Raw genomic sequence first — 72089 nt, forward strand, 5'->3', positions numbered from 1 at the left:
AGTGTGCTTCCCCTACCTGTTCACATAAACCTCACAGTGGTATTGTCAGTGAGTATGAGAACCTCTGAGCCCCTGATAAGTCTGACAATATTGTAGTTGGAATTAAGCTCCAGGAAATTGATATGCAGAGAAGCTTCCTGTTCCAACCGCTGACCTTGAAGCTTCACTGACTCCAGTGCTCCCCAACCTGTTAAGGAAGCAATAGTTCTGGTCAGTGGAGAAGGGACTGCCATGGCACACATTGTCCTGAACCATCCACCACCATAATAAATCCAGGATTGACAGAGGAAGACAGATCAGTCTGTCCAAGGGATAACCATGTGGATGATAGAGCAACTTTGGCCACATTTGATGAGGACAAGGGTTCAGCCTGGCATATTAGACTACCTGTGCACATGCAGCATACAGCCTAGCAACCTCAGGCATACTCAGGCTGTGGGCAAGAGTTGGGACATCAGCTCCAGGCACAAGCAGTGAATTGCCGGGAATTGCTCGGTCAACAGAAATGCTCTCAAATTCATACGGCCTATCAGGGCCCCAGTGAACTCTATTCTTCGAGCGGAACAAAATATGGACTTCCCACTGTTTAATATGAGACCCAGATGATCGAGTTGGTGTAGTGTGAGCTGGATATGACAGAGGATGTCCTTTTGGGACTCACCCCTTAGTGAGCAATTGTCCAGATACAGGAAGATATAAATTCCCCTCTTCTTGAGTATGCTGTCACCACAATCATGCATTTGGCAAAGATCAAGGGGGTGGAAGACAGGCCAAAGGGCAGCACAATGTATTGATAGTGCCAGTGTGCCACAACAAATCAGAGAAACCTTCTGTGACTTGGGAGAATTGCTACATGAAAATAAGTGCCCTGAACATCCAGGACAGTCAACTAGTCACTGTGGTTTAAGGCAGGGAGGATAGTTGCCAGGGTGATCAACCGGAATCTCATGTATTTGATGCATTTATTGAGATCACAGAGGTTGAGGATAAGTCTTATCCCTCCCTTGGGCTTGGGAACCAGGATATACAAGTAGAAGAATCCTTGTCACCAATGCTGCAAGGGGACCTCCTCTGCAGCCCCCAAGGCCAGTAAAGATTGAACCTGCTCGAGGTGCAGTGTCTCATTAGAGGGGTCCCTGAAGAGGGACAAGTCAGAGAGATGGGAGGAGTGATGGAGAGGAACTATATGGCATAACCCTATCTGATGGTGCTTAGGACCTAGTTGTCTTCTGTAATTGAGTCCCAAACACTGTAAAGGCTGGCCAGCCTGTTCCTGAACATGGGGGACAAGGAATGAGAGCTCACCACTGGGTTGCTGTCCTGGATACAATCAAAATGGGCACTTGCTAGCTGGTGGGGAGGGGGAACAGCTATCTGGACCCAGAACCAGTGGACCTCCTCCTTTCGGATCTGTGGCTCTTTCTGGAGTAGTCACATTGCCACACATGAAGGGAGGACTGTCCAAAAAAAAATGCTGCAAGTGTATTATTGTTGTGACTGCTGATGGCTATAGTGGTGTCTCCACATGGCTGGAGTATATACTCCCAAAGCATGCAAAGTAGCACAGGAGTCTTTAAATGAGTGCAAGGTTTCATCATTTTTTTCTGAAAACAAAACCTAGCCATCAAACAGTAAATCCTCCATGATCTACTACATTTCAAGCACAATGCCTAAGTTCTGTAGCCAAGATGTCCTACTCATGGTTACAGCCGATGCCATAATCCTGTCTGAGGCACCTGCCACATCCAGGGCTGCCTGCAACAAAATTCTGGCCACCAAACAGTCCTCCAAAATGAACCCCTTGAATTCTTCCCTGGAGATTTCTGGCAACTTTTCTATGAACTTAAAGGTGGCCACCCAATTAACAAAGTCATATTTGGAGAGCAATGCTTGCTGCTTCATGATACAATTCTTCACTGTCATGAAACACTGCTTTTCCCATTAATTCCATCCTCTTGGGCTCTGTCTTTAGTGTCCATTTAAACCTTCCCTGTCAAGCCCTGTCATTTGCTGCAGTCACACACCAGGGAGTTAGGGGATGTGTGGGAATAGAAACCCTCAAACTCTTGCATGGAAACAAATTATTGTTTCTCTGGACATTTCTCTGTAGGCGGCAATGGAGCTGTGGTATTCCAGCGTGCTTTCGCAGGCTCCAGGAAAGCCTCATTTATCAGAAGAACTACTCTCTGGAGATGATGGTTGGAGAATATCCAGGAACCTATGTGTATTCTCCTGGAAGAATTCCACCTGGATACCCAAGGTAGTAGCCGTAGACCTCAGCTTGTCCTGCTACACCTTAAAGTCCTTGGCCACCAAGGGAGAGGAAAATTCTGGCATGGTACAATCATCTGGGGAGGATGAGGAGGCAGTTTGCTACATCAACAACAGATCCAGTTCTTGTACCATGGGATCCCGTCAGAAAAGCCCCATAGGAACAGAGAACAGACTCAGTGGTCCTGGAAGCCACCATTGGGGCTGGTGATCTTGATCTGGAGGAGGTTGAAGAGTGGGACCTCAAGGACCAAGAAGCATCCCAGGGACTCCAAGGAGGCCTGGGCATATGGATAAGACATTGGTGGCCAGTAGTCCCCAGGCCAAGAGTCTCTGTCCTGACTGTGGGACAGATGCCAGTCTCAGTACAGATAGTGATCCGAGGGCAATCTCTGGCACCTATGCAAGATCCCTGATCTGGATCTTGAAGAATCCCAGAGGTTCTGTGGTCACCATGGGGGAACCCACCTGTCTCAAGTCCAATAAAGAGATGGCATTGGTGCCGAAGAGGAATGGAGGCACTGAATAAGACACATTCCCACCCACTACTGGAGGAGGCATTAGCACTGAGGCTGGTACTGAACTTGACGAGCTCTGCTGCCAAGAAAATGATGGTGCCAGAGGATGCTCCAGTGTAGAGGGGGCTTTCAGTGCCAGGCCCAGCTTCAGCTCCATAGTCCACAGCCCAGGCAGTGGGAGCTGTGGTGCTGATGGACCTGGCAGCTCTGTGATATGGCCAGAAGGTGCCAAGAGAACAAAGGAGGATGAGTCAGTAGACATCATAGCACTGGAGAACTCCTGAACCAGTGCTGAGTCCAGAATTGAGAGGCAAAGCAGGTCTGATGCCATCTGATATGCCAATGGTGCAGAGACAGCCAGTGCTAGTGCCAGTATTGTCAGTACTGGACTCAATGGACACCCCATGTCAGGAAACGGAATTGACAGTATGGGCCCTCACTGCTCTCAGTGCGGCACTAGGGAGCGGTTGGACAGACCTGCTCCATCCCACATGCTGAAAAGAGTACTGTGCCAATAAGCACTCCTGAGAAGGAGGAGGAGTCTCCCCGATCCTTGGAATGATTCCAGTGCATTTTTTTGGACCTTTTCTTCACCATAGCACAGGAGAATGAATGATCCCTTTTCTTCTTGGGGGAAATGCCGGATCCTGAAAGCATGGGCATCACATGCCAGGTCCAAAGGTAATGGCCGACCAGACGAGCGCCTCCGTGCCAAAGTGGGCCTCATGGCCAGCTCCAGAAGATGCTGCTTCAACTGCAAGTCAAATTCTTTCTACCTGTGCGAACAGCTTGAAGATGGAGCACTATCTTTAATATGCCCCTTGCTAGGACACAATAAGCACCTCGTGTGGGGATCACTGTTGGGGCCATAGCGGCAATGTCCTTGTGTGGCCATGGGAGAGACTACAGCCGCAGGATGTGAGCACCGCACCTACAGGTCCTGCTAGACAAAGTTCTCTGGCTTCAGTGCACGGGGTGCACACATCCCACAAAGAATCCACACTGCATCTATTGAAAGAAGAATAAGTTGTTCCATCAGCTGCTTATTACCTGTACAGAGGAATCTGCAAGCAACATTTAAAGTTGGCTGTCTGCACTACTCTAGACACACTAAAGCGGTACTGCCAAAGCAAAGCAATGGTAGCAAAATAGGGGCTAAGATGTGGCCCTATATATTCTATGATTCCAAGGGCAGTTTAAATACCAGTGCATGGCACTATTACAATAATCATAGAATCATAGGACTGGAAGGGACCTTGAGAGGTCATCTAGTACAGTCCCCTGCAATCAAGGCAGGAATAAGTATTGTCTAGACCATCCCTGGCAGATGTTTGTCTAACCTGCTCTTAAAAATCTCCAATGACGGAGATTTCATGACCTACCCAGGCAATTTATTCCAGTGCTTATCCACCCTGACAGGAAGTTTTTCCTAATATTCAAATTAAACCTCCCTTACTGCAATTTAAGCCCATTCCTTCTTGTCCTATTCTCAAAGATTAAGGAGAATATTTTTTTCTCCCTCCTCCTTGTAACAACATTTTATGTACTTGAAAACTGTTATCATGTCCCCTCTCAGGCTTCTCTTCTCCAGACTGAAAAAATCTATTTTTTTTTCAATCTTCCCGCATAGGCCATGTTTTCTAGACCTTTAATCATTTTTGCTGCTTTTCTCTGGACTTTCTCCAGTTTGTCCACATCTTTCCTGAAATGTGGCGCCCAGAACTGGACACAATACTCCATTTGAGGCCTAATCAGCACAGAGTAGAGTGGAAGAATTACTTCTTGTGTCTTGCTTACAACACTGCTGCTAATACATCCCAGAGTGATGTTCACTTTTTTTGCAACAGTGTTACACTATGATCCCCAGATCCCTTTCTGTAACTCCTTCCTAGGCATTTATTTCCCATTTTGTAGGTGTGTGACTGATTGTTCCTTCCTAAATGGAGTACTTTGCATTTGTCCTTATTGAATTTCATCCTATTTTCTTCAGCTCATTTCTCCAGTTTGTCCAGATCATTTTGAATTTTAATCCTATCCGCCAAAGCACTTGCAACCCCTCCCATCTTTATATCATCCACAAACTTTATAAATGTGCTCTGTATTGCATTATCTAAATCATTGATGAAGATACTAAACAGAACCGGACCCAGAACAGATCCCTGAGGTACACGACTTAATATGCCCTTCCAGCGTGACTGTGAACCACTGATAACTACCCTCTGCAAACGGTTTTCCCAACAGTTATGCACCCACCTTATAGTAGCTCTGTCTAGCTTTTATTTCCTTAATTTGTTTATGAGAAGGTCATGCGAGACAGTATGAAAAGCCTTACTAAAATCAAGATATGCCACATATACTGCTTCCCCCTATCCTGTCAAAGAAAGCTATTAGGTTGGTTTGACATGATTTGTTATTGAGAAATCCATGTGACCATGTTTTAAGGTCCAAGTACAAAACAACCCTTCACTTTAGACTTCTGAACAATTTCTTTGGCACATCCTCCAGCTATTTCCTCAGTAATAAGAATGGGAAAATGGACAATAAAGAGAATGGGTACTACTAGCTAGAAGAGAGATGCAACCAGCAACTATCAGTTTCAAAATAGCCACTTTAGGGCTGCAGTCATTTGGTTCTCCCAAATTTAAAGGATCAGCCCCAGAAAAGTAGGTTGAGGGAGCGTACTTCTAAGAAGGCAACCCTGCACTGAGGAAAGTTAGTAAGGACCAGGAAATTGTCAAGGAATGGCTGATTTCATGTTGTGTCTGTTACCACTATATCACAAAGAATTACCTTTTTACTGTGCTCTGTGCTCCTGAAACCAACATAAAGCATGTAATTCTGCCATTAATATGGTTATGGCTCAGGCATCACTAGGTAGTTCTTTTACACTTATACTTCCACTTTATTTTTCCTAGCACATGAGCAAATGTTCAGCCTTGGGGAAGACATGGTATGCATTGTTCTGCTATGTAAGGTCTGAGGAGAAGGAAGTAAGAGAGTTTATTATCTGCCTTACCCTCTGGCAGAGTTCTTCCTGGAAACTAGGCACTGGACTTAGGCTAAGGCCTGGTCTACACTAGGAGGTTATGTCGAATTTAGCAGCGTTAAATCGAATTAACCCTGCACCCGTCCACACCACGAAGCTATTTAGACATAGAGGTCTCTTAAATTCGATTTCTGTACTCCTCCCCAATGAGGGGAGTAGCGCTAAATTCGACATGGCCATGTCGAATTAGGCTAGGTGTGGATGGAAATCGACGCTAATAGCTCCGGGAACTATTCCACAGTGCACCACTCTGTTGACGCTCTGGACAGCAGTCCGAGCTCGGATGCTCTGACCAGCCACACAGGAAAAGCCCCGGGAAAATTTGAATTCCTTTTCCTGTCTGGGCAGTTTGAATCTCATTTCCTGTTTGGACATCGTGGCGAGCTCAGCAGCACTGGCAACGATGCAGAGCTCTCCAGCAGAGGTGACCATGCAATCCCAGAATAGAAAGAGGGCCCCAGCATGGACTGATCGGGAAGTCTTGGATCTCATCGCTGTGTGGGGAGATGAGTCCGTGCTTTCGGAGCTGCGCTCGAAAAGACGGAACGCAAAGATCTACGAGAAGATCTCAAAAGCCTTGACAGAGAGGGGATACAGCCGGGATGCAACGCAGTGCCGCGTGAAAATCAAGGAGCTGAGACAAGGCTACCAGAAGACCAAAGAGGCAAACGGACGCTCTGGATCCCAGCCCCAGACATGCCGTTTCTATGAGGCACTGCATTCCATTTTAGGTGCGGCCGCCACCACTACCACACCACTGACCGTGGATTCTGAGGATGGGATATTGTCGAGGGCCGCTTCCTCAGAGATGTTAGCGGACGGGGAAGATGAGGAAGGAGATGAGGAGGACGAGGCAGTCGACAGCGCTTACAATGCTGATTTCCCCAACAGCCAGGATCTGTTCATCACCGTCACAGAGATTCCCTACCAACCATCCCCAGGCGTTAACCCGGAGCCAGAATCAGGGGAAGGATCAGTCGGTAAGTGTTTAAAACATGTAAACATTTATTTTGAACAGAACAGGAATATTAACAATATTAACAATGGGTTTTTCATGATTAGTTTGCCCTAGGCGCTTAACGTTTTAGTCCTTGGCAGTGCAACTACTGCAAAAGAATCAAACAATGTCCGGTTTATGATGATTAGTTTGCCCTAGGCGCTCTACTTTTTAGTCCTTGCCAGTGCAGCTACTGGAAAAGAAGGTCTATATGTCCGGGGATAGAGCTAAAATCCTCATGGGACATCTCCACGAAGCTCTCCTGGAGGTAATTGGAAAGCCTTTGCATGAGGTTCCTGGGGAGAGCGGCCTTATTGGGTCCTCCGTGGTAGGAAACTTTTCCACACCAGGCTATCATCAAGTACTCCAGGATCATTGCCTTGCAGAGCATGGCGGCACACGGCCCTGGTTTTTGCTGGCTTTCACACAGCATGCGGTCTTTCTTTGTCCCAGAAATCCTCAGCAGAGTGATGTCGCTCATGGTGACCTGCTTTGAATTAGGGGAATGTTACTGTTGGGACTGCTTGTCTGTTCCTTTACAGAACTGTAACCGGCGGTTTACAGCCAAGCGGTGGAGGCGGGAGAGGGGCAGCATACAGGGATCTTTCCCAGGGAACAGCCACGAGGGGGTGGGACAGGGGCAGAGTTTATGCTTGCCGGATTGCCGGCAGCAGGAACTGAACGTGAAAGGAGGCCAGTGCTATTCTTAAAGTTTTAAGCAGTCAAAAGTCTACGGCTTACCATGTCAGCCTGCTACACAAATTCCGCTGTCCTGCCCCGCTTGTCTGATCTCCAGTGCAAGACCCCAGGCACTGAATGCGAAGGCTGAAAATTTGACCTTGTCCTGAGTGCGCATGTGATAGGTGCTGTGCATGGTCTTCTTCACAGAGAAAGACTATGTTCATTGATCACAAAAAATTATCTTTGTGAGGAATTCACTCCCTTTTTCCCATCCCACAGCTACGACTGTCTCCCGACCTACCCTGGCACCCCCCTCCCAGAGGCTGGCGCAGATTAGGCGGAGAAAGAAAAGGACACGGGACGACATGTTCTCAGAACTTATGGGCTGCTCCCGAGCCGAGGCGGCCCAGCAGACCCAGTGGAGGGAGAACATGTCCCAAATCCATCGATCACACATTGAACAGGAGGAGAGGTGGCGTCAGGAAGACCAGCAGGCAACTCAAACGCTGCTTGGACTAATGAGGGAGCAAATGGACACGCTCCGGCGCCTTGTGGATGTTCTGCAGGACCGGAGGCAGGAGGACAGAGCCCCGCTGCAGTCTCTCTCTAACCGCCCTCCCCCGCCACAAAGTCCCATACTCCCCTCACCCAAAGTCCCAAGAAGGAGGGGCGGCAGGGGCCGTGAAAACTGTCACTCCACCCCTGCAGACTGCTCGAGTACCAGAAGGCTCTCATTCCCCAAAATTTGATAAGTCCTTTCCTTCCCGCCTCACCCAAGCCCCCGTCCCAGTTTCATCCCCTAACTGTGTAGTTGCTAATAAAAAATATGTTTCTGTTAATTACTGTTTCCATCATGTTCTTTTACAGGAGAGTGTGTTTGAAGGGTGGAAGGGGGTTGGTAATTGGAGAGGACAGTCACCTTTACCAGGGTACAGACACGGGGGCAGGTTCAGCAGCAGGTCACACACACATTGCAGTCACTAGGCACCCTGGTCAGGCTGGGAGGTGGTTTTCATGTTCTGTGCGGGGGTGGGCTATGTGACTTTGTGGCGGGGGAGGGTGGTTAGAGATCTTATGCAGTGGTCCTTATCCTGGATCACAGAGCCACGCAGCAGGGGATCTGTAACCGTCCTCCCCCGCCACAAAGTCACATAGCTCCCACACACAGAGTCCCGAAAAGGAGGGGTGGCAGGGTCCGTTGAAACAACCAGTCCAGCACTGCGGACCACTCTAGGAGCAGGAGCCTGTCATTCCTCGAGTTTATAAGCATTCTTTCCATCACTACGCCCGCTCCCCACCACAGTCTGCGTCCCAGTTTCAACCCTTTACCGCGAAACCCTTAATAAAGACAACGGTGTTCATTAACAAAGTTCCATGTATTTTATTTTTAAACGTGTGTTGGAAGGGGGGGGACGGGGTGAACGGGGTATGTAGCTGCAGAGGATAGTCAACATAAACTGGGTAAAGAAACAGGGACAGGTTCAGCTTCTCTTTAAACAAAGTTAATAGTCACAGGTTACCCTGCTCACTGAGGAACCTAGCTTTCAAAGCCTCCCGGATGCACAGCGCGTCCCGCTGGGCTCTTCTAATCGCACGTCTGTCTGGCTGGGCATAATCAGCAGCCAGGCTATTTGCCTCAACCTCCCACCCCGCCATAAAGGTCTCCCCCTTGCTCTCACAGAGATTGTGGAGCACACAGCAAGCTGCAATAACAATGGGGATATTGGTTTCGCTGAGATCAGAGCGAGTCAGTAAGCTTCTCCATCTCCCCTTGAGACGTCCAAAAGCACACTCCACCACCATTCTGCACTTGCTGAGACGGTAGTTGAAGAGTTCTTTTTCAGTGTCCAGGGCGCCTGTATAGGGCTTCATGAGCCAGGGCATTAGCGGGTAGGCTGGGTTCCCGAGGATCACTATAGGCATCTCCACATCCCCAACAGTTATTTTGTGGTCCGGGAAGTAAATACCTTCCTGCAGCCATCTAAACAGACCAGAGTTCCTAAAAACACGAGCGTCATGAACCTTGCCCGGCCATCCGACGTTGATGATTGTAAAACGTTCCCTATGGTCCACCAGTGCTTGCAGCACCATTGAAAAGTAACCCTTTCGGTTAATGTACTGGCTGGCCTGGTGGTCCGGTCCCAGGATAGGGATGTGAGTTCAATCTATAGCCCCACCGCAGTTTGGGAATCCCATCGTGGCGAAGCCATCTATGATGACCTGCACGTTTCCAAGGGTCACTACCTTTGACAGCAGTAGCTCAACGATTGCGTTGGCTACTTGCATCACAGCAACCCCCACGGTAGATTTGCCCACGCCAAAGTGGTTCGCGACTGACCGGTAGCTGTCTGGCGTTGCAAGCTTCCAGAGGGCTATGGCCACTGGCTTCTGGACAGTCAGGGCTGCTCGCATCCGGGTGTCCTTGCGCTTCAGGGCAGGGGACAGCAGCTCACAAAGTTCCAGGAAAGTTCCCTTCCGCATCCGAAAGTTTCGCAGCCACTGTGATTCATCCCAGACCTGCAGCACTATGCGGTCCCACCAGTCCGTGCTTGTTTCCCGGGCCCAGAATCGCCATTCCACAGCATCAACATGACCCATTGCCACCATGATGTTCACGGCGCGGGGTCCCGTGCTTTGCGAGAGGTCTGTGCCACTCTCAGACTTCATGTCCTCACCGCGATGCCGTAACCTCCTTGCCCGATTTCTCAGCATCTGCCTCTGGAAAAGGTGGATGATAAGGTGCGAGGTGTTGACAACGGCCATAACTGCAGCGATGGTCGCAGAGGGCTCCATGCTCGCAATGCTGTGGCATCCGCGCTATCACTCACCAGAAAAGCGCGCGAAATGAAATGATTGCCCGCCGTCGCTTTCAGGGAGGGAGGGCGGGAGTGACAGTTGGATGACGACAGTTACCCAAAACCACCCTCGACACATTTTTTTCCCCAGCAGGCATTGGGGGCTCGACCCAGAATTCCAATGGGCAGCGGGGACTGCGGGAACTGTGGGATAGCTGCCCACAGTGCACCGCTTCCAATGTCGATGCTTGCCCCGTTAGTGTGGACTCACAAAGTCTCATTACTGCCCTTAGTGTGGATACACACGTTCGACTTTGTAATATCGATTCCACATATTCGATTTAAGTAAAATCGAACTACTCTCGTAGTGTAGTCATACCCTAAGATTCCTAAAGAAGGGATTCTCTGCATGCCATCTGACCACCTCTGTTCCAGGACCTCTGTGTGTGTGTGTGTGTGTAAGTGTAAATAAAACAAGTTACACTTTAAAACACACCCAAACTCTGTGCCAATGATTTCTCCTTCTCTGGGAAACCAACGTACAAGGCTACCAGTCACCAGAGAAGCCACAGTATTTACCACTATTTGCCTATCTGAAGCAGTTTTCTCTACAATCCATAAACATACCATGAGATTTGCACCACTGCCTTGCTGTTCCCCAAGAACATGAAGATATGACTTTAACTGTGTGATATGCTTTTGATGAGTAATTTAGCCAAATCCTGGTTAGTTTATTGGGCAAGTTTCACCCTAGCTGTGATCAAGAACATGAACCATAGAGTAGAAGGCTGAAAAAAATTCCATCTCACTACATGAATTAAACTGGGTCTGGGTCACTCACCTGCCTGAGTTGCCACGTAAGAGTGTCTGTGCAGGCACAGAACTTAACAGCACACTAGCTTAAGCAGGAATAGAAAAGAAAGTTAATTGAGCCAGGAGGGAGCACAGATCTGTGAATAGACAGATTCACTGGCCCCATTACCCTAACTCTATGAGAATGGAAGGGTTGTGGCCATTACTCTACTCCATAGTCAGGAATAGTTACAAAGGGAAAGTTGCTCCACACTTTGGCCCTACATTTGGTGTGTGTGAATTTCATGACCCCCACCACACACACACACACACACTTCATATTGTACCAATACTGAGGATTTATAATGGCAGAATAAAGTTCACTCCAAATTCCTAGCCTGATGGAAGACCTCTGATTAATATTTTGATAAGTGTTATATACCTCAGTCTTAACAGAGGTTATACCATAACCACACCTGTACCAATAACCAGAAGGATAAGTTTCAAGTCCTCAGCTATTTGAGCTGCATATTGAATCCAAGAGTGTGAATTTAACCTACAGATCTTGTATTTGGGGAACATTTTGTTACTTTTCCAGTTCATTATTATTTGGCAGAAAAGGTAATACTAATAGGCATTAGATAAAGTTAAATAGGAGACTAAAAAGCTTCATCATAACTATTTCCATGTCACTTTCCAAAGTTAAATAAGTTTTAAAAGCCCATTAATTTTAATTTTATAGACTTGTGTGAGTCAGTGCCCTGTCTGTCTCTAGAGATGGAGGATTTATCTAGGTAGGATCCTTACACACACACAGACCTATGCATCTCAAAGGCTCTGCCACTGCTTCTATGGTGTTATTTCCATGGATGAACAAACAACTTCAGCCCCAGGCCCATCAATCTGATATCTTCCAAAAAGATGAAATTAGGTCTTAAATCGAAAGAGACTTGTTTTTATTACTGCCTATGCAGTGTGGTTTTTTAGTTATAAAAATGTGGTCAATTTTATATCAGTATTCTCAGTGGAGGTCAGCAAGCAGCCAGACATGAATTGTTTTTCTCCTATGCTATTCAATCTCCACTCTCTCTCTCGTACACCTGACACCTATAGACTCATTTTTAAAAATGGAAGCATTTTGCATAGTCACTCAGCCCAGTGAAGCAGAACCTAGGCAACACAACAACAGAACATTATAAGGGCACAATGCTCCTTGGTTCTGTATTCTACTCATTAAAAGCTGCTCTTGATCATACAGAAATGATGTAGAAAATTGTGAAATGAAACTCCTGGGTTAAAGGAAATGGGATTGCACTTGTACCATGCTGTATTAGCACACACTGATAGTTAATGCTGGTGGACCTGAAAAAGGAAGAGATATATGGAGAGTAAAGGGAGATCAGATCTTGTGTGGTGATCCTTAAAGCTGGAACTTCAAGTTAATCTATAGTGGCAATTTACTAGGTGCTGAATCCTAAACACATTTTTTTCCTACTCACTGGCTCAGTCAAGTATGTCTCTTTACTAAAAGCATCCAATCCCATGGTGTAGTGAAGTAGAAAGCTGAACTTACACTTTCAACTACTTCTTTGCCATATGTGTCTTATACATAAATATGAAACGTAGTGAACTGTCAGAGAGTTTAGACTCCAGTGAACAGGGGTGGCTTTAAAAGCTTATTATGCAAACATTCTGAATTTGAATTCCTTTAACTGCTTGACTACAAACCAGGCAGCAGTTTTCTTGTCTTCCTGAGGGTGACAAGGCATTACTCCCCAATTACCTGCTGGTGCTATTCAGTGTATCAAAAGGCATCAAAACAGGTCACACATTGGAGTTGTAAAATATGATGTCATGGTACCTTGTGGTGTATCATGATGGCATAACTCTACAATCTCACAACACCCTGTTCTCTTTCATATCCACTCAGACATCAAAGTACACCAGTTAAGATAATAGGCAAACCCTTAAGCATGCATTAACGTGAAGCATATAATAATATTAAGTGACATGGTGGTTTGGAACACGATTGGCCTTCAATCATTGTGAGTACAGTTCAGAAAAACATCTTTGTTAGTAGTTTTCACATTTCCACATTTGTGAGTAGTTTTAGTCCTAACTAGCCATGGATGAACTAAAACTATTTCGGTTTCAGCTTGGATAAGCCCCCAAAAGTTTGGATACTTGCCTATCGTTTGCATTACCTTATGGAGGTCTTCATATATCGCCTCATTCCTTTTCTGTCAACTTCCTACCATAATATTCTTCTCTTTTTCTCCCACCCTCTGATTTCATACCCTCCTTTCCAACTACTTAGTATGCATAGCTGAACTCCTGGTCTGAATTTGAAGGCTACAATGCACCAAACACAATGCTGTTTCTTTTCAACTCAGCTCTTCCCTCCTGCAAAAAGAATGACATAGGTCAGGAGGTGAGGAAAGGAATTAGAATGATATAAAATTTATATCCAGTAGCATAATTCTCCATTCACACTGTTTGTTTCTTCTTCCCTGATTTATGTATGTATGTCACGAACACCACAGTAAGTATTGGCTTGTAACTGACTAATGCAGCACAAATCCAATATACACAATTCATGAACAAACTGCAGTACAATATTCTTCAGCGAATAACACATTAATGGATAAATCTGATACTTTAACAATTTGCAAACAGATAAAAAAGCAGTATTTGTTGAATGTATTAGAGTATGAGGTTCATTCATTTTACACTTTACAAAAATAAAAGGTAATAGTGTAGAGAGAAAGTCCTTGTGCAGTGTATCCTTCTATTCTGATAGAATTTCTAACAGAAGGATGAGATAAATGGAAGTTGTTAGAGATGGCAATGTCAGTGACTGAAGCTCACTCTCCTCCATGGTTTAAAAACCACCTTTGGAATCAAAAGCTTTTTAATGTAATGGATGGAGGGATTATCCTCTTGTTCTTGATCATCAAGGCACAGCTGTGCACAAATGCAAGTTGGCACACAGATTCTAAGTCACCAAAAAGGCTCAGGTAGCCATCCAGAGCACTGCTTTGGACAATGTGTCTCTTGCCAGACTAAACCTCTGTACTCTTAACAAAGATTTCCTCCAAAACTGAGATGCATGGGGGGAGGGGGGAGAGTTCCTTGGATGGAGATGTATAAATTCTTTAAATTTTGTTCTTGGTGGTAAAATTAAGTCACAAATATGACAAATTATTATGTCTGACTTCATATTCAGTGCTAGCAGTTTCCAAAACACCAGTTTGCTATTCTCAGTGGTTACTTGAAGTTCAGCCTATTCTGTGAAAATCAAACTGCAGTCTTTCCACTTCATATATCTTCATCTATATTTACCAGCACTGCACTGTTTGGAATCAGAACTTGTTTTCTACTATTTGCTTTTGTTGGTGATAATGTATGAAATAAGTTGCTGAACCTGAAATACTGGGAAAAGCAACAATATTTTCCCCTCCCTCAGCCCAAGTAAATTGACTGTGCATGGCATAGATGAGGAGTAACTACCATACATCTCTAATTTTTCCTCACTAAGTGGCTTTTTCCAAACATTTACAATATCAACCCTGTTTTTGAATCATTTAAAAATTTTTTACTTGACAGGCAAGGTCAATATGTTCAACTTCCAAGGCAGATTGGAGGATTTATCATGAATTCCAGACATTTCATTTGTGGAGTTGCCTTAAGGTAACTGTCACTGTCTGTTGCAGCATCTGTCTCTGATGCACCAGCTTTATTTAACAGTTCAAGCATATCAAGTATTTGTACAGCTTTAGGGCTACCATGTACATATACTCCTAGATGCTTCCAATTTAATTCCTTTCACAGGGGTTTTCTTAGCAGGTCTGGTGAGTGATGAAGGGTAAAGAAAAAAACAAATGAAAGGGAGGTGTCTGATTGTGAGAGCACAATGTACCACTTTGTAAGAGACGAAAGGTGGTCTTGTGGTTAAGGTTGGGAATTGAACACAGAGAACCTCAGACTTCCTGTGTGACCTTTGACAAGTCAGGTATTGATTGACTCAGTTCCCTATTCATAAAATTGGGATAAATGATCCTTCCTCTTAACCCCTTTGTCCTGGTTTACTATACTATGCTTTTCAAAGCAGGCATGTTTTGTTATGTTAGTACAGCACCTAGCATAACTGGAACCTGATTAGGTAGAGCCTCCAGACACTAGTTTGTAAATGGCTGGAGAATTATGTTCTAGGATGAACTTTGAGATAAAAATTCTGCCTAACAATAATTTCTCAAAGTACACTCCAGTAATTGGTAACATGATTTCTGTCTCTACAGCCCTATCTCTGCCCTTAAGAGGTGTCTTGAGCACAGTCTATAAGTACAAGGAGAGAAAATGTCTAATAGTAAAGGGACCTTTAGTTTCAGCTTCCAGCCATTGGATCTCATTATGTCCTTGTCTGCTAACTTGACAAATTCAGACTAGAAATAAGGCACAACATTTTCACAGTGAGGGTAGTTGGCCATTGGAAAAAACTTACCTCCAGACCCCGTGGATTCTCCACCACTTGAGGTCTTTAAATTTAGACAGGAAGACTTTCTAAAATATGCTTAGCCAGAAAATATGGACTTAATGCAGGAAACACTTGAGGAAATTCCATAGCCAGTGTTATGCAGGAGGTCAGACAAGCTCATCATAACAGTTCCTTCTGGCCTTATGCATATATACTCCATTAAAGACACTTCAGTTACTTTACAGAATGTGGTCATAGTTTGTCAAATGTTTTGGGATCCGTTTGGATGAAAGCAATTATGTAAATGTAATATCATTATCACAATGTTTACATTCATATAAGTGTTTCAATGCCTTCAGAGACAACATAAAGTGGGTAGATTCAGATGCTTTCCCCCACTTGCCTAGTTTTGTGTGTCATAGAGTTCCCCAGAGTTCCTTTTTAAGCCCCCATGGTCTTTAAGATTTTTCTTCCTTAACTCTCTAAACTCAAAAGCTCCATAATATGAGGACATGCCTCAGGACATACAAGGACTGGATACAGTTGCCTATGCAACCTATTAATGCTATGCTTTAAGCAATGCAAGATGATCCTTTTCTTCAACTTGTACATACTGCATCTACGGTTGTACCATCCACATTGGCCTGAAAGCAGAGATAATCTATCTTCTTAGAGATTACTCAATTTGAAGATTAAGACTTTGTAAAGTGTTTTGGGGTCATGTTCCTTGGATTAAATACTTCAGGGGGGAAAAGCCCTTACCATTTGGTATAACCTAGCACATTCTACAGACAAAAATATATACTATTGAGGAATTTGTGAGCCAGGAATACCACATTCTCCGTGACACGGATGGTTTAGCAATATCCAGGGATGGGGGAGGACTTCCAGAGTTGGGAAATCCCCCTCATCCCTCTTTTCATGTTTATTTCAATACTAAAACCTCTCTTTGGAGGTTAACATGCTGTATACTACAGTATCTGCATTGCTGTCAGCAAGGTATCAATAGGATTTTGGTGTGGGTTGTTATTTTTTTTTTTAAAAGAATTTGGAAAGGAATCCAGGAAGTCTACATTAAAAAGCATTGTCTCCTGTAGTTCAGAATATGTATAACTTCTTTACATCTTACAGCTGACTTGATTTTAGGAAACAGTTCAGTATTATGGAGCTTGATCTTCTGTCTAGCATGTTCTCCTAGGAGCTGAGACCTCACAGTTCAACTGCCTAGTCCCTGGGACCAGTGCTGATCCCTCAGATTCCTCCATAGATTAAACATACCTATCCCACAACTAAAGCCATGTGGGTTTATGTCCCACCACCACTTTCTTTCTTTATTCTACTGCTGTTAGTTTTCCAGCTCCAGCCAACCTCTTTCCTGATCAGAGTACAATCAGTAAAAGTTAACTACTCTCCATTGTATCTAGTCTAGGAGAGATGTGCTTACAGGCTTGTCAGATATGATAGATACACAGACATAAAGCTATTCCACGAAACAGTGATTTTCATGAGGACACCTTAACAATATCAACCAGAATTCCTAAGCTGTACAGACAGATTCCCCCAATCGTCACAAAAAGCCATAAGAATAGTTGCCATGTCCACATCCCAAATGAATGCACACAACCTCTTGGCTGTATGTAAGGATAAAAAGCTGACAGGGTTATAGCTACTACATGATTTTCCAATAGCAAGAGGGAGTCCAACTGGACCTGTACACTGTGAACGTAATCTCACACACACTCTTAGGGAGGATGGCACTTATTTTTCTCACCATATTCTGCAGTGCTCCTCGCAAGCCACCCTCATCTATGCCCCAATTCAACCCCAGACATGGACCTGTTGTAGGAGCATCAGTGATCTGTATGCTATGTATAACCTGTATGCTCAAAAGGTCTGTTACATTCCACCCCCCACCCCCCGCCCCATGTCTCCTCTCCCTCTTTGAATACCTGTGAAGTGGCTTCCCCCCTCCCCCTCCCTCCTGGAATGCTTGTGGGATGAATGGGCTGCTTAAGCTGGAAGATCAAAAGAGCTTCCAGGCAGACTAGGTGTCTGGGACTCTAATTAGGCAGCACTCACAGACCCAATGCATGGACGCTGCATGGACACTGCCCGAGGTGGAGTGTGACCAACCAGACGCGGCCAAGTCATCTCTAGTCGCAGGCCATGAGGAGCAGGTCCTTAAAAGGGGAAGGGGCCATGTTCTCAGGAGTGCACTCACAAGCTTGTACCTCCCATGAAGGCCCTTCGTCCAGACCGCCTGGCCAGTGGTTCACTGCGTTGTATTCCATCGTGCCTTGGGAAGACTTACCTTCATCGCACCATCCATCACTGCGCTGTGGGACACTTACCTTCAATGATCCTGACATCTCCAGTGCCGTGCCTGTCCTGGGAGCGTGAGTATGCGAGTGTGAGTGTGATTACCCCCCCATTCTTTTGAGCTTAGCTATCAGTATAATAAACGTGCTGCTTTCTGCCAAACTCTGGTGGGTCATTAGTCCTCCCTAAGCTTACTAGCTGGCCCAGTTTCGGGTAACAGGACCAATATGATAGACCATTTTAGCTGGGTAGAATAGAATGTGAACAGAGAGTTGTTATCATCATACAGAAAACAGTTTGTAGATCTTGGCCCAATCCTCCCTCACCTTGCATCTTGTGTAGCCATTTACACCTGTAGAGAGTGTGTGTTAAATGCTACCATCAATATATGGCAGTGGAGATTTCTGATTTGGCTTCATATTATACCCACTCAGTATAATGTAAATGACTATACAAGGTTCAAGGTGACAGAGAATGAAATTTCTACTTGCTTCTTCTGTTCCTTACGTATTGCAAGGAATAAGGCAATACAATATAAGAAATTAAAGGAGTGATCAGATATAAATTGTTTTTGTGGCCCACACAGATGTTGAAATACCATTGTCATTTCAATCAATGTAGCAATATTTTCTTTGGATGGAGTGATGAGAGGGGAGGTGGGGGAAGAATAAAGGAAATCAAATACATTTGTGAAAGAGTGAGGTTCCTGGGTGTCAAATAGGAAGTTACATTCCATTTTACTAGACTAGAAAGCTAGAAGAGGTGGTTTTGCAGTCACTTTTCCCCTTTAGAGGGTCTTTCAGTCATTAGAAATTTTTCGGGTCACTTCTTAGAGAGAAATAGCTGTTATTCTGAGAAATTCCTTGGGCCTCTCTTTTTGGAACTTCTTCAGGGCAAAGGATAGTTTCGTGGCTAAAGCCAGTGGAAGCTCTTCAGATACATTCTATCTGCCTGCTGCCTAAATTGGTTCTGAGTTATTTATGTTCAGTTTCATCTACCCACTTTCAGATGTCACCATTGTCCCCTACGAGTTCAAGCACAACACTAGGACTCAGGAAATCGAGGTACTGTACATTTCAACCTTTGCCATAGACTTCACATGTGACCTTAGGTAAATCATTTAATCTCTACATATCTTAGTTTCTGCATCTGTAAAAAAAAAAAAAAAAGGTAAAAGTATGTCCCTACCTCACAAGAGAGAATTTTAATTCATCCATGTTTGCATTTGCACTTGTATAGCACTTGCATTATAGTTTCTAAAAGTATAATAGAGAAATTATTTATTTTATCTAATATGCATACACTACTACCTCAGCTATGATCTTTTGGCAATGATAGGTGTAATGTCCGTCCATCCTTCTCTTCACATTTGCTCCCCACAACCCCCAAAAGAAATAAAAGCATCATTTGCTGCTTTTATTCACATTTACTTTCCCTCACTCTTGGGTTGGCTGTGCTCCAGGCTGTTATCCCATGTTGTAATTTAGAGTAGCCGAAGTGCTGCTTTAAACTTATATCAACTGCTAATGGCGCAAGGAGACAACAGGACACCTAGAGACTCTCTAGAGCACAATGCAGCCATTACCATCCCTTTTAAACTCAGTCACAAGGGAGGGGGCCGTGGTGTAGGAGTCACATAACCAGCTCTGTGCCACCAGAGGATGCCTCCGTTCTGGGGTGATGCTCTTGTGTTGGTTAAATTGCATTTATGGCTGCTTTACAAAAAAAAGAGCCACATAAATTGACTACTGCGCAGCTGAAGAACAAGGATTCAAAAATCTATCTGCAGCCATTTTGAATTTCAGCACAGAGCATTCATGCAAAATTTCCTGAGATGCAATACAAAGGCATCTGAAGATTTCACAGTTGACTAGAACAAATGTATCTGCGTGTCTGTTTGACACTGATACTGAACTCGCTCAAACTTAGAAGTCTGTATTCAGTTTTCAGGCCCAGTATGCACTTCTTTCCCCAAGGCCTCAGGCCTTGGCTACACTGGTGCTGTACAGCACTGCAACTTGCTGCGCTCAGGGGTGTGAAAACGCCCCCCCCCCCCGAGCGCAGCGAGTGCAGCGATGTAAAGCGCCAGTGTAATCAGTGCCTGCAGCGCTGCAAGCTACTCCCCTGGCGGCGCGACTACCGGCAGTGCTGTGAATTGCCAAGTGTAGCCAAGGCCTAAAACTAATTTAGACAATTACACCTCATTTGGGGTCATTTACAAACGTGTGGAGGTATGAGTGAATTCTCATTTTAATGTCAGCTTGGTCTCTCAAGCAGAAAAATCTATTTTTTCTTCCAATTATTCAACTCTGAAACAAGTACAGATCTTGTTTTGTTTTCAGAAAGTGCAGCTTTCTTAAATATTTAATGAAAAAACTTTTATATTCCAGGTGGCTGTTTAGTCATTTGATTCATTTGTGTTACGTAGGTCAGTCTAATTGCAAGTCTTCTGTCCTTCCAGTGGCAGAACCCAGCCATATCATCCCTCCCCTGTCCCAGAAGCAAACACTCTCCAGCTATCTGAGGGGAGTGTCTACAAGTCTTATCTTCACTGCACTTTTCAAACTTGGGGAGGGGTGCAGGGAATGGTAAGTGCATGTTTACCCTTCTCCATCTGCCACTCACCCATCGCTCTCATCTTCTTCCACGTCATAGCATCCATCCCTCTCCTTCCCCCCACTGGTTCCATTTCCTCATGCTTGTAACCCTGACCCCTTTATAGGTCCCACCAGTTCTAGCTGCTCCTCTTCCCACCTCCACCCCAAATTCCCCTCCTCCTTCCATCAGCATAAATCCAGATCCCACATCCACACCCTCCCTCTACTTCCTCACCACCTCTGGCAACATATGCCCAACCCTGGCCCTCCCTCCATCTCCACCTTCTCCACCGCCCAAGCTGTCACCCCCACCACCTCCACCCCTCTTGTGCCATCACTCCTCATTCACACTTTTTCCCCTTGTCACAGGAAGGGTGCACCCCAACACAGGGTGTCAGGTCACATACGATCAAAAGAAAAGGAAAGGTTGTACCACAGCCAGTTAGATCCTATACTTGTGATCCTGACTATAAAGCACAGTAGTTTGGCCTAAGGGGGCTGGAGTCAATAAAGTCACCCGCCTATGTTGGGCTGTGTGGCCTATTGGCACATTGGGGAAGTGGGGCACCACTTAGGGGTGGGTGGTGCACAGGGTAGGGGACCTTGGGTCCTCCTTGCTCCTCAAAGTCCCAGCCCAGGGCCCGAAAGCAACGGCAGACAACCGTTTCATGCCTTTTTTCCTGGGTGATCTGTGCAGAGGCCATACCATAGCATGGAGCCCGCTGAGCTCAAGACAGCAGTCATGAACATTGTAAACACCTCGCGCATTATCGTGCAGTTTATGCTGAACCAGAACCTGGAAAACCGGGCGAGGAGGAGGCTGCGACTGCAGCGTGGCAACGAGAGTGATGAAGACATGGACATGGACACAGAATTCTCTCAAACCGCGGGCCCCGGCGCTTTGGAGATCATGCTGTTAATGGGGCAGGTTCTAGCCGTGGAACGCCGATTTTGGGCCCGGGAAACAAGCACAGACTGGTGGGACCGCATAGTGTTGCAGGTGTGGGACGATTCCCAGTGGCTGAGAAACTTTCGCATGCGTAAGGGCACTTTCATGGAACTTTGTGACTTGCTTTCCCCTGCCCTGAAGCGCCAGAATACCAAGATGAGAGCAGCCCTCAGAGTTGAGAAGTGAGTGGTGATAGCCCTGTGGAAGCTTGCAATGCCAGACAGCTACCAGTCAGTCGGGAATCAATTTGGAGTGGGCAAATCTACTGTGGGGGCTGCTGTGATGCAAGTAGCCAAAGCAATCACTGAGCTGCTGCTACCAAAGGTAGTGACTCTGGGAAATGTGCAGGTCATAGTGGATGGCTTTGCTGCAATGGGATTCCCTAACTGTGGTGGGGTGATAGATGGAACCCATATCCCTATCTTGACACCGGAGCACCAGGGCAGCCAGTACATAAACCGCAAGGGATACTTTTCAATGGTGCTGCAAGCACTGGTGGATCACAAGGGACGTTTCACCAACATCAACGTGGGATGACCAGGAAGTGTTCATGACGCTCGCGTGTTCAGGAACATTACTCTGTTTAAACAACTGCAGCAAGGGATTTACTTCCCAGACCAGAAAATAACCATTGGGGATGTTGAAATGCCTATAGTTATCCTTGGGGACCCAGCCTACCTCTTAATGCCATGGCTCATGAAGCCATACATAGGCAGCCTGGACAGTAGTCAGGAGCTGTTCAACTACAGGCTGAGCAAGTGCAGAATGGTGGTAGAATGTGCATTTGGACATTTAAAGGGTCACTGGCGCATGTTACTGACTCGCTCAGACCTCAGCCAAACCAATATTCCTATTGTTATTGCTGCTTGCTGTGTGCTCCACAATCTCTGTGAAAGTAAGGGGGAGACCTTTATGGCGGGGTGGGAGGCTGAGGCAAATCGCCTGGCTGCTATTACGCGCAGCCAGACACCAGGGCGATTAGAAGAGCACACCAGGAAGCGCTGCGCATCAGAGAAGCTTTGAAAACCAGTTTCATGACTGGCCAGGCTACGGTGTGAAAGTTCTGTTTGTTTCTCCTTGATGAAAACCCACCCCCTTGATTGACTCATTCCCTGTAAGCAACCCACCCTCCCCCTTCGATCACAGCTTGCTTTCTAAGGAAATAAAGTCACTATCATTTAAAAATCATGTATTCTTTATTAATTGATTATAAAAAGAGGGAGAGAACTGACAAGGTAGCCCGGGTTGGGTTTGGGAGGAGGATAGGAGGGAAGGAAAAGGCTACTTCAAAAGTTCAAAATAATGACAGCCTTTTGCTTGGGCTGTCCACTGGGGTGGAGTGGGCGGGTGCACGGAGCCTCCCCCCCCCTCCGCGTTCTTACACATCTGGGTGAGGAGGCTATGGAACATGGTGAGGGGGGAGGGCGGTTATACAGGGGCTGCAGTGGCACTCTGTGATCCTGCTGCCGTTCCTGAAGCTCCACCAGACGCCGGAGCATGTCCGATTGATCACGCAGCAGCCCCAGCGTTGCATCTTGCCACCTCTCATCTCGAACGTCTCTCCTCTTCTCACATTCGTCCCTCATGGCCTCACGTTCACTGGCAGCTTTCCTGTACTGGGATAGGGTGACCTTCCACTCATTCAGATGAGCTCTTTCATTGCGGGTCAATTCCATGATTGCTGAGACTATTTCGTCTCGCATCCGTTTTTTCACCACCTTATCTGAGATAGCCTTCTGGACGGAGGAGGGAGGCTTGAAAAATTTGCAGCTGTGGGAGGGAGGGAAAAAAGGGAGAGAAGTATTTAAAAAGATACATTTTACAGAACAATGCTTATACTCTTTCACGGTGAACAACACTATTACCCTGAATCAGAGAGAGTATATATTTGTTCAGTCTTTTCAGGTCTAAGATAAGATGAAGACCCTCTTTTTTCTTCAAAATAAGGAATTGTCCAATTATGCTGGAAGAAGGACCAGAGACACTGGATGTGGTATAAATAGACTTCAACTTAATTCTTAAATATCAGGCAGTACCTAAGAGATAAAAGTGTACAGGGCAGGTAATTCCATAATTATTTCAATATATACCTGGGGTGCTTCTGTCAGCCCTCCCTCTTTCCCATTGTAGTCCCCAGCCAATCCGGTGCTGGGACATCACCCTCCCTCCCCCCCAAATGAGGGTTAAGGGTCATTATAAAGGGGGGGCCGTGAATGCCTACCATACCAGTTACATACCCCAAACACCCTCTTTCCACTCCTTTAAAGAGTACCTCCTTTAAATCCTTTCCCAATCCTTTTTATCTCATCACTGTATTCCCTTCATGGAGGGAATACCTATGGAGTATCCGCACTGGACATCTGCCACAAGGAGACTCCAATAATTAGCTTGACTGCCTCTACTCATACCCGGCTGTGTTCATAGACATCTCCTAATTCTCCCTTTAATATTGGCCCAAAGCATGTCTGTTCCCAAGTCTGACAGGGGACCTCATCCTCCCTGAATAATTATGGTGCCCCATGTGCTATGTCTGGAAGCAAAATTACCAACCCCTCTCCCATTACAGGGTAACAATTCCAGGGTAACACACCTTGTGGACAGGGTGGAAGCAGTAGACATGGTCTATCTTGATTTTAGTAAAGCTTTTGATACTGTCCCGCATGACCTCATAAATAAACTAGGGAAATGCAATGTAGATAGAGCTACTATAAGGTGGATGCAAAACTGGTTGGAAAACCATTCCCAGAGAGTAGTTATCCATGGTTCACAGTCATGCTGGAAGGGCATAACGAGTGGCATCCTGCAGAGATCAGTTCTGGGTCTGGTTCTGTTCAATATCTTCATCAATGATTTAGACAATGGCATAGAGAGTACACTTATAAAGTCTGCGGATGATACCAAGCTGGGAGGGGTTGCAAGTGCTCTGGAGGATAGGATTAAAATTCAAAACGATCTGGACAAACTCGAGAAATGGTCTGAAGTAAATAGGATGAAATTCAATAAGGACAAATGCAAAGTACTCCACTTAGGAAGGAACAATCAGATGCACACATACAAAATGGGAAATGACTGCCTAGGAAAGAGTACTGCAGAAAGGGATCTGGGGGTCATAATGAGCCACAAGCTAAATGTGAGTCGACGGTGTAACGCTGTTGCAATAAAAGCAAACATCATTCTGGGATGTATTAGCAGGAGTATTATAAGTAAGACATGAGAAGTAATTCTTCTGCTCTACTCCACTCTGATTAGGCTTCAACTGGAGTATTGTGTCCAGTTCTGGGTGCCACATTTGAGGAAGGATGTGGACAAATTGGAGAGAGTCCAGAGAAGAGCAACAAAAATGATTAAAGGTCTAGAAAACAAGACCTATGAGGGAAGATTGAAAAAAATTGGGTTTGTGTAGTCTGGGAAAAGAGAAGACTGAGAAGGGGATATAACAGTTTTCAAGTATGTAAAAGGTTATTACAAGGAGGAGGAAGAAAAAATGTTTTTCTTAACCTCTGAGGCTAGGACAAGAAGCAATGGGATTAAATTGCAGCAAGGGGAGGTTTAGGGTGGACATTAGGAAAGACTACCTAACTGTCAGGGAGGCTAAGCACTGAAATAAATTGCCTAGGGAGGTTGTGGAATCTCCATCACTAGGGATTTTTAAGAGCAGGTTAGACAACCACCTGTCAGGAATGGTCTAGATAATTAGTCCTGCCACGAGTGCAAAGGACTGGACTAGATGACGTCTCGAGGTCCCTTCCATTTCTATGATTCTATGAAAATATATTGGAAGGAGAGAACAGGTCGTGCTGGTGGGGGAGTGGCACTATATGTGAAAGAAAGCACAGAATCAAATGAAGTAAAAAAACAAGTGTAAAATATTCTGTACCTTTCTGCTCCTGCTAGGATAGCTCTACTGATAAGTGAGGGCATTCTTGACCCGGCTAAGGTTCTGTGGGATACACTAGCCACTTAGCTTCCAACATCTCAGAGAGTAGGAAAGAGGTATCAGCTGCCTCAAAGGGCTTCGAGCAGTTCTGTACTCACATAATGCTGGGCACCTTGATTGTCTCATCTGCACTTGAAGATTAAGCAGACAACGCATCCCTAAAGACAAAGATCACCTCCCATTGGATCTGGAAGGGCCTGTTCATCACCAGCACTGCAATTACAAATCACCAAATGCCAGGATCTATTTGTGAAGTATAACTCCCTGTTATAAGGTAATCTCCTTTTGTATCTATGTGTCTGGGGGCCAGTCATCCTGATCCGAGACTTCAGTCAGCATAGTTGGATCAGGAGCAGGAGAGAAGAAAGAGGCAACGTCTTCTGCTGGGAATGCCTCTGTGGTGGTAAGGACTGTGTTAAGGGTATTAGGTCCACAGATCTCTCTAAAGAGCTGAGCTGAGGCTGCTGCAAAACAGCAGACAGCACAAAGTGGTTCCTTCCTATGGGACTCTGGTGTGGGCCTCCCTACCCCTCAATTAAAGTTGAAATCACTCCAGATGGGTCAGGTGCCAGAGGCCTCGGGAGCAGCACAGGCAGCACAGATCTGTCAGCATCTCTGGACTCCATCAGCCCAGGGCAACACACTAAGGCCTGGTCTACACTGGGGGGGTGGGAGGATCGATCTAAGATACGCAACTTCAGCTACGAGAATAGCGTAGCTGAAGTTGACGTATCTTAGATCGATCTCCCCCCCCCCCCGTCCTCACTGTGCGTGATCGAAGGCCGCAGCTCCCCGTCAACTCCGCTTACGCCTCTAGCCCTGGTGGAGTTCCGGAGTCGATGGGGAGCGCGTTCGGGGATCGATTTATCACGTCTAGATGAGACGCGATAAACCAATCCCCAATAGATCGATCGCTACCCGCCGATCTGGCAGGTAGTGTGGACGTACCCTAAGAGTGAGGAGCTGGGGCGGAGGGAAGTGGCTATAAAGTACCATCCACTCTCAACTACCAGAAGGAATGAGATTTGCACTCTAGGTGCTGACGGTGGGGAGATCTTACCTAAGAATGTTAAATTGTTAATTGCTACTTTTCCCAAATTTATTCTGTTGTCCCCCATCCCTTGCCCGCCCCCCTACAGTTTTCTTTGTTTTAACGCCCTAGACTCAGTGCTTGCAAGTGAGGGAGTATTGCCTTTGAAAAAAATCAGTGGTCCCTTAAGTATTCAGGCTAGATTTTGGAGCCTCAAAGCAGAATTTGGCTCCATGTCTAATGAGAGGCATTTGAAGTTGAGCTGGTCAAAGTTGCTGGATAAAATTACAAGTGGAGCTCTTTTTGTCACTGACATTCAACCATATATTTAGAGCAGTATGAGTCTGATAAAAAAGTACTGAGAAGATTTTGTCAAGAAGCTTCTTTGGAACCTACCAGTTCTCTCTTACTTGCTCTCACAGTTTCAGCTAAGATCAATTATTCTTTTAGTTTTCATTAACTCTTTAAAAATTACTTCTCCACCTTTGTTACATATTTGTTAATGTACTTTGAGCACCAACAGGATTACCATGTACAGTAAACTAACAGGCCTTCCCTAATATAAAGAGTTGACAATTTGCATGTAAATTAGTCAAAATAAATCCAGCTATTCTTTAACACCTGCATTTTTCAACATTTCCTAGATCTTTAATGTAAATGAGGACATATTTTTAGATTGTCTCCCAGATTTATTTTAAACTTTAAAGCCCACGGCATTTCAATTTTGAATGCCATGAGTATTTTATATATATATTATATCATTCAACTAGAAAGAATCCTTCTAAAGCTACAGAATGATTTTTATAGCTGCTGTGATGAAGATAATGAGAATAATGAATAATAGATGGGAAGCATTCATGAATACATGAACTCCTGTTAATGACTTTTTGAACTACATTAGATGTTTATACATATTTCATAAAAACAAAAATGTGTTGTAATTTATCGTTACGTACTTACGGCTGTATTTGTTATATATATTGTTCAATTACCAAGAAAAGGGGGGGAAAGCTTTCTATTTGATTTTCCCTCTTTCCAACCCAATAACCCACCCAAATCCATAGAGCACAGTCCTGATCCTCTTCAGTTGCAGTAGAAAAAATGATTTCTGTAGGAACAGGATTAATCCCAAAAAGCTTTCTAAGGAAAGGCTCACTCCTGCAAATGTTTACTCATGAGAGAACTCTTTATTCACACCCATAGCTTTTGCGGAATTAGTAGTGAAAGATGTATTAATAAGTAAGTGTTACAAGAGAGACACAGTTTTGGGTGAGGAAATATCTTTTATTGGACCAACTTCTGTTGGTGAGAGAAAAGGTCAGGCCATGCACTGGATTTCTGCAGCAATTTTTTTTAAACTACCATCCTCACAAAAAAGTAAACCTCCCGCTGAAATTTCAGATTTTTAGTAGTGAGGGGCACCATTCTTTGAAGTGCTGAGCATCTTTCCCTCCTATTTAAATTATTGTGAGTTAAGGACACTCAGCACCTTCTTAGGGCCCAATCCGGTGGATTTGAATTTGTTCCTTTATCTCTTACTTGATCATTGCTCACAGAAGTAGTCTCATAGTCAGTAAATCTCTTCACTTGAATAAGGATTGGGCCCTTGGCCCTCATTGTACATAAAAGGGTGAGATCTGATATGTTCTTTCTCAGCTACTTTGTTTCTTTCTCTGTTCTGACCTACTCTTTCTCTCAGTCTAGTTGCTTGATCAGACGTTCTGGGCCCAGATTTACTTTTTGTATATCAGTGAATTAGAAGAGAGAAACGTGAAGGTAACAGAAATAACTAGTTTCTTTTAGGTAACAGTTGGGGGAAATACTAAAGAAAACACCATGATTACATACAAGCAAGTAGTAGTTTTTGGTATCAAATTTTGATTCTTGACTGTTAGAAAAAGGATGGGGTGAACCTGAGAATTAGAAGACTGGCAAAGCTCAGAGACTAGGTTTGCACATCCCTAAATTTCTAATGTTTGAAAAAGTCTTCTTATAATATACACTAAAGTTTCTCTTATTCTTCAAAGTTGAGTCATTTTTAAAATGAAGTCGTTGGCTTTCTTCCTCATCAGTTGCATACCATCTTCAGCTAACTACCCAGGTAAGAAAGCAATGAGAAACATCCGGGCAATCCTTTAAAAAATAACCTTAATTTTGATCTGACCCAGAAACTGCTTTGTTTTGCTGCTTTAAACTTAATAATAGACCTCCAAATATATTGGATGTAAATTCTTATAATACTGATCACCTCTGGAATGTCAGCTCGGTAATACAATTGAGTTTTCTTAGCACAAGGGGTCAATAGTAAAAAAAACCCAAACACTTACCAGCCTGCCTGAACACATTTGGTTGTAGTGTAATAAAAATGCTAGGTCTTGGTTTAATGAATCAAAGGGAAGGACTGTAACAGAGCAGGATTCATTCTTGTGTTAACCCTAGAATCTGTGCCTGTTGTGTATTAGTGATTAGTGAGTAAGAACATAACAGAATTAAGACTAAATGAGCAACACAATCCTGAACAAAATAAAACAGCTATTCTCCATAATGATGTGTAACACTACTATTTAAGTATCAGAGGGGTAGCCGTGTTAGTCTGAATCTGTAAAAAGCAACAGAGGGTCCTGTGGTGCCTTTAAGACTAACAGAAGTATTGGAACATAAGCTTTCATGGGTGAATGCCCACTTCATCAGATGCAAGTAATGGAAATTTCCAGAGGCAGGAATAAATCAGTATGGAGATAACGAGGTTAGATCAGTCAGGGAGGGTGAGGTGCCCTGCTAGCAGTTGAGGTGTGAACACCAAGGGAGGAGAAACTGCTTCTGTAGTTGGATAGCCATTCACAGTCTTTGTTTAATCCTGATCTGATGGTGTCAAATTTGCAAATGAACTGAAGCTTAGCAATTTCTCTTTGGAGTCTGGTCCTGAAGTTTTTTTGCTGTAAGATGGCTACCTTTACATCTGCTATTGTGTGGCCAGGGAGGTTGAAGTGTTCTCCTATAGGTTTTTGTATATTGCCATTCCTGATATCTGACTTGTGTCCATTTATCCTCTTGCATAGTGACTGTCCAGTTTGGCCAACGTACATAGCAGAGGGGCATTGCTGGCACATGATGGCATATATAACATTGGTGGACGTGCAGGTGAATGAGCCAGTGATGTTGTAGCTGATCTGGTTAGGTCCTGTGATGGTGTTGCTGGTGTAGATATGTGGGCAGAGTTGGCATCGAGGTTTGTTGCATGGGTTGGTTCCTGAGTTAGAGTTGTTATGGTTCACCAGCAACCACGCACCGCACCATAACAACTCTAACTCAGGAACCAACCCATGCAACAAACCTCGATGCCAACTCTGCCCACATATCTACATTTGGAACGTAGGCTTTTTGCTAGATCTTAAAAGAAACAATTACAAAAATTAAGCATTGAGTAGCTCTCTTGAGGTTCAGCTTAAAGGTTACAAGCAAAACAAAAACATCTGGGGTTAGCACAGAGGAGATCCATAAGCCAAAATAAAGAAATAAACCTACTTGCGTCTATTTAAACATACCCTGTCCAATTATTTCTTCTAGGTATGGAAAATGAATTGTTATACCTGGTTCAAGCCTTCCACAGGATTCCTGCTTATAGCATTGCTGCTCCGTGTCTTCTTCTCAGGAGACCAGACAAAGGGAAAGTTTCTTTCCCAATTTTAAAAAGTTCTAGCCTTCCCATTGGCTCTTTTGGTCAGGTGCACCTCTTTTTTTTAACCTGGGGGACTTTTTAACCCTTTACAGGTAAAGCAAGTAGAGAACAGCTACCAAGAGGGATTTTACAGCTAACTGGATGGCTGGGTGTCCATCAAAGGGAGCTACCCCGCTCCTACACATCTAAATAAGGATTAGCCCTCGAAGGGTATGGAAAACTGGTCGGGGGGGCACATGTTCAATCACACATAGGAGAATTCATACAAGTTGATGAATAAAATGCTTGTAGAGTATCACACTGCTTTGCTCCACAGGTCAAGGATAGAGTACAGTATTGCACTGCGTAGCACAGGGTCCATGGAATTTCAGGGAAACCCCACCAATGGGACATCAGCAGGATCAAGGAGACTGAATGAGCATGCCACAGAAGTCCTAATTAGGATCCACAGGTTCTAGAACTGCTCCATTCATGGAGCTGGAGGAGAACATTAGGCCCTATGCATTTATTTTCTCTCCTTCCATATCCTATTTATTTTTATTTGGTTTCTTCTATCTTCCTAAATGTAGAGTGGTCCTCTGTATCTTGGGACAAATGACCCCTTTTTACTAATCCCACCTTTATCCTCACCCTCGCTGAGTCTAGGATCTAGATTTTATTGGCTCATGCATGTGCTGGCAAACTGAGTGCACTTTTCCATCTACTCTAACACACATTAGCAGTTTTCTGCTTTAAAAGTCATGATTTTAAGTGTATTATTTAATGTATTCATTAAATGTCAATATTAATAATAATTAATCATGTTTGCAAGTTTCCTATTGTTTTTATTTATATTCAAAACCTGCACTTCATTTTATAAGGCCTGCAGGGTTCACATACAACCTGAGAATTCTAAAGACAGATAGAATTCTGCTCGGGTGGAAAGCCTCAGCAATAGTCTTACCTCCTGCATTTAACAAAAACAAATTAGCCCTGGGTGTTGAAATAAATCCTATTGTGAACATGCAAATTGACTTGCATTGTTTCCTTGAATCCTATTACTGGCGCTATGTGCAAAAGTTATATAATCAGACAAACCAGTAAGTTACAAAAGAGTAAAATATATATATCTGGGTGATCCCCAAAATGCTTCAGTGGCATAGTTGTTACAGGAGTTGCACCCCAACATCAGTGAACTGAGGTTCATACTCCAAACACTTGCTAAGCAGACCCTAACAGATTCAAAAGTGAGGGAGCACAGTCCAGCCTTATGGTTTATTATTTTCTTTTGTTTATTTCAGGTTAAGGTAAATACAGCAAGGAAAGGGGAAAATGAGCCAGTTAAAGATCTTGGACACAATGGATAAAAAGCAGTTTGGGAGCTGAAGTCTAAATATGATTTACCCCACCAAGGAGAAATCAGCAGAGGATCTAAAAGCTTTGCTCAGTGAGTATTTTGAGCAGCAGGAGGAAGAAGCAAAGGGAAGTGACTATGGATTGGGAAACCAACCATACCTTAATCCCTCACAGGAGACAGCCACTCAGGTAGTGCTGGCCAAATTGCAGCTCTTCAGGCCCAAGGAGGAATACAAGAACCAGGTTCAGATGGCAGAGCAGAGACTTAGAGAGAGAGCAGCTCTTGAGGAGGCAGAGGAGTGGGCTCACCAGCAATGAATGGCGTGGATCCACATAGCTAAGGCCAATGAGGAGGTAGAGAAGCGCCCCCATCTGTGATGAATGGCAGTGATTGAAGCAGAAGAGAGCACATAAGGCACAAATGAAGGCACAGGAAATGTAGCCGAGGGAACTGGAGCAGCAGAAAGATATTCCCCAACCCATGAGTAATCCCCCCAGAACTCATCCAGCTGGGATAGTTTGTGCCCACCTTTTAAAGACTCAGACTGTACGGAAGATTATTTAATTGCTTTTGAAAGAATATGCAGGCCAATGGTAACGTTTTCCAAGTCTTTATTGGCATGGAACGGGGGAAGCTATGAATTATGATAAATATAAGGAAGCTGTGTTGCTAAGATTTTGAATTACACCAGAATCATACTATATAAAGTTTAGAAATCTAAAGCAGCATGACAACATCAGTCATAAGGAGTTTATGCACAAAATGTGTGATTCTATAAAACAATTGTTAAAAGATAAAGGGACAGAAGGGGACTATCGGAAATTTCTTGACTTGTTTGCCCAAGAAAACTTTTTTAATACTTGTTTTGATGAAATCAGAGCTGCCATATGGGAGAAATCTCCAGAAATAGTACAGGTGGCTGTTTGGGCTGTGCAGGTATTGAACAAAAGCCCCCAAAAGACGGGCAAAGACCAGGTATGGGGGGGGTGCAGATTCGTTCACAGAAGGAAGGAGAAAGGATGCAAGGCCAAATATACACCAAACGGGTATCCTTCAAGCAATCTCTGTTACAAACTTCTGTCCCAGTATGAGGCCCCAAGAAAATGCTGTGTGTGTGATTCTACTGAACACAAAGAAGCATTGCCCCAAACTCAAGCCCCATCCTGTGCAATTGTATCTAATGTGAGCTGGGAATCACAGCCCTAGCTCCTAGTGCGAACATACCCTTAGAGGGTATTGGAGAAGAGGTCCTCTTCTTGGAAGAAGACTTGAAGAGGGATTTCTTTCCCCTTGTGTCTGTGTGTTTTCTACCCTCCTTGTGTCCCTGATGGGAGGAATGCTTAATTCTGTCAGCTCTGGATCGAGGTCACAGTGCTCAGGGGCACACTGCTCCATGCCTCTGCCTGACATACAGAGGGGTCTACTGAGCCAGGGTTGGACTGTGGCCTCATTGCTCAATCCATAAGGAATCTTCACAGTCTGCATTCACATGCCTGACAGGTTCAGCTTTGAAAGGATCAGCAACTGGAGCACTTTGAGCTTCCCTGAGGCAGTAGAGGTACCTGAGGTGGCCATCTCTGACCAGAAAGGCCCAGGACAGAAAACAGTTCTTGAAACCTGGGATCTTGGCCATAATAGTCACCAAACATGGAGGAGTGTGTGTGGAGGCGGGGAATAACCATTAGAGGAAGACCCCAGCCTCTGAAGACCAACCCAAACTAGTTACAGCTATAAAAACTATCAAAATTTTCATCTAATATTTACAGGTTGATGGGGATGAAACCAGCAGACGCTGCAGGCACTGAGGAGATTCTGTCACAGGCCACAAGCAGTAGGAAAGAACTGGAGAGACAGTCAGTCCGCACTGCCACTTATGCCCTCAGTTCAGAGCACGAGGAAGAGAATGGCACAGATGCAGATCAACAGATATTACCAGAAAAAAATTCCAGTTTCAGGAGAATGGGTGTGTATGTGCATCTCCAGTGGAATACACATAGGGACCATCACTTGAAGAAGAACTGAAAAACTTGCTTATTGAATTTTCTCCCTAGATATATTGTGTATGCATACCAGTTTTTTTATGAACATCAGCATTGAAGCATTGGTTTAAAAAGAAAACAGAGAGAGAGTCCTTAGAAGCAGATATAAGGAAAATATGTCTGTCAAATACTGATACCAACCTTGTCTCTCTCTCTCTCAAAAAAAACACAAAAAAAACCAAGCAAACAAAACAAGTTATTTCTTCTATCCAACTTATTCTTACCATTTCTAGCATTTAAAAAATCATTAATCCTTTCTCATAGTCTGAGTGTTTTCATTAACATGTTCACAATTAAATATGAAGCTTTCTAATGAGCATGCCGCCTCCAAAACAATAAGCAAAGAATTGTGTTTGCATAACTGATACAACAAAGTATGCAGCTGTTTCTGGCCTGTGAAGAAATCTTATTTTTTTTAAAGGATCTTACTTGCTTCATTAGAAGTTAATGGTAAAACTCCCTGATTTCATTGGGAGTAGAGTTATGATAATAATCAATCATTTTGAAAATCTTACGCTGAATATCTGAACTAAGTAATGAGATTGGGAAATAGCAGGCACTGTCTTCTCTTGATTTGTTTTATTTGATAAAAAAAAATAATGGTAGAACATTGCATGCTCCTGCATTCTCCTTGTTCCAGAAATCTATTTAAAATAATTCTTTACAAAAAAAGTTATTTAAAGTGAAAAAATTCACATCTGGACCTGGACATGTTCAGCCTTTTAGACTCGTTGTGTTTCCTATTCTCACTGATCTAGCTAGGGCATTTTTACTTTAATTATTTCCTGATCACCCTTGTGCCTACATTGATAGTGTAAGGAACAGAAGTTTTGTACAGAATTCAGGAGAAGAATTTGGATCTTTGGCAAGTCTAAATTCTTGGCCTTCGTATTTGATCTGAAAAACATCTCTTTAAGCCTTCTTAACTGATAGACTAATATTCTGTAAGCTTTGTTCCCTTTCTTATAAACGGAACACTTAGCCAAGTTTCAGTTCCCTGGTAGTTTTCATTAAATCCAAAAGTAGCCCCTTCACCTCCAGCCTTTTACATGAATTTTTATAAATTTGTCAAATTCTGCATCTTCTATAGTTTCCTTATTTGGCTGCTGACATAAATTATTTTACTTCACAATACTACTTTGGATGCTTCCCATAATATTGAGTGAGCAGTAGCACTGCTAGCATTATTTGCCACTTATTCCAACGTACAATTTTTTAACTTAGAAGTTGCCCGTATCTTGTAATATAATAGTATTTAGGGTCCAATGTTGATTAGCTTCTGAGCCTTTGGAATATCAACCATACCAAAAATCGGTGCACAATTAGATATTATTACCAAACTTTGATAGCCAACATAGATTTATATTCTTGAAAAAGACCATATTTTATTATAAGAAGCAATGACTGTGAAAAGCTCTAAAATAATTATATGTGATACATTTAGCATCCATCCATTGTAGCTCCATAAAAGTTTGTGGCAGGCTACCAACAGCTGTTTTGTTTAGTTATCTTGAAACCCCATTATCCTTCAATGTCAGTCACCTGGTTAAGATGCCTTATTACATAGGTAGCCCCCTTAATATCATTAGTCAGGGTCATGATCTTGTTTGAGTAAGAGTGTTCTCATTTAGAGCATGCAGATTTGTTATACTAATAATCTAATCATAAAGCATACCCTGGAAGAATACATCATCTGGCTTCTCTAATTAGTCTCACCAGACCCCAAAATGGAGTCCTTTAATTAAAATATCAACTCTTACTCCCATTTTTAAGGGGTGCACAAACTTTCCCCCAGCCACAATTTGTTATCTTCCTTGGGAAATGGTGTTTTTTGCAGCTATATCAAATCAGGCCTGAGATGTGTTTCTTACAAGCTGGAAAGGAAATCCTAGCAAAAGGGAGGTTTTAGACAGAAGCTCTAGAGCGAAGCAGAGAAAGAGATGCACACTTTAGGGACAATACTGTTTTTTTTCATTCTAATGAAATTTCTTATTAGCAAAATTTGACCAATTCTTTAATCGGGTCAGTGATGAGAAGGACTTAATTTTTTCAGGTGGTTAAGTACTTGCTGCTTCTTCTATGGATTATTCAGTCCATTTATTTTCCATAATACCTTATGAAATCGATCCGTCATTAACTTAATAGAATCACATCTTTCTGAATCAAACTGAGAAATTAGGTGCTGAAACAACAATTAGAATGCAGATATGATAAACCATGCTGACATAAATAATGATATTTTAATGGCGCCACTCAATTATCAGCCATTTTCACCCATCCTTGCTATTCTAAATAGAGGGTCAACCTGTGGTAATATCAGATGCTCACATGGTGATAACTGTTGGCAAATGTTGGCTCTCTTATGGCAATCATTGTACAATGGCTGGCACTGAAATGCTGACATTTACGGTTACAAGTGCTGATGACTATGCAAGATGCAAGACAGTTGAAAAATCAGGCCCATTTTCTGTAGTTTAGGAAATACTTACAATATCACAATAATGTTGATTACTTTTAAATGGTAACTGTCATCTTTTTAATGGTGACCACTGAAATGTTTTACACGATGATCCAATGTAGAAACAGTCTTCCTGCTTTCATGACTGTGTACTTCCCAAATAAATGACATTTTATAGTCTCGGAACTTTCTTAAATGAGTCTTTCACTGATGGACTGGTCCCTGAATTTCCCAGGTATTGTGTGTACATCGTTCTTGTTCTTACCTATATGTCCAGTGGAATCAGCTCCTACAACTCATTGACTTCAGTGCCATGACTTGATCTTATGTTTGTCTGCCATATACGAATCATGAAGAGTGTTTGAGGAGCTGTGTTCTATAATGTGCTGGGGGGAAAGAAGGGCTTGGGGGGCAGCTCCACGCAGGAGGAAGGGGGAGAGGGGTTGTGGGTGGCAGCTCTGCACAGGGGGAATATGCTCAGTGCTCACCCTACCACAGCTCCTGCGTCCGGCCTGACCAGGGGCGGGGCCTCAAGGGGAAGAGGAGGAGCAGGGCAGAGGGGCCAGGGGAGAGAGGAGAATCAGGGGAGGGGCCGGAGTTCCGGCTTGCAGGGGGGGGGGGACACCCCCAATTGGCCATGGGCCCATACGTTAATCCGCCTGTGGTTTTAGCATCCCAGGAATGCAACTGTTACAGCCTCCTTCCTTCATACTACTTTTGCAGCCCACAAGGAAGGAGCTGAGGGTAAAAATAGTAAGGTACCTGCAGTACTGTTCTTAAAATGTTGTGCTGTTTACAGTGCAGCAGGGGGCCAGGTAGAGTGTAATCCTTTCAGGGATTACATTACTAGTTAACTATTTCTTCTTTAAAGGCTAGCCATCATTTGGAAAACGTAGCAGCGTTCAAGTTATGGAATGGAAAAGAGAAGTGGCCTTCCATTTCTGTGGAGGACACCTGGCCACCTATGCCAGAGAACTATTTCTGCTAAAGGTCAGCCCTCTACATATAGCTCAGTGGAGGGGTTTGGGTGAGCCACGAACATGGAGTAAGCACAGTTGCCCTGCTGTTAAACCTGAAGAACCAGCTTGAATTTCTGCTGCACCAAAAGTTTGCTGAATTATGCTTAAAGGACTAGAAGGCTTCCTCCACTGAGCCCGCCCAATAGAGGAGCAGAAACACATGCTCCTCCAGGTCTTCTGGTTCTTCCTATGAAGTCCTTAATGCCTCCTTGCCCTGCCCCTGAGGGGCATCCCATCTTACAATGAGGCCAGCAGGGTTGAGGAGGTCACGAGTCACTTCAGGCTCCACACTCACATCCCTGGACTCCAGCTCATCGTAGCACAGACATGTGCTGGATCGCCTCCCGGAGCCATTGTTGGAGTCCTTCATCCTCCAGTACAGGAGCCTCAGCTGCTTCATGTGCTCCTGGCACTGGGACGGAGTCCAGTGAACACCCACCTCCTCTAGCCTCTGTGAAATCTCCCAGTGCAGGGGAATGTTCCTGCTCGTCCCAACGAAGTTATGGAGGATGGTGTATTCTGACCACACACTGACCATCACCTGGGTGTGTTCCAGAGACCAAGGAAAAGCTCTTGGAACATGATCCATGATCACCTGTGCTGATAAGCAGAGTTCACAGGAGAACTGATTTGAAATGCTCAGCGCAGGTTGCTACTACTGCTGGTAATGGTGGGGTAGATGGGTCAGGGACCTTTATACCTTTGGGTAAGGGTCAAGCAGCAAAGAGATCAATGCACTGTGGGAATGTCCCTGGGGATCTATCAATACCCATGGCCTAGTACACACTCCTTAACCCCATTCACACTACACTGCAGAACAGACTCTGGATTCTGCCACAGCAGAGGCATGTGCATACCCACACTCCTCATGCATAGTAGATTTTGTGCTCTGTTCTCTTTTTCAGGAACATGCTTCAGGTCTTCACTTGTGGGCAATATGGGGGTTATTGCACAACAATGCACATGTGTCCATGTGCAGTCCCAAGCATTGACATAGCATCTGATGCCCATATTTGTAAATCTGATGCTTTGCAAGTTACACATGGTAAAATGACAAACAAAAAAATCATTGTAAAACTTTTAAATATAATAATGCTCTCTATAAATTGGATTGCAATTCCTTCCTGCAATTCTTTGTTTGCATCGCTGCTGCCATTGTCATACTTAAATTATTTATCTATGCTAACCTTGGAGCTTCAAGATCTTTTGTCAGAAAAAAAAAGACCTGAATAAACAGAACAGAGGGGCCCAAAACAGCGGCTACTACATGGTCGTCTGCCCTCAGAAAAGTAAATACAATCAAATTAAAAGGTATTTTTCCCATCCTGGAAAATAAGTTTCTAGCAGAATAGTTCCAGTAATCCACATCAAGTGATACTCTCTCTGGAGGAGATTGACAGAAAAATGGATGAATCAAGAAAAATGAAAGTATCCTGCCTTAAGCAGTTACAGCTGCTGGTACACAGGAACCAGATATGCAGCTTCACTAGAATAACCGGCTCACATCAGCTAGTGATATAGGATATATGGTGTAATGTATTAGGTAGGTGGACACATTACTGGAGCTACTCTTCTAGAAATGCAGTTAACAGCCAGGGGAAAAGACCTTTCCTCCATTAAATACTTCCATTAATACATACCTATGGACTTTAAACAGCAGAACCAGTCAGGAAAAGAAGAAATATATCTTGATTTTTTTTAAAGTATTAGCAGAGGCTCTACCATTCAGTCTATATTACTCCAAAAGTCCATCCACTCCTTTGCAAGTCACTTCTGCTTAGGCAATATGCCACCACTAAGCTGTTTCAGCCCAGGTGTCAGCCTGATCCCTGATATGAAGAACTTTTAGTGATAAAGAAGGAGCTTTTATGCTTGGAGGATAACTAAAAAAAAAAATCCGTCAAGGAAGAGATGCTCTTGAAGTTGATTTGTGACTTTTGTGCTGCTTCAAAAGAGACAAAAAGGGAAAATAGTTAACTGAAATGTTTTGACCTTTCCAGGTACAATTAAAGTCCTGGACCATACTGAGCAACTGCAGGATCTTTTGACACATTTCTAATTTGAGAAAAAGACAATACTAGTCAATTAATGGGAAATCTATATTTTTTTCCTGTGCATGAGGCTAGGTACAATTCTCAGGAACACTGTCAGGGCCAAACGTAACAAATGCAATTTTCTAAGAAAAGGCTACTATTTCTCCAAACTTCTGGCCAGGAAAGAGTCAATTATTTTGATAACAAATTGAAAAAGATATGACTACAGAGAACTGCACGAGCTTGGGAATCTGTCTTATGCTTGCCTGAGTGAGGGACAGACACTTTTAAAGCATGATTTTGCTCCAAAACGTGTTTGTAAAAATGTTGTTCTAGGTTTGATGAATCTTGTGTCTCAATTATGCCATACATGACCAGCTTATGACATCTCATTCTGGATGAGATTGTAACCTTTTTAGTTCTGATGAGGCCAATTACTTGGTGCATGCCAGAAAATGAAGATTTACAGAATTTTATGATACAGGACTCTAAATCTGAGTTATAGCTGCTTACTAAGTGAATGACAAAAGTAAGTTTCCATCATATTTCTTTTACTCCTTGTAGTGAGGCGGTGTGGCTTCCCGCCGCCCCAGGGGGGGGGAAGAGCCCATCCGGAGGCCGGAGTGGGCGGAGCTAGGGAGCTCTGAGCCTACCCCTCAGAGGGTCAGGCGGCGACCTGGAAGTATAAAAGCTCACCCTCACAGCTCAGTCAGGCCCCAGCCGCCGGAGAGTCCAGACATCTCCAGCATAGCTCGTGACTGGGAAGACCCCACAGCCCAAGGCAGCCACCAGGACTGGCGGGGCCTGCCCTGCGCCCGCTATCCGGAGGAGCTGCCGGACCTGCCCTGCGCCCGCTATCTGGAGGAGCCGCCGGACCGGCCGATCAGTCCCTGCCCTGACGAACCCATGATCTTGTATCCCCCAGAGGCCGACACCAGGACCCAGGTAGGCCCCGAGGGGGAGTGTGGAAGTAGCCCGGGGGCAGCCGACCCCAGTCTGGCTGCAGCACTGCCAGAGCCTATGTCAGTGTGTGGCGGCCAGGATCCCCACTGACAGCAGTGGGCCTTCTGCCGCTGCTAGGGCCCCGGGCTGGGACACAGTGGAGTGGGAGGGCCTGCGCCCCCCCTGCCACCCAACCCGTGGGTGGCAGTCTCCCCCTCTCCCAGGCCTTTTGAGGCTTGGGCCTACTATTGTTGCTCAGCCCTGACTGAGGGCCTGAGCTCCTGACACAGTCTTATTGCCCGCCCTGAGCAGGGCCAGGCTTACCGTGTTCTTCCAGCTACAGCCAGAGCTGCCGAGGGAGGCCCACGGCCGGACAAATTTCCCCAGCTCACCGGTGTGTAGTGAGCCGGTGTGACTCCCCGCCGCCCCGGAGAGGGTCGAGCCCCGGCAAACTCTTGTACACTCCTGTTAGCCCTGGAGAACCAAAACTGCTATGGGAGAGCAAGTCAGATTATGTTCCGACTCATGCTTCAACAAACTATGAATCAAAGCCATCAAGAGAGCCACCCATTTCAATTAGAATAAAATTGTTCCCTAAACTCAAACAGCAGATTTTTATTACTAGAGAGGACTCATGACCTAGAAAGAACACTGCTCGATTTCCAGATAGCCAGGTAAAGATGCAGGGCTGGTAGAGAGGAAAACACACTTGTAAACTAATCAGTAACAGTTTCTATACTACAGTTATTTTGACACAAGACACCTTATGTTGACCTATCTGTGGAAGTGTCTTCACTTAAATTTTGCTTCCACTGATGTATGTACCCCACTACGCTGACTTAATAACATCACCTCCCCGAGCAGAGTAGGCTCAGGATCGATATAGTTAGATGAATGCAGTGTCAGTGTAGACACTACGTTACTTACACTGACTGTTACTGGCCTCCAGGGGCTGTCCCACAATCACCCACACTGACCGCTCTGATCACTGTTGTGAACTCCACTGCTCCTGTGTCAGGTACATAAGAAGCAGCCCCTCCCCTGCACAGAACCATGAATTTTTAAAATTCCTTTTCCTGGTTGCCCAGTTTGGTGAGCACTTCTAGCAGCTCTCCATTGCTGAGTGTAACTGCCCAGCTGACCATGCCAGCAACATGCCACAGACACATTCCTGCCTGGAGAATACAAGATGTATTGGATCTCCTGGGCCTGCAGGGAGAAGAAGCTGTGCAGGCACAGCTCCCCTCCATCTGTAGAAATGCAGACATCTATGAGCAGATTGCTTGGGAGAAGGGCTACAACAAGGGTCACTGAAATAGTGGTACAATCTAGATTTAGCCTGCCTTTAGAGATCTCAAAAAGAAATGGCACCCAATTATTTTCCAGCTTTGAAAACCTGCTACAGACAGCTAAGGCACAGCAAGTAACAAGGGTAATTCTGTAGCTATCTTGACCTGCAGTTTTCATGTGGTTAGTTCAATTGAATCAAACTGCATTTTTATTTTCCTCTCTAGTGGTAATTGCATCTTGGAGGATCTCTTTGTTTTTGGTCATGAGCTCAATTCTCCTGAAAGATCATCTCCAAAAGTTTCTGGAGACTAAGGTCACTTTGCAGAGGCAGCTGATACTTACAGCGACAATGCACACCTCTTAACAAAGCTGTCTAAACTTGTCTGCCACTGCACTTTAGGAGGATCTCGCTCTCTGTTGTATTTTCAGCCAAAAATCTTTCACATCCCAGAAACTTTTATTATTCCATTATTGTATGGTTACACATAGTGCTGTGTAAAGGACAATTTAAATAATGAAGAAAAGCAATAAGAGCTCCTAACCTATGAAACGTACATTGTGGTTTATCTCCCTGCGCAACCCCAGCTGACATCAATCTACTGAGGATTGACAAAAGGATATAGCATTTAGAGCAGAGTACCTCAGCAACCTCCCTCGCTAATAGCTTTTTCCTCCTGAGCTATTCCTGTCACCTGAGTTTAGTGTGATATGGATCCTGTTTCAAACATTTGTATTTAAAGCTAAATTCCTTGAAGACAACAGCATCCAGCTGTTTCCATCTCAACAGCAAACGAGCTGGCAGGGGCTGTGAGATTAAATACAGAGGCTCACCATTACCATTTTGGAAGAATTGTGGCTATGAGACTGAAGAGAGAGGGTGTGCACTCTCATATATTTTGCACATCTGAAAACTCTTTGAGTCTTGGACAGCAGTGCTTCATCAGCCATTTTGAAATGATTAAACTAGCTCGACTGATCCCCTGTGTTTATCAACTCTAACCTTTTTCCTTTTCTTAAGAGCAGAGTGTGACACAGCTGTCTGGTAGTGGACTAGTCACTGCCGGCAATAAGATTCTCGCCTAACTGATGTCCTTACAAGCATCTCACATCTTCAATCTTCTTTTTTTTAGAATCCTTGTATTGGTTCGTATTGCTGCTGCAGATATCTGCAGGAAAGCTGCCATTTGAAAACCTGCTGGAAGGCTAAATAAAGTCCCATATTATCAGTCATATCCATTGCCAACTTATATGCAAGTCAGAATCTTCAGATTAAACTCTCCATGAGTTCCTATATTGTCCATGCTTGTTCCAACCCACCTCGTCCTATCTCTAGCTTGTAGCTTGGTCGAACGAGCTCACATCAGGAAATCACAGGCCTAATTCTTCACTTCCTGGCAAATTCATGTAAGTCCTTTACATCTGTGTGAATTGTGTGTGACCCAGTAACACAGGCGTAAATCAAAGGAAAAATCTAATTTCATTGCCATTTAACTCACTTTACATTCACTAGGACTAAATTCTAGTCTCAACAACATTAGTGAAAATCAGCAGTAACTCCTATGAAGTCACAACAGGAAAAAAATGATGTGAGATCAGCATCGGAACCACTTTGCACAGGTGCAAATTACTACATGGGGCACAAAGCAGTCAAGAATCTGACAGTTTTATTATTGCAGGGAATCTGGTTACAGACTGAAGAGCAGATCCTCAATTGTTGTCAACAAGTAAACACACCCGCAGATCTGACTCGGGGGTGTGTGTGTGTGTGTGTGTATTGTTATATATAAACAGACACGGATTTTCTTCAGTCATGAATTAATTTGATTTCAATTTGCACATATATTACAACACTAAATGGTTGCTTTCCCACAGATAATAGGATAATTTAATGTTACTGACTAAGGTATGCCTGTGCCTAGGACTAGTTAAGCCATATGGATGATGAAAAAATTTTGTAGCCAAAAAGAAAAATTGAATTAATACTTTAACAAAAATCTCAACAAAACAAGTTACCCAGTGCCTTTCAAGAACTTCATATGAGAATAAAAAGACAGTTTAGCTACTGATTCTCATATACATTTTCAGTGACATATTCATCATGACACAAAGGAATAAACCTGAACACAATATACAAAAAATGTAGACTTCAAAGAAGTTTCCACCAAGTTTAAGACAGCCACATTTCTCAAGGAATAAATGCTCTAAATTATTTATTAACTCCTAGTTTTTAAACTATGGAGCTTGACAGCAAAGTATGTTTTAAAACCCAGCCAAAAAAAAAAAACCCTCTTACACACCTATTTTTCCTGTTCATAAACAAAATAGGTCTTTTTAATAATTATTATTTAGAATAATTCTTTTTTCTTTGGAAGAAGTCAAATATGTTCATTTTATGACATTCTTAATGGATGGGTATATCAATTACTGATCAATCTTTCAGACTGCAGTGGTCAACAAAAGTTCAGTCTGCTTATTGGCCACAGCATCATGAAGATCATCACCAATATCATTAGAATGTGCCCACAAAGGACAGTGACACCACAGACATTCACAAGTATTTACAAGACTGTTATCAATCATTTTGTTAGGCAGATAACTAGGCCACAAACACTGAAATCAACAGTAGACAGCGATAGAGTAAACTGTTTAGCCACATGACTTAGGTCAACACAAGGCAGCTTATGTTGACCTACCTGTGGAAGTGTCTTCCCTTAAATTTGGCTCCCACTGACATAAGTGTGCTGCTACACCAACTTAATAACCCCAGCTCCCTGAGCCACATAGACTGAGGGTTGATGTTAGGTCAACAGTGTCAGTGTAGACCAGGGGTGGGAAAACTACGGGGGCTGCATCCGGCCCACCAGCCGTTTTAATCCGGCCCTCAAGCTCCCACTGGGGAGAGGGGTCTGGGCTTGCCCCGCTCCGGTGCTCCGGGCTTGCCCCGCTCCGGTGCTCCAGCCAGGGAGCAAGGTCGGGGGCCACTCCTAGAAGCAGCGGCAAGTCCCTCCTCCGGCTCCTATGCAAGGGGCAGCCAGGGGGCTCGGCTCTGCACGCTGCCCCCACCCTAAGCACTGTCCCTGCAGCTCCTATTCACCGGGAACCGCGGCCAATGGAAGCTGCAGGGGCGGTGCCTGCAGATGAGGCAGCATGCAGCAGAGCCGCCTGGCTGCCCCTATATAGGGTGACCAGACGTCCCGATAAAATCAGGACTGTCCCGCTATTTCGATGTCTGTCCCGCGTCCCGACTGATCTTTTTTTTGTCCCGATACTGGCAGCACTGTGGGTTTTTTTTTTTTCTTCCCTCAGCCAGGGCAGGACTCTGCTTCTTTTTTTTTTTCCTCAGTGCCTCCCCCCCCGTGTCCCGATATTGTCTTCCCCTCATCTGGTCACCCTAGTCCCTATGCATAGGAGCCAGAGGGGGAACTTGCCGCTGCTTCCAGGAGCTGCTTGAGGTAAGTGCCAGCCGGAGCCTGCACCCCTGAGCCACCCCCCCCATGCCCCAACCTCCTTACCCAGCCCTGATCCCCCTCCTGCCCTCCAAACCCCTCGGTCCCAGCCTGGAGCACCTTCCTGCACCCCAAACTTCTCATCCCCAGCCCCACCCCAGAGCCTGCACCCCCAGCTGGAGCCCTCATCCCTCCGTGCCCCAATCCCCTGATCCCCCTCCCATCCTACAAAACCCTCAGTCCCATCCCGAAGCTCCCTCCTACAGCCCAAACCCCTCATCCCCAGCCCTACCCCAGAGCCTACACCCCCAGCCGGAACCCTCACCCCATCCCGCAACCCCAACCCCAATTTCATGAGCGTTCATGGCCCGCCATACAATTTCTATATCCAGATGTGGCCCTCAGGCCAAAATGTTTCCCCACCCCTGGTGTAGACACTGCATTACTTATATCAATTATTACTGGCCTCCAGGAGCTGTCCCACGATCCCACGTGACCACTCTGGTCACTGTTATGAACTCCACTGCTCAGGTGTCAGGTAGACAGGAAGCAGCCCCTCCTCTTTAAACTCCTGCAAATTTTTGAAATTCCCTTTTCTAGTTGCCCAGCTTAGTGAGCACAACTAGCAGCAGGGCCGGCTCCAGGGTTTTGGCCGCCCCAAGCAGCCAAAAAAAAAAAAAACCACCATCGCGCCCCCCGGCGGCTCCTCGGCCGGCGGTCCCTCGCTCCGAGCGGGAGTGAGGGACCATCCGCCGAATTGCCGCCGAATAGCTGGACGTGCCACCCCTCTCCGGAGCAGCCGCCCCAAGCACCTGCTTGCCAGGCTGATACCTGGAGCCAGCCCTGACTAGCAGCTCTCCATTGTTGATTGTAACTGCCCAGCTGACCATGCTGGCTACATGCTGCGGACAAAGTCCTGCCTGGAGAAGACAGAAGATTTTGGTTCTCCTGGGCCTGTGAGAAGAAGAGGCTGTGCAGGCACAGCTCCCATCCAGCTGTAGAAATGTGGACATCCACAAGCAGATTGCTCTGGGGATGCAGGAGAAGGGCAACAAGAAGGACCAGCAGCAATGCTGCATGAAATCCCAGGAGCTATGACAGGTGTATCAGAAAGCCAGGGAGGCCAACAATCAGTCTGGTGCACAACTGCAGACCCCCCACTTTTACAAAGAGCTGTGTGCCATCCTCAGCAGAGACACACACATCCCCAAGGCACTGGGGATACTTCTGAGAAGCCTGAGTCACAGGCCCCTGCTGTGAACATGGAGGAAGAGGAGCAGTACAGGGAACTGGGGGATCCAGCTGTGCAGAAAGCCAGGACATGTTTTTGACTCCAGCACAGTCCAGACAGTCAAGCCCGGGCAAGCCTGATGCAGGGGAAGGAACCTCTGGTAAGCATGTTATTTACTTTGAAAAACAGGGATGGCTCCCCCAAAGCAGTAGGATACATCTTTTGATTTGCTCATTTTCAATTTTCCTAGAAGAGGTAGTGAAACAAACAAGAGAGGTAGAGTTGCTATCTGCTTTTCATTCCCCTCTACAGTTCGGCAGAAGGGGAGCCATGCAGAGCAGTTTGTTTATATGCATTGAGATGTCCCTTGAATCCTCTCTAGAGATCTTGATGAAAACTTTCCTGGAGACACTCTGCAATTCTCTGTCGAAGGTTTCTGAGGAGAGCTGCCTTATTACTTCTGCTGTGGTGGGACACTTTCCCCTGCCATTCAGCAATTACTTCAGCAGGCACCACTGCAGTACACAGACTAGCAGCATATGGGCTTGGGCAGTATCGGGACTCCAGCAGCAGCTGTGCTCTCTCTGCCTCTGTTACCCTCAGGAGAGAGAGATCAGCTAAAATGATCACCGCCTGTGGAAAATGGTGCCAGTATTCAATTCCATTGCCCTATACAACTAGAATTATGCAAGCGAGCTATTGCCTCATGCCCCAAGCCTCTGGAGGGCCATACTCATCATGGCTGGTGCTGTGACTGGCACCGTGTTGTATCAATCCCAAGCAGAAATGAGATGGTTGTGCTTACAACATCTGGGGAGCAAGGGGAGTGAGTTCAGCATCTTAAGCTTTGATTTCCGTCACGAATACTCTGACAATGGTACCTCTGTGTGTTGTATCTGCAGCTGCTACCATTGCAGTTTTCAGGGTCTCCATCTCCACACCCGTGGGACACCTGAGCTAGATAAAGATGACATGTTCCAGGAGATCCTGCAAGCCAGTGCTGCATCAGAGAATGAACTCAAGGCCTGGAGATCTTCTCCATGCTGTCTGCAAGGGTGGATAGAGTAGAGAGAAGAAAGGCAAAGGAGAAGGGCATGCAGCAGGAAATGCTTTCACTTCTCAGACAGCAAACAGAGTCTGGTAGACCTGCAGGTTCAACAACGGTGGGGGGGTGTAATGGAAATGACTGTTCTTTCCCCTTCTTAAGTTCTATTCTCTGAATTTATTAAGTTCTAATTTTTTTATTGCCTGGTTCATGCTACAGAATAAAATTCTATTTTTTGGAATATAATTCATGTTTATTAGTTCACAACATATGCTGGCTGGTGCTGAGTCGGTCTGACATCCATCAATTTCCTGTTACTGTACTGTATCAGAAACTCATATCTTTCACAAACAATATTAATAGGTGCATTGTCAATGTTGGATTCCTATGCACACAGCAATCACTACAAAATTCATTCTGGTACTACAAAAGAGCAAGGCCAGGTAGACCACACTACAGCACCACACGCTATAGCGGCTCACTATTAAAATGCTCTTTCAAAGCCTCCCTGAGCTATATAGCTCCGACTTGAGCTCTTCTATCTGGCCCTTGTATCTGGCTGTTCAAACCCAGCAGACAGCTGCTCCACCTCCACTCCCACTGAAACCTTGAATTGTTTCTATGTCCAAGGAATCGTCATGTTCCCAATAGCTCCTCTTGCACCTCTGCAAATATTGCAGGATTAGGAAATCTGTATTTTCAATGCTCATTACAATAGTGCAGAGCTGTGCAGACTCCAGGCATCTGTCAGAGATGGAGGACAGAGACGGTGCAGGTTTGTCGGATCTCTAAAAATAGTCCCTCCGAAGCTGCATTGACACACGCTGGCCGGGAAGTGTGAGGGAGTCTTCTGTACCAGTGACTATGTCTTGAGGAAAGAGGACTTCTGTCTCCAGGTTTAGCTATTCACCTTTCATGAGCATGACATTTACATTTTAAAAATAAAGCTATGCTAAAAAAAAAATAAAAGTGACATATGCCCACAGGAGTCTGCTGTGATCATACATTAGACAATCAATCAGAAGATTATTATAATAGTGAATGACTGGTATTTCCGGTTCAAAAACAATAATACTACAAATGACAAAGGAAAGGCCATTACACTTTTAACCTCTTCCATATACTCTTAAATACAGGATGCAGTGCACTCTAGTATGAAATGAAGACTGCATAGGACAACTGTAATTCTAGGAACACTTTGCAGTGTGGTGAGAATTTTAAAGTCGAAAGAGAGGTTTGGAAGCCCAAGTGCCTATCTGTAGTAGACATGACAGAAGTGGATACTAATGAGTAATACCAATTGGTAAAGTATAGGAATACAGCCATATTATTTTCCCAATAAAGTTTATGATTATATGTCACTATTGTGGTCAGGCACCCCCTGCTGGCCACCCATCAGATTGCTGTGAGATGACTCCAAGCCTCTGATTCCCTGGCTCTGCAGCTGAAAAAGCCTTCAGATCCTGAATAGAGTCCAGCCATTGCCCCAATCTTGGGGTCCCTAGACACACTTTAGGGGCATGGACCCTTTGTTTAGTTCCCCACTCAAAGAACTGGAACCTGCTGCCTAGTCCACATGGGTGTAGGGTTGACCCTTCAGACTTCCCTATATTTAAACACATCCTCTCCCAGAACCCCATCAGGAGGTTTAAGCCTTGTGGGTTACTGTTTACCTTTCTCGGCAGGCACATAGTAATTGTGAAACAGATTACACAATCACAAATTTTGCACAGAGTCTAACACAATTTTTCTTTTATGTACTTACACAAAGCACAAGAGAGTACAGATCATACAACAAAATAAACCCTACATAATAAATCCTCACCATCTTACCTTCCTTCAGGTAGCTTCTCCCTCATGGATTCTTGCACTCCAGCTTGCCTCCTGTTCTTTTTTGGCAATCTAACCCCTTCCATCCTCTTCTCCAGACCTCTTGTTCCTGTGTGGCTCTTATCCAGTTCCCCTGTGAGACTACGGATTTGCCTGGTCAACTGGCTTTCTTTGTTCTGTGCTTGGTAATTTTCCATTGCTTCTACCTTCCCTACTCCCTTCACAAGAGAGGAGGAAGTATCTTCCACCTTCTGAGCAAACCCACTTTTCTGAGCAAAACAGTCATTTAAAGTACCTTCCAAATTCCTGAGTCTGGAGTGTATTTGCTGCACGTCTGGTCAGCAATGGTGGATCCACATACATATAGGCTTTCCATGACACAATAATTTCATGATACAATTGCATAATATCAACCAGAATGTATTAGTTGTATAGACAGAGTCCCCAGAAAACCACATCTTAGACCCTTCAATTACATTGGGGGATGATTCTCAAAACCTGAACACTCTATGAATTTGGCCTACCTTCCTTTAACAGCTTATTTTTTCACCCAATTTCTGTGATAGTGGCTATGTAAAGAGTTGCTCCTCCCAATGGATCCTGACAGAGCTATAGCTTGGTTCTAGTTAGTAAATTGATAGCCTTTTTTTCTGCAGCCTGCTGGCAAGGAAACAAACTTCTTTTAACATTACAAGAGACACCCCCCCACACACACACACCTTACCCTCAAGGAGATCAAGAAGTTTGGCCTTCCACCTGGCCTGAACCAGTGTTGAGGGACTTGGCAACACAATGGTCATTAGAGGTTTCTGTGCCACTTTAGGAAACAGAACTAGAGTGTATATCTCCATGAATATTTCCATCTCTGCCTAAGTGTATATTGTAAAAGAAAGAAAGAGAGAGAGAGAGAAAGAGAGAGAGACTCTAGCTGTTCTATTTTTCTCTACAAGAGAAAGTACTCATGACCAGTTACTGTGATATTTGTGTATGGAATTTCAAATGTGTGAAGTTCTAGCTTTAATCTATCTATATTTTGCAGTTACAGAAGTAGAAATGAAATCCTACCTGAAAAAAAGTTTTGAGCCCTATACGTTTAGTGAAAAGTGTGTTCACTTATGGAAACAAAATTACCATTTCACAGACAATGTTTTGTCATAGCCAAATAAATCAGTCTAGATTAAGGCTGGTCTACTTACCATGTTATTGCATAGCCAGCCAGGGTGTGAATGTACAGCACACCAGTTTCACACAGTTAAGTTCTACATGGACCCTGCTACCGTGCAATGAAAGTCCTAGAGTGTGGCTTAGCACACTGTGCTTTGAAATACCAGTATGCTAAACCAAACTTCAGTGCTGTCACTGTGCAGCAAGCTGGGGTGCTGTACATTCATGCCCTGGCTAGCGACACAGTAACTTCCTGTGTAGACAAGGCTTTAAGTCATAGTTTTGATTCACCGGCCAAAATGTTCTAAGTTAGGGGTCTAAAATCCATATATAGGTTCCTAAATAAGTGGCCTGATTTTCAGGTGTGTTGAGCACCCTACATTTTTATTATTGTGAAATGCAGTAGCTCAGTTCCACTGAAAATCAGATCACTTATTTATGTGTGTGACGGGATGTGTATACCCTGCACTGGGCAAGAGAGGGTTAACCCCACACTTTCAGCAGCGGCTGTCCCGTCCCTCAGACCATGCTGTGCATGCTCCAACTACTGTCTCAGTACAAAAGGGAGCAGTCCAGCTCATTCTGGGCTGACGGCCAGAGGGGAAGGACCTTGGGCAGAGGCTCCAGCTGAAGAGCCATCACAGATTGAGAGCTGGACTGGAGGGCTGCGGCTGATGGAGCCGCAGGGAATCACCCGTGCTGAGGAGCTCGGAAACCCTGATGCAGAAAGGACTACAGCCTCTGGAAGTACGCTAGGAAGTGACCCAGGAGGGTGTGCGAGTGGTACCTAGTACCTAAGTGGGATCAGCGTGTTTCAGTAGGAGTCCCCGCTGATGCATCGTCAGGGCCCTGGGTTGAGGCCTGGTGGAGTCAGGTGGGCCCAGGCCTCCCTACCCGGGCTGCCACCACTCTCGTAGCAGTCCCTTCCTCCTTCCTGGGCACTGGCCATTGGGCCATATTGCCCTATGTCTAGAGGATGCTATATTGACTCTAGCCATTGGGTCTCACTGCTAGGCGGTGCTGCCCTGAATGCAAGGCCTGCCACAATTGACTCTGGCCGCTAGGCCGCACAGCCCTCAACGCAAGGGCCAATGGAATTGACTCTTGCCACTAGGCTGCGCAGCCCTGAATGCAAAGGCCGCTGGAATTGACTCTGGCCACTAGGTCGCCCTGTCCAGAACACAAGGGCTGCTGGAATCGACTCTGGCCACTAGGCCGTGCTGCCCTGAACGCAAGGGCCACCGGAATTGACTCTGTCCGCTAGGCTGTGAGGCCCTGAATGCAAGGGCTGCTGGAATTGAACACCAGACTCAGCAAGAATGCCTGATCCAGCAAATGGCTGCCTTGATGTGCCCAACTGATGCATCAAACCCCAGCCTAACTGGACAAGACCCGGGTGCTCTTCCCCCCCGGCCTGTCAATATGACTGTCAAAAAATGGGACCTAGTGTTGACCACAAGGCATTTTTGGTGACTTTTGAACAGGTAGCCACTGCCGCCAGTTGGCCACCATAGTACTGGGCTACCCTGTTTGCACCCTACCTGACAGGGCCAGCCCAGGCAGCCTACTGGGGGCTAGATCCGCAAGACACCCTCATGTATGAGAGAGTGAACCGGACCTGGACCAGACAGGAATCAATCCCGACACGTACTGATGGCGCTTCCACCAAGAAAGATACCCGCAGGGGGCTAGGCCTTGGGCAGTAGCCCAACATCTGAGGGACAAAGCCTGGCGATGGTTGGAGCCAGAAAAACAGTCAGGGGCTCAAGTAGCAGAGACTGTTGTCCTTGAGCACTTTATCCAGATCCTCCCGAGTAGAGGGAAGGAGTGGGTACAGTGGCTCTGGCCGATGATGCTGGCAGAGGCCATAGAACTAATGGAGGACTACTTGACATCTGATGGGACGGAGACATGACCGCGGAAGTCTGGGAGTCTGAGGAGGAGGGATGGACCGGCTGGGGGGAGCTTTCACAAAATGGACTCATGGGAATCACAACTCATCCCCTGACCATCAGCTACGCCCCTAACCCCCAAACACCGGCACCCGATCAGCCGGACCCGGACCAACAGGGAAGGAGACCCTCAGCGGGGACAGAGTCTACCGAAGGCAGACCCCAGGACAGGGGGAACCCGGGACCATTGCTGGGAGTGTGGCCAAGAGGGACACTTTCGGCAAAATTGCCCCTACAAGGATTGTACTTATGGGCAAGTCTGTGTAGCTGGCCCTCAGGCCAGGAGAAAGGGCCAGAAAAACTTCTTGTATCAGTTCGGGTGGAAAGAATCCCCACAACAGCCTTAGTAGACTCAGGCTGTAGTCAGATAATTATTCGGGAGGGACTCGTGCCCGACCTTGAACTCTCTGGAACAAATATACACCTGCAGTATATCCATGGGGATATACAATCTTACCCCACTGCATGGGTAAGACTTGAGATCTACAGCTGGGGAGAAACCCTCCAAGTCGGCATGGCTCCCAGGTTAGCCTAACCTGTGGTATTGGGAAACTCTTCAGCCACTCCGGGGAATCCAACCCTGGAGAAGGACCGTCTCAAACCCCTGAGCCACCCGCTGAGTCCCCTCAAAGTACAGAGCACCCTGTCAAAGATGCTCAGGGGGAATTGGAGCATGACGGGGACTTTGTACAGGAACAGAGCAAAGACCCATCTTTAAGTCGAGCCTGGGAGCAGGCAGCGACCCCGGACCAAGAAGGAAATGGTACACCACCTCCCCCCGTACAGGGACCATGTTTCTAGATTCAAGGGGATTGCCTCTACCGAGTAGTGCAAGAACCCCAAACACGGGTAGTCATACGACAGCTCTCTGTGTCCTGGAGACTGTGCTAGAGCCTTCTGCAGCTAGCTCATGCAGTACCGTTGGGGGGACACCTGGGTAGAGAGAAGACCCTACAGAGGATAGCTCGCTGGTTTTTCTGGCCTTACATACACCAGGAGGTGAGGTATTATTGTGCTTCCTGCCCTGAATGCCAGTGGGCCAGACCGAAAGGGGTACCCAGGGCCCTCCTCATACCCCTCTCGGTGGTTGGCGTACTGTTTGAACGAATTGGCATAGATCTGGTGGGACCGCTAGAAAAGAGTCAGACAGGGAACGGGTTCATCCTCATATTGGTCAATTATGAGACACGCTATCCTGAGACCATTCCCTGATGCATGGCTACTGCCCCTCACATCGTGACAGAGCTAGTGAAGGTTTTCGCTCGGGTTGGGATACCCAAAGGGATCCTAACTGATCGGGGCACCAATGTTTCCTCCAAATTGATAGCGGAGTTGTGTCGCCTCATGAACATTTGGACCATCAGGACTTTGGTCTACCACCCGTAAACTGATGGATTAGTCAAGCACTTTAATGGAACGCTCAAGTCAATGCTCTGCAAGTTTGTAGAAAACGACCCCCGACATTGGGATGCATTATAGCCTGCTCTACTGTTCGCTATATGGGAAGTCCCACAAGCCTCAACCAAGTTGTCTCCCTTTGAGCTCCTCTATGGGAGACAACCTTGGGACATCTTTGACCTCCTGGGAGGCACAAAAGACACCTGCAGATCTTAGGTGCCTTTGCTCGAGAGAACCTGTTACAAGCCCAGCGAACCCAGACACAACAATACAACAGAGGGACTAAGGTATACCATTTTGAGCCCAGAGACCAGGTTCTACTATTATTGCCCTCCACTGAATCAAAGCTATTAGCCAAGTGGCAAGGCCCCTGAGGTGTCGCACTGGGTAGGACCAGTAAAATATGAAATCAGGCTATCAGAGTGATGGAAAGAAGTATGCACATACCATGTACACTTGTTGAAAGCCTGGAAGGACAGAGATGCCTTATTCATCGCACCTGCACCCCCTGAACCAGAATTGGGACCATTAGTTGGAGAACCCCTAGACTCAGGGTCGGTGGTAATGGGCGAGAACCTCAGCCCCACGCAACGAGAACAGCTACAACGTCTCATACAGGACTTCCTGGATGTCTTGTCAATGCACCCAGAATGGACCGATGTCATAAGCCACCATATAATGACTACCCTGGGACAGAGGGTGAGGGACAACTATTGGCTCCTTCCCAGGAAAATGTGGGACATGGTCCACCAGGAATTGGAGACGATGCTTGAGATGGGAGTCATGGAGGAATCTTGTAGTGAACAGCGAAGCCTGATTTATGCTGGTCCTGAAACCCAATGGCACCATCCGCTTTTGCATTGATTTCAGAAATGCTATCTCCCAGTTCGATGCGTATCCAATGCCTCACTTTGAAGAACTCCTGGAGCAACTATATTTTTCGACACTAGACCTAACAAAGGGGTATTGGCAGGTACCCCTGATGCCGAACTCCAGGGCAAAGACTGCCTTCCCCACAACATACTGCCTCTTCCAGTTCACAGCTATGCCTTTTGGACTACATGAGGTAGCTGCCACGTTCCAGCAGTTGATGAACAAAGTACTGCAGCCTCACAACCGATATGCGGCGGTAACTTATTGTGGCAGTTGGGAGGACCACCTTCGACACCTAACCAGTGTTTTCAAGGCCCTTCAGGAGGTGGGCCTCATGGCCAACCCCACAAAATGCCATCTCGGACAGGAAGAGGTGATGTACCTGGGGTATATAGTGGTAGGAGGCAAGTTACGGCCCCCGATTGATAAGGTGAAAGCTTTAGCCGATACCCCAACACCGACAATGAAGAACCAAGTGCACCAATTCTTGGGATTGTCTGGATACTATCGGTGTTTGCAACAATAGTGGCTCCCCTTTCTGACCTAACCAACTTCGGCAGGTGTGGTGGTCCAGTAAGTGTGAGGAGGCATTCCAGACCCTTAAGAAATGGCTAGCACAGGAACCAGTCCTTGTATATCCAGACTTCTCAAAAGACTTCATATTGCAAACAGATGCCTCGGAAGAGGGACTGGGGTCCGTCCTATCCCAGGCAATCAATGGGGAAGAACACCCCATTTTATATTTAAGCCGTAAGTTGTTCCCCAGGGAAACACATTATTCAACAATCAAAAAGGAGGCCTTGGCGGTAAAGTGGGCTATTGACACCCTACACTACTATCTGCTCGGCAGCTCCTGCATATTGATTACCAATCATGCACCACTCCGATGGCTGCACAGCATGAAGGACACCAATCCTAGGATTATGCATTGGTACCTCTCCCTCCAAACATATGATTTCCATGTCTGTCATCAGCCAGGTAAGGCTCATGCCAATGCGGACTTCTTCTCCAGGCTGGAAGGGGAGGAGAGGGCGATGGACCACTTGCCAGGGTCCCTTAAGTGTGTGGGGGGGTGATGGGGTGTGTATACCTTGCACTGGACAAGAGAGGGTTAACCCCACACTTTGGCAGCGGAAGTCCCATCCCTCAGACCATGCTATGCATGCTCCAACTACTGCCTCAGTACAAAAGGGAGCAGTCCAGCTCATTCTGGGCTGATGGCTGGAGGTGAAGGACCTTGGGCGGAGGCTGCAGCTGAAGAGCCATCACAGACTTTGCCTGCAGGACCTGGAGACCCTGAGAGCCAGACTGGAGGGCTGCGGCTGATGGAGCCGCAGGGAATCACCCGCGCTGAGGAGCCCGGAAACCCCAATGCTCAAAGGACTACAGCCTCTGGAAGTGTGGTAGGAAGTGACCCAGGGAGGGTGGACGAGTGATACCTCCCACCCGAGTGAGGTCAGCATGTTTCAGTAGGAGTCCCCGCTGACCCAGTAGCAGACCACTCCACCACTGTCAGGGCCCTGGGTTGAGGCCCGGTGGAGTCGGGTTGGCCTGGGCCTCCCTATCCAAGCTGCCATCCCCCTGGTGGCAGCCCCTTCCTCCTCCCCAGGTACTGGCCATTTGGCCATATTGCCCTATGTCTAGAGGCTGCTATATTAACTCTAGCCATTGGGTCACACTGCCCTGTATCTGAAGGCTGTTATATTGACACTGGCCCTTGGGCCTCACTGCTCTGCGCATAGGGGCTGCGATATTGATTCTGGACCTCAGGCCACACTACCCAACACCAGAGGGCTGTTATATGGACCCTAGCCATTAGGCCGTATTGCCCTGCTCCTGAGGGCGGTTATATTGACCCTAGCCATTAAGCTGCACAGCCCTGAACACAAGGACCACTGGAATTTACTCTGGCCACCAGCTGAGCTGCCCTGAATGCCAGGGTTGCTGGAATTTACTCTGGCTATTAGGCCACACTGCCCTGACCCCAAGGGCCACTATACTGTCTCCAGCCTCTGGGCCATGCCGCTTTCGGCCTAAGGACTGTCAGGGAGATTGTGACAGTGGTAGTATCACAATCCTATCCCACCCCAAAAGAGGGACTGGGTGTGTATATCCCACAACAAAATGCTTATATCGCATATGGGATTTAGGCACAAGTTTGGGCATATTAACCGTTTACTACTGGAGATCAAATTCTAGCAGTTGGGATGATATTTATGATGTAAATGTTTCTTGGCTCTTGCTAGTTTAACCGTGATTTTCAAAAGTGACATTAAGAAATTTATCAAGTTAACATTGGTCCATTTGCTAAAACATATTGTTAATTTATGGTTTTCCTTTGCCTACTTGCCACTTCCTCCAAATGAGCAAATTTATTATGGCTGACTGCTTTTCCTCCGAGACATAACAAGCAACATAGTCAAAACCCATTACTCACACTAATGCTGAAAAATGAATCCTAAATGACAGAAAAATATTATATGTTTTAAGTAACAGATATGACCAACAAGGATGGACAAACTAGTTCAAGCAATACCTACTGTAATCCACACTTCATCTGAAAGAGAATCTTCCTGAAAGCTGTAATAAGTAGTCCCACCATTCTAATTTATGAAAGGCTTGAAGCTGAGATTTATGTCTGAAAGACCACTAGACCTGACCTACTGTGATCTTACAGTGGAGTCTGGAGGTATCAACAAATAGGGTGGGGAAGCTTTTTGTGGACCAGGTAGAGGCAAAGTAAATCAGTGGAAGAAAGAGAAACAGAGGGACAGACATAAATGATGAGTCCAAACCAATAAAATACCAAACTATAGTCAGACAAAATGCAACGAGAAAAAAAAGTAGAACCACCTGTTAGAGGGAAATAAATGGGTTGGTATCAGAAAAGCATCCACCTTTTTTAAAAGCTTATCTACACCAAATCTTTGCAGAGTTTGCCCATCAACAATCATGACCCTAGCTTCTAGGAACTCATCACATAACTAAAAAATAATGGTAGCTTGGGTACAAGTGATCATGCCAATCACATTTATAATGTGCAAGCAGAATAAAGTCCAGTCCCATTATATATACCCTTGGTGCTTTAAAAGGGCTAATTTCACAAACCTGAAAATTGTGAGCCTCATCAGCTGGGAGTACAAATTTAATTGGAAAAATGTGAATAGTAATTAGGAATTGTTTAAAAACACTTTACATACCAACTTCCCACAATCCCTCAATTGAGGAAGGAGGACATATTGGTTAAAAAAACTGGTTTTGTGGGGAAGAGAAGGCAGCTCTAAAAACAAAAATTTAAAATACCAAAAAAATGGAAGAGGGGAAGTTGATAGTAATGAATATAAATCAGAAGTTATGAATTGTAGAAAATTGATAATGGAAGCAAAAGAACACAAGGAAAAAAAATCTATGGCCAGCAGAGATAAGGACAATAAGGAGGAGGTTTTTTTAAAGTATATTAGGAACAAAGAGAATCCTAATAATCGTATTGGTTCATTACTGATGGAAATAGTAGAATTATCAACAATAATGCAGAAAAGGCAGAAGTATGCGATAAATATTTCTGTTCTGTATTTGGAAATAAACAAATGATGTAGTCATATCATATGATAAGATACTTTCCATTCCACTAGTATCTCAGTAGGATACGAAACAGCAGTTACTAAAGTTAGATATTTTTAAATCAGCAGGTCCAAATAACTTGCATCCAAGAATTTTAGAGGCGTTCACTATGGAGCTCACTGGAGTGTGAATGTTAATTTTCCATAAGTCTTCAAACACAAGGGAAGTTCCGGAAGATTGGAAGAAAGTTAATGTAGTGCCAATATTTTAAAAGGGTCCTCCAGTCTCATATCAATCCCAGGCAAAATAATGGACCAGCTGATATAGGACTTGATTAATAAAGAATTAAAGGAGGGTAATATAATTAATAACCATCACCATGGATTTATGGGAAATAGATCCTGTCAGATTAGTACTATTTTCAATAAACCTTTGATGATGGCCATTAATTATATTACCCTCCTTTAATTCTTTATTAATAAAGTCAAAATATGATATAATCAATGCCAATCAGCATAGGGTTATGGAAAATATATCTTGTAAAACTAATGACTTTATGAGATTAGATTACATTTGGTTGATAAGAGTTATAGCATTGACATAATATAGTTTGACTTCTATAAGGCATTTGAGTTAGTATCACAAAACATTTTGATTAATAAACTAGAACAATATAAAATTAACATAACACATTACATGGATTAAAAGATGGCTAACTGATAGGTCTGAAAATCTAACTGTGAACAGGGAATCATCATCAAGTGGGTGCATTTCTAGTAGGGCCCCACAGTGATCAGTTGCTGGCCTTAAGCAATTTAACATTTTTCTCAACGACCTAAAAGAAAACATAATATCATCACTAATAAAGTTTTCAGACTGCACAAAAACTAGGAGAGGTCACTGATTAGCACAATCTCAATCACTTGGTAAATTGGGCATAACAAAACAATGTGTTTTAATATGGCTAAATGTATACATCTAAGAACAGAGAATGTAGGTCATACTTACAGGATGGAGGACTCTATCCTAGGAAGCAGGGACTCTGAAAAAGATTTGAAGGTAGTGGTGGATAATCCACTGAACATGAGCTCCCAGTGCGACACTATGACCAAGAGGACTAATGTGAGCCTTGGATACATAAATATGGAATCTCAAGTAGGAGTAGAGAGGTTATTTGACCTCTGTATTTGGCACTGGTGCAACTGCTGCAGGAATACTGTGACAAGTTTGGGGACCAAAAATTTAAGAAGGATGTTGATAATTGGAGAGCATTCAAAGAGGAGCCATGACAAGGATTAGAAAGCATGCCTTATAGTAATAGACTCAAGGAACTCAAAGTATTTAGCTTAACAAAGAGAAGGTGGGTGCGGGTTGATTACAGGCTAAGTTCCTACATGGGGAACAAATAATAATGGGCTCTTCAGTCCAGCATAGAAAGGTGTAACATGTTCCAGTGGCTGGAAGCTGAAGCTAGACAAATTCAGACTGGAAATAAGGTGTAAATTTTAACAGTGAGGATAGTTAACCATTGGAAGAATTTACTGAGGGTTGTGGTAGATTTTCCATCATGGACAACACTTAGACAAACATCCAATTTTGATGTTTGTCTAAAAACTATGGTCTAGGAATTATTTTGGAAAGGTTCTATGGCCTGCATTATACAGGTCAGACTGGATGGTCAAAATGGTCCCTTCTGGCCTTGGAATGTATGAAAAACATTGTCATCAGCAATATACCCAACTCTTTAGGCAGCTGGTTGACACTGGTCTACGTAACAATGGCAGAAAAGAAATTCTGATTACAGAGAACCATAATTAGACATTTTGGGGATAGAGAACATTGACATCAACACCATTTCATGGATAGGTGTTTTCACTATTATACTTTTCCCCCCTGAACATTTAAGGCTTCTGTGAAGGAACTGCTGGGGCTGGTAACATCACCAGCAGTAACATCACCTGAGACAGTGGAGTCTCTGGGGGTTGATCAAGGTGACATTTGGAGAGTGGATTTCAAGAGAGGATGAACAGAGAATGGTGGCAGGGAAGTCACAGAGAGTTGGAGGGTCAGAGAGAAGGTCAGGCTAGACTTGCCTGGAGAGGGAGGCTAACTGAAGAAGGGTTGGTAGAACCCCGAGGAGGGGACGTGGAGATAGTTCGGCTTGGCGTTCAGAGCTCCAGAAACTCCAAATATAGATGGTTGGGCTTTGGACGGGAGAGATTCCTCAGAGAAAGTGAGGGTTCCGAAAGCCATCCCAGGAACCTAGCAGCGAGGGCTGCTGGTGGGAAGTAACATCAGGCACAGACAAGTCACAGCACAATTAGTATGTATATTTGTAAGAAATTGTGAAGGTCAAATCAGATGAGCATATTTCTGTGTATGGAACTATTTCTTTAATGCTTCCAATTCCATGTTGGATTGCATTTCTTCTTAACTTGTCCTAAACAAGATCCGTTATTTTCATTAACTCTAAGACTAAGACTAAGACTAATATGTGCTATTACACTATTTAGACACCTGACTGCTGCTTCTCAAAGTGACACTACATCATACTTACCACAAGCAAGAGTATCTCTCTGGGTTTCCAATTCCTGAGGAGAAGAAAAGACTAAAATGTTTTATCTATAACTCTAAAAGAAACAAGGACTGAGTATTGGATGGTGGCAGCAACGGTATCAGATTGAGGGTCACAGAGTATATCCATGCATGTGTGTCAGTTGTTCACCGAAGAGTGAGCATGTCATCAAAGCATCTGTAAAAGGAACTAAGTCGCATCTCTGGAAATGCCTGTTCATATGCTCCAGCTCTTGGAACTGACAAATGGTGTTCAATTAGATGGATAGTTATGGATTATTAATACAGTAACTATAAGTAGATGTAGGTAATATCCAGTATCTCTGGCTAAGCTAAGTGATTACAAATATTCAGAATTGAGGAAAAAGAAACTCTTTGAGAATATTTTCATGTGACTTAAGTAAACCTTACTCAAAGCAATTATTTACACAGGCTTCGCTAGGATGACTAGATCAGTGGTTCTCAACCAGGGGTACATGTACCCTTGGGGGTACACAGATGTCTTCCAGAGGGTACATCAGCTCATCTAGATATTTGCCTAGTTTTAAAACAGGCTAAATAAAAAGTACTGGTGAAGTCAGTACAAACTAAAACTTCATGCAGACAATGACTTGTTTATACTGCTATATATATATTATATAAGAAAATGAAAGTACAATATTAATATTGATTTATTTTATAATTATGGTAAAAATGAGAAAGTAAGCAATTTTTCAGTAGTAGTGTGCTGTGACTGTATACTGTAGTGTACTGTATGTTTATGCCTGATTTTGTAAGCAAGTAGTTTTTAAGTGAGGTGAAACTTGGGAGTACACAAGACAAAACAGACACCTGAAAGGGATACAATAGTCTGGAAAGGCTGAGAGCCACTGGTCTAGAGGGCTCAGAGAATTGATAATGTAATGTAAAGCTATTCATCTCTAGTTCGCCAATTCAAATCCAGCCACCTCAACAGGCCCAGTAGAGAAGCCTAGCAGGGCCGGCTCTGGCTTTCTGGCTGCCCCAAGCAAAAATAAAAAACAAGAACCTGTGGGGCGGCCGGAGCACGGGTGCAGGGGGACCGGCTGGGGGCGGGAGAGGGGGAGGGAGCGGGCGGGAGAGAGAGAGAAGGGGGTGGCCAGGGCTACAGCAGGGGCGCTGCCACGCGGCCCCTCCCGCTGCACCGCCTCCTGCCACCTGCTGCGAGGGCTCCGCTCCGGTCGGCGGGGAGGGAAGGAAGAGGACTGCCCTGCAGGGCGCTCTGGTTCTCCATGCCGCCGCCCCCTACAGGGTGGCCAGAGTGGAACAAGAACAAAAAAAAGCGGCTGTGCCGCCCTAGGATTGGGCGGAATGCCGCCTCGAACAATCTGCCGCCCCAAGCACCAGCTTGCTCAGCTGGTGCCTGGAGCCGGCCCTGAGCCTAGGATTGAACTACACTCTTGCTTCCTTAAGTACCTCCTTTCCAGTCCAGTTGGATGCATTTGACTTTAACAAAATTTGTGACAGCATTAGGAAGCTACTACTGTTGGTGCCTCTGCTCCTATTTTGTGGATAGAGGGCCCCACCACCTTCCATGCCTGGGATCCCAGCACCTCTCACAAGACAACAGTAACAACATTACCCACCCAAAGAGACCCAAGTCAGAAGATTGGGCCTTTCATAGGTATTAATCACCTTTTGACTATACGATAGTTGAACTCCCACTTTTGGGTGTATCCATACATTTCATCTGTAAGAGTATAAAAATAGAGCTAAACCAAAGCTATATAGACTTCACTGGGTTTTCAAGTTAAAACTTTTCTTAAGTAGGAGATCCTTAAGATGTTCCCCCTAACTGACAGAATTATCAAATCAATTCAGCCATGGGGAACTGAGCAAGTTAAACCAAAAGCAATTATCTGTGTGTGTTGAACTGGGAGCACAAAAGGTAGAGGCTCTGGGAAGTTCTTCTCTCCAGACACTTAAATCTCTTATAGAAAGAGTTGACCCTTGACTAGCATTGTGTGCAGGAACAAAAGGAATATCTAATTAAACCCAGAGAAAGGCAAGTTGTGTGATCCCTTCATTTGTGCTTTATAAGTACTTTGATTTTAGGGCTGTCAACAAGAAAGTGCAAGGAGACATTTAAAACATGATCTCTAGCAGTAATATCTTTCTTTGTCGCCACATCATCTAAACAGTTAATATGCAAGTACAACACACTTTAACCCACCTGATGATTTACTGTGGTAATAAGCCCAATATCCTTTCCAACAGGTTTCCTGAAAGACTGACTGCAGGGTGAGGTATTTACATTAAGGTAACTGGCAAAAAAACAAAACAGTTGGATTAGTGCCCTGTTGCTAAATTGTGTAGTCAACTGCTTGACCAAATTTTGGTTCATTATGAAATATATTGAAGCGACCAAATAATCAATGTATGCAGCATTTATGTAGTAGTGTCAGTCCCATGATATTAGAGAGACAAGATGGGTGAGGCAATATATTTTATTGGACCAACTTTTGTTGGTGAGAGAGACCAGTTTTCAAGCTCACACAGAGCTCTTCCTCTTCACTCAGTGTCACAGATAAAAAGAAGATGGAACAGATTGTATAGTATAAGTACTTAACACATATTTCAAAGGACCATTCAAGGTGAAGCAGCCCATTAATTCCCCTCCAGTCACAGGAAGGAAAAGGAGTTGTTAGTGGGTTATAGATTGTTACAATAAACCATAAATCCAGTGTCTTTTCAGTCCAGGATATTTAGCGTCTAGCAAACTTATGAATTTAAGCTCCCAGGCTCATCTTTTGAAAGTAAAAAGCGACAAAGAGTCCTGTGGCACCTTATAGACTAACAGACATATTGGAGCATAAGCTTTCATGGGTGAAAGTGTTGTCCAGGTTTCATTTCAGGATGAGGCTTATATATTATATATAATATATTACCATAAGCTTAGCATATATTGGTCAACAGCCCCTTCTGCTTCTTTATGATGGATAAAGAAGACCTGGTAGATTTTATGTTTTTGTTTCATTCTTTTTTAAGGCTGTGGTTTGTCTGTTTTATATCTTAGATATATCAGCAATTGGATCTGGTCTTTCCTACTTTGCTAGATGTCTTTTTGGAGGACCCAGGGAAACGGATTGGGAGCTCTCTCAGCACTTAATTGAAGGGGGGCGGTATTAAAACTTTAACTTTAGAGTGTTAAATTATTTTGATTGGGGCTAGTATTGAAGTGAAATTTTTTAAACATGTGAATAAAAGTCATTTCCTATTAATTACTCGAGTCTTTGCTTCCTTGGTACCTATGATATCAAAAGCCTACTAGTTCCCTCAGACTGCCATAGAGTCTTCCAGGAAAAAATTAGGGCTTACAAGACCTGAAATCTCAGTGTCAAAGAAAAGAATAACTTTATACTTGATAATAATTTTTTTAAAGGGCACAAACCATTTTTCTCTTTTGTTCCTTACAGTCAAAGTGCCATATTGCACCTTTCTCCTCAGTGGGGTGCACAATGGTGGGAAAGGTTACAAACAGCACTTCCCTCCTTCTACCCCCTATCACACACACCTATCTGAAGCAACAAAGTAGAATTGCAATCCCTGAGCTTCCAGAGGAAGGTGTTGCTTCCTCTGGGCCCAAAATACTCCAAAGGGGACAGAGAGAAAGCAGGTTCATAGCCCATTCCCCAGGCACTGGCCAGAAAAGCTTTCTGCTTGCATGGAGATGGGATAAGGGGGACATAGTGCACTGAGAGGTAGACCCCTCCCAGAGATCTCTTTAGGATAAGGCAGCCCGAGACTGCCTCCAAAGTTGGGCTGTATCTTAAAGAGGTACAGATGAATGCTAAAACACACAGAGCCAGAAGAGTGAGGGAAAGGTAAACAAGCAAGGGTGATAGAAGGAATCCATTAAATAGCTTATAAGGTTGCTCAAATGGCGAGGACAAGGAGTTTGAAGTTTATGCCGAAAGGTATGTAGAGTCATTGAAGGTACTGGTAAGGGAGTTGATGGGGTGTTGTTTACCCCTCTGTGGTCAGATGTGCAGTCGAGCCTGCATTTCCCTAGCTTTTCTGTACTTCAGGGGTAATCATCTGCTTCCACACTACTAGGATTCCAAAATACGATCTCCCAGCTGGGGCCTGGTTCAGTACAGAAATCATAACCCTTCACTTCCACAGGAGACTCCCACCTGCCCACTCCAGGGCCTCAAGCACCCACAATGCTCTAACTAGAGTCTGAATTGTGCTTAGTCCCAGGTATCAGGGCTCACGGTCCTTCTAAATTCATTTCAGAGGTCCTCCAGACTCCTTTCTCTATGGTTTGTCACAGACCCTCACAGGCTGCTTCCCTGGCTCACACAAGCCCATTCCAGTTACCTTGGCTGGAGAAACCCCACAGGCACTGCTGTTCCTTCATTTCCCTTCCTCTCTGAAGAGCCTCCCACCTCCCTTCTGCTTTTCCCCAAGTTTCTTTCTCTCGGTGAGTGACTCAGCTTTTTGCACCAATTCCTCCCCCAGCAACTTTGCTGAGTCACACATCTCTGCTGGAGACTACCACCTCTGGAATGCCTGGCCTTAAAAAGGGGTAGACCCCCTACAACAGGACTGCTGGGCCATTAAATGGCCAGTACTTTGTTACAGAAATGAAGTAGGTAGAGCAGCAGGTCAGAAGAGTTTGACCAGTGCAATTTAAATAGACTGGAAGAGAGTGAAAATGGCTGAATAAATCACAATAAATGGCTGAATAAATCAGGAAAATCACAGAAGGATATTACAGTAATCCAGACAGGAGATCCTGAAGACATAATAAGGATTTTGGCAGCAGGGATACATTCTGAATATATTGGTGTGACAGGTTGGATCACAGAACCCCCCTTGGGAGCTGCCACCCGATGTGCCAAGACTACTTCTACCCCTGCTTTCCCTGCCAGCTCAGGACCCCAGTACCCTGTCTTGCTGAGACAGACATACCCGTCTGCTCCAACAAAGACCCAGGGTCTGAATTACTTGCCCCAAAGCTGCAGGTTTACCTGAAAGCAGCTAACAGAAGTGTTCCTGTCTTTAACACTCAGATGCCCAACTCCCAATGGGGTCTAAACCCAAATAAATCTGTTTTACCCTGTATAAAGCTTATACAGGGTAAACTCATAAATTGGATAGGGAGATATGCATAGTTATTTGCTCCCCCGGGTATTAATACATACTCTGAGTTAATTCATAAGTAAAAGGTGATTTTATTAAATACAGAAAGTAGGATTTAAGTGGTTCCAAGTAGTAACAGACAGAACAAAGTAAGTCACCAGGCAAAATAAAATAAAATGCGCAAATCTATGTCTAATCAAACTGAATACAGATAATCTCACCCTCAGAGATGCTTCAGTAAGTTTTTTCCTCAGACTGGACACCTTCCAGGCCTGGGCACAATTCTTTCCCCTGGTACAACTCTTGTTCCAGCTCAGGTGGTAGCTAGGGGATTCTTCATGATGGCTCCTCTCCTTTGTTCTGTTCCACCCATTTATATATCTTTTGCATAAGGTGGGAATCCTGTGTCCCTCGCTGAGTTCCCACCCCCTCCCTCTCAATGGAAAGACACCAGGTTAAAGATGGATTGCAGTTCGGGTGACATGATCACATGTCACTGCAAGACTTCATTGCCAACTTGCCAGCACACACGTATACAGGAAGACTTACAGGTAAAACACAGCCACCTGCAGACAATTGTCCTGGTTAATGGGAGTCATCAAGATTCCAAACCACCATTAATGGCCCACACTTTGCATAATTACAATAGGCCCTCAGAGTTATATTTCATATTTCTAGTTTCAGATACAAGAGTGGTACATTTATACAAATAGGATGATCACACTCAGTAGATTATAAGCTTTGTAATGATACCTTACAAGAGACCTTTTGCATGAAGCATATTCCAGTTACATTATATTCACTCATTAGCATATTTTTATAAAACCATATAGACTGCAACGTCACAATTGGATATAAAGAAAAAGCAACAAGATTTAGCAAGAGTCTGAACATGGAAGACAAAAAAAAAAGAGAAAGCTGTCAAAGCCAACAGCACCACGCTGGGGAATATAGCAGAATTAGCTAACACTTAGGAGAAGGGAAGACTTGAGGAAAAAGTTAGAATTTTTGTTTTGCCATGTTCAACTGTAGTTTATAGCAGGATATCCAGAAAAAAAGTTGTCCAGGGTGGACTCTTCATACAAATGGAGAATGACTGAACTAGAAAGGCAGATTTGTAAATTATCAGCATAAATATGGTTGCTGAAGCTGTGGCTGCAGCAAAGCCCACTCTGCAGTAAGGTGTAGAAGAGGAAAGGATGACACCATAAAAGAAAATCCTGTGAGACTCCAATGAACAGTAGCAGAGGGAAGAGCTGGAGCCCCCAAGAGATGTCTGAAGGAGAGGCCTGTTGAGAACTTGTCAAGCACTAAGTCATAAAAGGCCAGAGAAGAGAGAAAAAGAAGAGAGACTGGAAAATGGACTTGGCTGATCATTCTGAGAGAAGCAAAAGAAGGATAAAATGAAGAGGAAACCCTTGGAAATGGAAAGGAAGATGACACTGGTCACCTTCTGCAGAACAGTCTCTGAGGTCAATATAGTTTCCCCAGCATTGACCAGTATGTTCAATCTTGCTCTCTGGAAAAAGCTGCTGCTTTTATTAACCACAAAAAGTTATGTCTATTTATTCAGCCATATTAGTCATTTATAGAGATCATAAATATACACAGTATTTTACAACCAAAAAGTGAAATACCTTCTCTGCCTCAAAAGGAGTGGATGCATTATACAAGACCATATGGCAGAAGGAACAAAGTAAGAAGAATTCTTGCAACATGGGGGTTCAAGGAGCAACTTAACAGAGAGGAAAGGTGCTTAACTAGTGGACAAATAAAAAATTTTTCTTCCAAGCTCTAGGAGTGGTGTAAATGAAAGCATAGAGCAGGGGTGGCTCTTCAGAAGTTAATATGTGGCTCTTTGTATAGGCACTGACTCTGGGGCTGGAACTACAGGCACCAACTTTCCAATGTGCTGGGGGGTGCTCACTGCTCAACCCCTGGCTTTGCCACAGGCCCTGCCCCCACTCCTCCCCTTCCCACCCCCTCCCCTGAGCCTGCAGTGGCCTCTTTCCTCCCCCTCACCCCCAGAGCCTCCTGCACGCCATGAAACAACTGATCGGGAGGTGCGGGGAGGGAGCGGGAGGCGCTGATCGGCAGGGCTGCCGGTGAGTGGGAGGCGCTGGGAGTGGGGTGGGGGAGCTGATGCTGGGCTGCTGACGTATTACTGTGGCTTTTTGGCAATGTACATTGGTAAATTCTGGCTTCTTCTCAGGCTCAGGTTGGCCACCCCTGGCATAGAAAGACAGATACAAATGAGCAGAGCATGAGCAGACATGTATCTGGTGGCAAGATTACATAGAGCACTGAAGGTAAAAGACTACGGTCAGACTTGATACGGTAAGAAACAGGAAGCATAGAAGGTTTCCAAGATGATGGAGTGGTATGATATGGTATCTATTCTGTAATTCTGGGGGAGGGGAGAATATAATTGTCCATACCTATATAGTGCTTTTCATTCCTAAGTGCTTCAACTACATACATTCTGTAGCACTGAAGTACCACACCTTGTCGGATGGAGGGTCACAGCTATATGAAAAATCAGCACTCAGAATGCTACCAAAAAACATGGGGTGAGGGGCGGGAGGGGGGAAATATTGTCAACGCTCCTCTTACAAAGTCTTAGGCTCTTTGGTACCTATATAGAATGCTCCGTTTAAGATCTAATTAAAAAAAAAACACAATAAGGTTTTTAGTACTCTGTTTAGCTACCAGAAAAGGTGGAACAACAGAGCTGATCTTGCAGGCCCATGAACCTATGATTCTCAGGGAATTTAGATATCCCAATTCTGATTCTTACAGAAAGCAGCATCCTCTCTAATAGGGTAAGAGCCAGGGTACAGGAACCAACATGTTATTCTCACACTTCACATACAGTGACAGATCCTGAAAAAATCTTAACTCCTGTAATTGCCCCAGGGCCATTCAATGCACTTCAGAATCCACAGCTTTTCTCCAGTTATATAAGTCAATGGGCAGCAAACACAATAATTGAAATACACATCTCAGAATGAACTGCAGCATGGAACATAAATAAAAGTCTTCATGGAAGCTCATGGGAATAAACCACTAATGGAGGAAACAATCAGTACTGGACACCATGGTAGAGTTTACAGTAAAATAAACTTGATTAGGGCTAACATTGCATGACCAATCTGGGAGAACAGGAACAAGCAAATGCCATTGTTTCATTTGTGCCACATCTACAGAGTCAAATTCTTCCCAGTTTACTACCCCTTAACTGAAATGGAACAGAGTTGGTACAACTCCATAAAAAACTTAGCCCACAGTAATAAAGAAAAATACTGAAATTCCAAAGTAACTGGACACATGCTATCTTTGCTTTGGAAGCTGAGAGCTATCCCAAACCTGGCACAATGAACAGTACTATTCCATTCACCACCATTATGTATCATTTTACATAAACACACACACGCGCACGCACACACCTGCACTTAGCCTCTAAAATAGAAGCCTGAAAAATTAAATGCAATATCTGTTTAGTCAGCTGTTATTTCAGGGAGGTATTTTTCAAATATTCTGTTCACTCACTCTTCTATATGTCACAAATTTATCTGTTAAACCAATATGCACTGGATTTCTTTTTAAAGTCACCCTGGAAATGTGCATGCTTTTGTATCACTAGCTAGGTGGCAGCAATAAGGATGCAACAGTTAGGGGTTAACTTCTATAAGACATCTCTTCAGTCTGTGCTGTGTAGTGACTTGTGAGTGGCAGACATATTATTATGCTATTACAATATCATGGTGGTTCAATAGTGCAAGATGTATGTGATGCACAACCACATTCCAGACCATGTCTTCAAACCAAGTTTTAACAGAAAGTGCAAAATAAGTTCTCTTAAATAACAAAAGAAAAAACTTTTGAAAATGATTTTTTCTGGTTTCAACTTTCAAACCTTCATTCTTTTCTTGGAACCAGAAAAGCATCAAGCCCCTTTGTATTACAGCCTAAAGTTCTGTTGAACTCCTGAGCTCACCCGCATAGTGTTACCAATTTTTGTGATTGTATTTCAAGTAATGCTCCAGCTGCTGAAAGCATGAGATTAAGAAAACCACAACTTACATTTTAAGAAGTAAGTTTCTAGCCCTAAGGGGTTGCGGAGGAAAGCTCAGTAACGTATATCCCTAGGGTACACTTGGGTTGGCTACACTGCAATTAAAAACCCATGACTGGCCTGTGTCAGTTGACTCAGGCTTGTGGAGCTCGGGCTAAGGGACTGTTTAATTGCAATGTAGACTTTCGGGCTCAGGCTGGAGCCTGGGCTCTAGGGCACTGCAAGGTAGGAGGGTTCCAGAGCATGGATTGCAGCCTGGAGACCAATTAAACAGCCCTGCAAGCCTGAGTCAGCTGGCATGGGCCAGCTACTGGTGTCTAATTGCAGGATAGTATACCTGAAAGGTGCAAAGTTACTAGCTGGAGGGATGGGGTGGGGTGAGGAGGAAGAGTGAAGCAGAAGAGGTGATTTACCTTGATTTTAAGGCTTTTAACACAGTCCCACATGGCATTCTCATAAGCAAGCTAGGGAAATGTGATCTAGATGAAATTACTATAAGGTGAGTACAAAACTGGTTGAAAGACTGTACTCAGAGTAGTTATCAATGGTACACTATCAAACAGGGATGGCACGTCTAGTGAGGTCCAACATGAATCTGTCCTGGGTATAATACTATTCAATATTTTCATTAACGATATGGAAAATGAATTGGAGAGTATGCTTATACTATTTGCAGATGACACCAAACTGGAGGAGTTGCAAGCACTTTGGAGGACAGGATGAGAATTCAAGGTGACATTTACAAATTGGAGAACTGTTCTGAAATCAACAAGATGAAATTCAATAAAGACAAATGTAAAGTACTTCACTTAGGAAGGGAAAAAAAATCAAATGCAAAAATGGGAAGCAACTGTCTGGGTAGTAGTACTGCTGAAAAGAATCTGGGGAACATAGTGGATCACAAATTGAATATGAGTCAATTTAATTTTGTTGCAAAAAAGGCTAATACCCTGGGGTGTATTAACTGGCGCATTGGATAGAAGTCACTGGAGGTAATTCTTGCAATCTACTTGGCATTGGTGAGGCCTCTGCTGAAGTACTGTATTCAGTTTTGGGCACAACACTTTAGGAAAGATGTAGACAAATTGGAGAGAATGCAGAGGACAGCAATAAAAATGATAAAAGGTGTAGAAAACCTGACCTCTGAGGAAAGCTTAAAATAGCTGGGCATATTTAGGTTTGAGAAAAGAAGACTGAGGGAGGACCTCATAATTGTCTTCAAATATATTAAGGGCTGCTGTAAAGATGATGGTGATCAATTGTTCTACATAGAATCATAGAATCACTGAAGGTAGGCAAGAAGTAATGTGCAGCAAGGGAGATTTAGGTTAGACATAAAGGGAAAACTTTCACACTATAAGGGTAGTAAAGCCCTAGAATAGCCTTCTAAGGAAGGTTGTGGAGTCCACATCATTGGAGGTTTTTAAGAATAGATGGACAAACATTGGTCAGGAATGGTCTAGGTTTACTTGATCCTGCCACAGTGCAGCAGGGGGCTGGACTTGATGACTCCTTGAGGTCCCTTCCAGCCCTACATTTTTATGAAAGACCAGAACAGAAATTAAAGAAAAAAAATAAAATTTTAAGTCCTCATGGAATGAAACCTTGGCCCCCCCTGAAGTCAATGGCAAAACTCATTGACTTCAGTCTGGCCAGAATTTCATACCATTAATTTATTAATATTGAATTTATTAAACTGAAAGGGTTTGACATTGCCAAAAAACATATCTTTACTCATGCTAATTAACTTACTCCCAGGTTTAAGCATTGGTATGATTCATCCTTACAGAAGGATTCATCCACTGCATGGGGCCAACATATGGATGATCATCACACCGCTTAATCCTTCTTGATAGTTTAAGACTTGAGTGGTGCATAGACCTCATTCAACCCTTGCACACGAGAGCTAAATTTCATCCAAATTAAGGAATAACTTTTTCTTCTGTGGATTCCAGTTCAGAAAAAGACAAGCAACTGCCAGGTCTGCCCGTTGTTATGCAGCATAGTTATCTATTAGAACATACCTGAAAGTGTTTGCATTTTGTTTTCCAAAAGTTGTCTATTAGTGCCTAGTTTACAGATTATATGTTTATTTTTTTTCTAGTTGCTAAACTAAATTACATGTCATTCTGACTCAGGCTTGTGGAGCTCGGGCTACATTAGCCTACAACTTGAACTGTTGGCTTTTAAGTTTTATTTCCATTTTACTTAAAACTTGGAGAGTTGAGCTTTATTTTTGTTTTCCATTTTTCCCTTATTTATTTATTTTGTATAAGAGAACTGACAACTGATGGACAAGAAAGTGTTTATTTACTGGGTTGCTTTGCTTTTTACCTTTTTAAAAAGTCGTCCTTGTCAGTCTAGAGTTGAGATTCTATCGCTCAGTCTCATGAAGATAATCCTTCCTGAATATTAAAAAGCATAAAAAAGTCAACAAGCACTCCATCGGCCAATTCCATTATTCATTTTTGCTTAAGTTTTTTAATAAAAACAATGTAGACTCTATCTATGACCTGAGTACAACATATTTTCAACTGAAACCATACCAAAAAATCTCTGAATTTTACTACAGAAATGAAATATAAGTAACGCATAAGCTTCAGTTGTTTATTTATGGGATTCACTATAGAAA

Source organism: Terrapene carolina, unplaced genomic scaffold (assembly GCF_002925995.2).
Source record: "Terrapene carolina triunguis isolate 2854851 unplaced genomic scaffold, T_m_triunguis-2.0 Scaffold580, whole genome shotgun sequence".
Taxonomy (NCBI): Eukaryota; Metazoa; Chordata; order Testudines; family Emydidae; genus Terrapene; species Terrapene triunguis.